Below are 72,089 nucleotides of genomic sequence, written 5' to 3' on the forward strand. Positions count from 1 at the left end.
CCAGCACGAACGCTGGTCCAACTGAGGCGCCAGGTGGAAATGGCATGGCAAGCCGTTCCACAGGACTACATCCAGCATCTCTACGATCGTCTCCATGGGAGAATAGCAGCCTGCATTGCTGCGAAAGGTGGATATACACTGTACTAGTGCCGACATTGTGCATGCTCTGTTGCCTGTGTCTATGTGCCTGTGGTTCTGTCAGTGTGATCATGTGATGTATCTGACCCCAGGAATGTGTCAATAAAGTTTCCCCTTCCTGGGACAATGAATTCACGGTGTTCTTATTTCAATTTCCAGGAGTGTAGTTTTTGGCTTATTGGACAAGTTTCATGACACTTGCGGATAAGGTAATCCATAGTTTGAGTACTGCATTATGGAATTTGCCTGCTGGTTGGCGCTTCAGGGGCACCACAACAGTGGGTGATTTGGATCTGCTAGGTCGTAAGGATGATGCCCGCATTTGGAGAAATTTTAACATTCTTGGAGTTGGATTCCATTGGGAACCATATGCTCAACGACCACAATATTAATATTGTAAACCGGAAAAATGGCAGCATCAGTCGTAAGAGGTTTGAGAACCACATGATCAACGACCACAATATTAATATTGTAAAGCGGAAAAGTGGCAGCCTCAGTCGTAAGAGGTTTGAGAACCATATGCTCAACGACCACAATGTTAATATTGTAAAGCGGAAAAATGGCAGCCTCAGTCGTAAGAGGTTTGAGAACCATATGCTCAACGACCACAATATTTATATTGTAAAGCGGAAAAATGGCAGCCTCAGTCGTAAGAGGTTTGAGAACCATATGCTCAACGACCACAATATTAATATTGTAAAGCGGAAAAATGGCAGCCTCAGTCGTAAGAGGTTTGAGAACCATATGCTCAACGACCACAATATTAATATTGTAAAGCGAAAAAATGGCAGCATCAGTCGTAAGAGGTTTGAGAACCATATAATCAACGACCACAATATTAATATTGTAAAGCGGAAAAATGGCAGCCTCAGTCGTAAGAGGTTTGAGAACCATATGCTCAACGACCACAATATTAATATTGTAAAGCGGAAAAATGGCAGCCTCGGTCGTAAGAGGTTTGAAATATTTTATTACAACAAATCGATGTCAGTCACTGTGTGATCATCTTCAGTGTAAATATTAGTCTTGAAGACTCATGCGCAAAAGCACATACTACAGCTTCTGCATGGCGTCAATACAGAATAACGTAGCAGCTAACGAACAAATTTTGAACTCAATATTTTATCGTCAGATGCTATGTTCTTCTGTATTGACGCCATGTTGAAACTGTAATATGTGCTTTTACTCTACGGGTATTTGTAGTGAAGATGGTCACACAATGACTGGGATCGATTTGCTGTGATAAATGATTTCGAACGTCTTAGACTGATGCTGACATTTTTCTTGTTTACATTTATAACGTTGTTTCTGTGGAAATGTGAAGAGTTGCGTCCGCGTCCATTTCACACTTTTATTGTTGGCGTAATACGGCGTCATGAAGTTTCGACTCTGAATACTATGTTGAACGGTTGAATATGTACACAGGTTCATCCACTTGTCACCTGCTAGTTTTCCTAGAATCGGTACCGTTATTGTAACTATACAGCTTGCGTGTTATTTTTATTTGTTACATCATATCATGGCATATTTCGGCTACTGCTATCATCGGACAATAATACACTTCTGTGTATCGACAGTTTTCAAAACACTGTGAATGTTGTTTCTCTGAATTTCTGTGCGGAGAAGGTTACACAAAACATGGCAACCTGAAAATAGTTAAAGCCGAAATCTATCGATTATACGAGGGCCGTTCAGAAAGTAACCTCCGGTTGATTTAAAAAAATACACCAAGTTAAATAATAATATTTTAATATATACATCTTACAACTACATCTTTGCACTATTTTTCTACATAGTCTCCATAGTGATTGAGGCACTTATCGTATCTCTTCACAAGCTTTGAAATTCCTTCTGCATAAAAATCACCCGCTTGTGCCTGGAGCCAGCCTGTGACCGCATCTTGCTGTCACTATCTCGTACAAGAGAGTCTTAGAAATCTGTGGAAAACCAGTAGACAACTCCGACATTGAGAAACGTCGATTTTCACGAACTTTTGCATCAACTGTCTGAACGAGTTCGTCAGTCACCAATGATGGTCTACCACTCCTCTCTTCATCATGAACGTTTTCTCGTCCACTTTTAAATAAACGTACCCATTCACGGACAACTCCTTCACTCATAACTCTTGGTCCGTACACGGCACAAAGCTCACGATGAATAGCTGCTGCAGAATATCCTTTGGCTGTAAAAAACCTTATGACAGCACGCACTTCACATTTGGCGGGGTTTTCTATTGCAGCACACATTTAAAACTGCCACAAAGCTAAACTAGCGCAGGTACGACGTTCACTCGACCACGGCTTGATGCCGACTGACCTGTTGAGTGCGTGAACGCACAGATGGCGTCGCTACTCCCCCCACAACCCGCACTGTGACCAATCGGAGGTTACTTTCTGAACCGCCCTCGTAGATAAATAGAGCTTGTTTAAGAAATCGAATCGAGATGGAAAAATTTTTAATTGGATTTTGGTAGTGCCCAGCCAGCCGTCTTCATGAGAGGAACATCATCCATGGCGATACGAACGTAAGGACAACACAGCACCCATTTCCCGAGCGGAGAAGGATCTGCGACCCTGTCGGTAATCGAGCACGCGCCCCTTTCCGGTAGCAATCCGCCGCGCTGACCGAGTAGCTACCGAGAATGACAAGCTGGAATCTCTTGGCGCCTTTTAAGTAGCGTTAATATTTAACAAACTGGTAAGTATTGAGCGAAAGCTCTTTCATCTGCCATTAGGTGTTAAGCAATTGTATAGTTTACTTTCCAGTAGCTCCCTAGATTTTTAAGATGTAGGGAGGTCTGGTATGAGGTCCACTCAACCCTTCTGTGGCCAATTGAGGAGCCACTTAAATAAAGAAGTAGCGGTATAATCAGTTTTCATGTACTGGCAATAATGGCTGCAAGGGATTGGCGACATGTACTTGGGCCACTATCATACATCGCTCCTCGTACTGCCTGGTAGACAGCAGTCAGCCTGTCGGAATAGACTCAAGGCCTAATCCGTGAGTGGTGTTTACTTGCTTCAAGGAGTAGACTATAACTCTAGCCTATGGCCACACAGACTGATTGTGATACTTGCAATGGCTATGAGAAAAATGTAGAGAAACTTCAGTCTTAGAAATACAAAAACGCCTAGAACGTTTATGAGCCGGCTGTTCGTGTGTCTGGCGGCGTTTCTGGATAGAGGTGAAGCCGGTCTTCCGTAGAAGCATAAATTTTGCGCCGCGTAGTGCGTAATCGCCTGACGTAGTGCGTCGTCCCCTCGACAGTGATACAATAGTGGAGGTGTTTACAGATAGAACTTAATGTTCTATCGGCGTAGAGCACCAGCGCTTTACGCCAGACGTGACAGACCAACTGGTTATGGACGAGCCTAATGCGTTGTACGCTGTGTTACAGAAAAGAAGTTGCTGGAAGTCAGGTAAAATTGGCATCCAAGAAGTCTACAAAGTGTGCTAAAAGGATACGAGTGATTTTCATTGCCGAGGAAGATGAACAGCTAATTGACACATTGTCAGAAACATGTTGCAGAGTATTTCTCTGCGCTAAGAGTCAGTCTGGAGCAAATAGTCCTCTTCTTCATCATCAATTATACCTTTAGCTATCAGCAAACCCAGAAGTTTCTTTTTCTTTCCTCCCACGCGGTCCATCGATAATGTACAGTATTTACCACCTTTTTTAAAGTAAAAACACTTTGTGTTGAGCACACTTTCCATGTATCTCTTGTGGACTGAATAGTCAATTCACTCGCGGTTTCATTCTCTAGGAAAATCCAAATGCTTAACGTATTTAAACGCTGTGTCCTATTCGCGTGGCGCGAAATACCTGTTCCCAGAAAAACTGGTTTAAGTGGAGGCTCGGGTTATCGTTCTACACTCTGCCGACAGACAATATTTCTTCGTTTCACTCCCATTCAGTTAAGTGCGTTGTGTGAGAAAGCTTTCGGGGAAGAGTACGGCTCGCTTGCAGCGAGACTGTTCGCCGCTGCGTATGGCAAACTGCGCTGAACTTCCTGTATGCTCAGTCAAGCGTGTAACCCCATCCTGACCTTAAGCCTCGTTATACAGTGAGACAACGACCGAAACGTTACAGTGTGAAACATCTTTCCAAGAAATCAGTCAGAACCCCGTTAAACTATTGAACAGCTCCCAAGAACTGGTTGGTTCTCACTGTAATGTACGCTGTCACTGAGCCTACCAGATGACTGCACTTATCTTACATTCTTGCGCTACGCGCTTTCTTTGATGCTACTGTTACATCAGTGAAGGTATTGATGAACAATGCTGAGCTCAACACAGTCACTGAAGCGTAGAAAATATGTTTAGAGATAGAAACACTACACTCATAGTGCTACACAAACCAGTGATACGTGAATATGGGCAATTTAGCATAGTTATACTGCTGGCCATTAAAAACGCAACAACGGGGGTCAATACTTCTCCTTAGCCTCTCGTAAAGTGATAGAAAGTAACACTTGACGGTGAAATTCATATCAGACGCAGAGGTTATTTCCGGATGCAGCCTTGGTGCTGTTCCCAAGATGTTGTGCTGTGCACTATAACAATATGTTTACTTCTGTGCATTAACATACAGCTATAATAGGTGGTGCAAATATATTTGCAGAGAAAAGCACACAATGATATACATTGTGTTTTAGGCCAATAGACATAACTAGTTATTGTAGTGGTTTTGAATACCTTTACTGGTCAGGAATTTTACGCCGACTGTGTGCGGCTGTTCTTGAATCGTCTGATCAGTCGGAAGTTGCTTTGCAGAGGAAGGTAAATGACTATTGAAAATACAATTGTTTTTGGATAGCTCAACATGAATTTCCTAAGGGACCGAAGTTTATCATGCATTTAGTAGTAGAATAAGATGCGGAGAAAATATTTCGTCGTATGCAACTTCCGTCCGATTTCGACGAAAAAATTTGTGACTGTAAACCATCAAACTTTGCAGAAACATAAAAGAAAACTAAATACGTATGGTCATGAAGTAGTGAGACATAGGTTCTATACTAAATAATATTAGTCCACACACAAGTTCCATTTAACTTTCAATTTATGGCAATCAATAGATAACGAACTTACATCCTTCGACATTTCCAGATACACGTCGCACAATGTAGCTTCTCACATAAACCTAGGCCGGCCGAAGTGGCCGTGCGGTTCCAGGCGCTGCAGTCTCGAACCGCGAGACCGCTACGGTCGCAGGTTCGAATCCTGCCTTGGGCATGGATGTGTGTGATGTCCTTAGGTTAGGTAGGTTTAACTAGTTCTACGTTCTAGGGGACTAATGACCTCAGAAGTTGAGTCCCATAGTGCTCAGAGCCATTTGAACATAAACCTACTGCCACGCAGTACGGCACTTTCACATTACACTAAAACAATATTTTTTAAACAATAATAATACGGTGGCAAGACATGCGTGTCCGACACAAATTACAAGAGACAGAAGAGTGAGTAACTGTTCATCGAGAATATCTCGTACATCAAAAGAATGTGTAAAAAATGTTCTTCTTTCGTCCGCCTTTCGCGCAGCGGCTTTCAAAGTCAATAGCTCACAGCATCTCAGACGGCGCTTCCACAATAAACACGTCACGTCACAGGACGTTCTTTTTTTACATTCTCGCAACGTTATTTGCTAACTGTAGCTGTTGCCGAGTGACGGCTCGGTTAGTGAATGATTTACAATGGTAGGGCAATCACATAATGTTACAGCAACAATAACATTTCTCTCCCTTCCTCTTCACTTTATTCCATATATATAATCATCCGTAACTTCACAAACAGAACTGTGTTCGGTAAGCATTTATCACCACCATCCACACAGCACAGATACAGATGTTGGACAAAGATGAGGACACCGCGAGAAATACTTGCTTTAACATACATGGAGACGCTACCCAAGCCTGCAGGTCGCGCGCTGTTGAGCTTGAATAAAGATGTCACCTGTGCGGTGTAGGAGATAAATGAATTTAAAGGTAGGAAAATTGTTGGTGCTTGTATTGTGGGTACTTCTGTAACCAAGATAGTCGAAGTGTTTGCTGTTTGAAGAGGCACCGGATCGAAGATTTGTACCGCATAGAGGGAAAGCGGAAAAACATCATCCGTCTGGCTGTTCGTCCACTGGTGCAATGCAACTGCAACGCGGCGTTTTGGCTACAGCTCGATGAGAGCTGAGTTGAACGTTCTTCGTCCACTGATGCAACTCCGTTTGAACTCTTTTTGCGACGTACTGATTTTTGTGAGTCTGCTACATATTGCCAACCTATGCGCTTCGTAATGTTCTCGTTGCGTATTGGTGCTTGAGGAACCTTCAAAGAAAGGTGAGATTCTGGATTCATCCATTCATGCGCGATGATCAGACACGTTCGGCTTTCGTACTAGCGCAAGAATTTGAAAAAGATAAGTAAAATTCAGAGGAAAGTATAGGATGTTGCAAGAACCCCCCACTCGTACTAAACCTCCAGAAATGTCTCAGTTTATCCGCTGAGTGCGTAGATGATGGTATAAGGAGCGTACATCATAGCTGGCCACGCTTTCCCAACCGAGTTTTGCGATAATTGAGGGAGTCCGTCACTGAACTGACTTAGTGAGCCGCTGCGTTAGAATTCTCCCTACCTGTTATGTGGAGATGCTCTCGTAGTTTTATGTCCCCTTGCAGAGCCGTAGCAGCGCCATCGGATTCTGCATATGTTTTACGTCTTGAAACGGTAAGAAGTCTTCTGTGCGAATTATTTGTACACGGGATGCCTTTATAGTTTGTTTGTTTAATAAACACCGTAAAATGAACTTGTTCACACTTGTTATAAGCCAACTATTACCGGTACGAGGGTATGGTCTACCACATGACAAGATCGAAAGGCAGCATATCGGGGGTTGCCGACTATGGCGCGCAGTCTGTCACTTGAGCGTACAATCGGTGTAGTTCGTATAAGATCGTACTTCTTCGGTTATGTCAAAGTTATTTATTTATTTATTAATATAAACGTTTTCTGGCATTGTAAAATTACTGAAGGGTAGTATTTATGACCCGTAGACTCCTCCTAATGTCTGAGTGGCAAAACGCAACTTTTGTTAGCAAATATTTATTACCAACAAATACTTGATTCGCGCCAGAATAAATGTACTTTCCCTAGGTTCCTCTTTGCTGACGTCACGAGCGATTTCTGCATAGGCACCTCATCCCACTGGCTCTGAAAGTGCCAGATGGTCAACCTCCTGTGTTAGCCGGCATGGAAACCTACCGTTCACTCCTTCCTCCGTAGGTACTGCAGCGCTGATACAAACTGCAAGAAAAGTGTCTCAGTTGAAGAAAGACTACTGCTTACTTTGAGGTAAAATGCATTTTATTAATCAGCATGATGTATAAATTCGTGAAGCAAATCCTTATACTTACAAATTTAAACTCATTAAATATGACATAATTCTACTGTCTTTAGAAAAGTTAACATAAAGAAATGAAAAACAACGAAGTGAGTTCTTAGAACTAAAAATTTGGGCTGCCAGCATCAAATTGCTACCATTGACTGATCGGTGCTGGGAATCCAAGGAAGTAGATTGTTCATGGGAGGTGGCATCCAGAATGGTGGTTGTACGTTGTTGTTGTTGTTTTGGGGGGAGGAGACCAGACAGCGAGGTCATCGGTCTCATCGGATTGGGGAACGACGGGGAAGGAAGTCGGCCGTGCCTTTTCAAAGGAACCATCCCGGCATTTGCCTGGAGCGATTTAGGGAAATCACGGAAAACCTAAATCAGGATGGCCGGACGCGGGATTGAACCGTCGTCCTCCCGAATGCGAGTCCAGTGTGCTAACCGCTGCGCCACCTCGCTCGGTCTGGTTACACATTCGTGACTTTTATGCTGAAGAGGTGTTTCATACAGAGTTGTCCATGGGCATGGAGAAGAGACTGTGACGAACTGGAGGAGTCTAGAATACCATCTGCCAATGGTAGCACTTCGTTTCTGAACCAAAGAAAATGTTTATCAGTCATGATTTCCACATCTGTCGGTAGACTTAGTAAAAAACGTTTTGCTGGACTGTCTTCTGTGACATTACTCTACTGACTACAGAAGTCTGTAAAAGCTTAATCGGCTGCAGATATTAGCGACTGGCCCTTTACCTGTTCTCAGTGTGTTTGGTCTTCATTGCGGGAGATACAGGTGTAGACTAGGTTGCGATGTCTGCCGTGGAGTTGTATTATTTGGGGAAGCACATTCGTCTGATAACTCGTCATCAGTTACTTCTTCATCACTGATGCGTGGTATGGTGGGAGCGTCACTTTACTGTCCAGGTGCTGGGGGCAAATTTCCAGCAACATCTGTTATCGAAGATTTCACGATTGGAACTAGAATCTATAGCTTCTTATGCAACTAATATGGTCTCTTTCGGTTGCCTCCACTACGACCTGGTTTCAGACTCCTTGAAAAGACTATCTTCATATTTCTCCACCTTCCTTACAGGAGGCAATTAAAATATAAAGAATAGTACATTACTTTAAAAAATTGCTTCCACTAATTTCTTTGCATCTAACTTGATTAAATCTGCACTAAATTTCAAACGTTTGTCAGCAATGCTATTCATGAAGAAGGTACATATTTTTTTCAATATTTCGAATTTAATTTAACACAATTATTTTAATAATAAGTCATGGTACTGTAAATATTTAGCCGGCCGGTGTGGCCGTGCGGTTCTAAGCGCGTCAGTTTGGAACCGCGTGACCGCTACGGTCGCAGGTTCGAATCCTGCCTCGGGCATGGATGTGTGTGATGTCCTTAGGTTAGTTAGGTTTAAGTAGTTCTAAGTTCTATGGGACTGATGACCTCAGTAGTTAAGTCCCATAGTGCTCAGAGCCATTCGAACCACTTTTTTATAAATATTTAGTAGCTTTTCCTTAAGTATAGTGTTTTCAGTTGCCACGCTTCAGTTTTCTAGGTTTGATACTAGCTGAAGAAAAAATTATAAATTAAATTTTAGTAGTGTGATTTTGCCTATAACTCTCCTTATAACAGATAATTTTGTTTCAGGTACTTGGGAAGTGGACGCCGACTCTTATCACTATCATTTTATTTCGCTCGTCGGAACTGTACCATCGGAAGAACAGTGAAGCAATGCTGCGAAACTATTTGGAACATATCGCAGAAAAAATACATTCCTGATCCAGACAAAACCAGTTGGAAACAAATATCATAGCGTTTTCAGTCTCCCTGGAATCTACCCACCGCACAGGCGTCATAGATGGAAAACACATACGCATTAAAAATATCCCAGAAGTGGATCAACAATTTTCAACTGCAAGTCATATCATTCAGTGGTGTTGATGGCTGCAGCGATTCTGATGGAAAATTCTTTGCGAGTGTAACAGGATATCCGGGAAGAAACAATGACGGTGAAATTTTCAAATCTTCAAAATTGAACCACAGCCTACAAGAAGGAACTCCCGGTTCACCTGAACCTTGTACCTTGCCTTACGGCATTACGAGATCAAGGTTCCAATTTTATTTTGTTGCTGATGAAGCATTTCCTCACAAAAAAAATTTAATGCGAACATGTCCTAAAAAACGACTGAATGACACCACACGGTTTTTCAACTACAGACTAAGCTGGGGTTGGAAATCTGAATGTACAGTGTGCATTCGGTATGATGAGCCAAAAGTTCAAAATTTTGGAAAATGCTATAACCTGCAAAAAAATGTCGACAGTGAACAGTATCTTAAAAGCTGTGGTTCAAATGGCTCTGAGCACTATGGGACTCAACTGCTGAGGTCATTAGTTCAAATGGTTCAAATGGCTCTGAGCACTATGGGACTCAACTGCTGAGGTCATTAGTCCCCTAGAACTTAGAACTAATTAAACCTAACTAACCTAAGGACATCACAAACATCCATGCCCGAGGCAGGATTCGAACCTGCGACCGTAGCGGTCTTGCGGTTCCAGACTGCAGCGCCTTTAACCGCACGGCCACTTCGGCCGGCGGTCATTAGTTCCCTAGAACTTAGAACTACTTAAACCTAACTAACCTAAGGACATCACAAACATCCATGCCCGAGGCAGGATTCGAACCTGCGACCGTAGCGGTCTTGCGGTTCCAGACTGCAGCGCCTTTAACCGCACGGCCACTTCGGCCGGCTAAAAGCTGTGTGCGTGCTGGACAAGTTGATCAGAAACAGAAAAGGGAAAGCATATTCAGTAAGTGAATATGGCTTTGGCCAGGATCACATTGGACAGCCAGTGCAAGTAGCTGACACCACTCCCGTTGATAACACCTAGAATACCCATCAACAACAAAAATATTTAACACAATATTTTCTGACACCGAATGTTACTTTACCTTTGCAATGGAAGTATTGTCTTAGCAATAAATAAATGAAAAAGAAACAATTATGAGCTGTGCAACTGTGTGGTAGGTTTGTTGTTGCTCTAATGAAAATAGTTCATAGGAATTTTTTTAAAAAATAATGTGTATAGAAAGAGCGAAAACTGCTGTACATTTTCCACAATTTCATATGTGTAATAATATTATTCAAATAACAACCTGCGAGGTGCCGGGGTGGAGGAGAGTTTGTACCTCTTTAATTCAGACGAATTTTGTATGAGAACGAGACATGCACTCGACCCCCTCCTTATCTGCCAGCTAATTAATTATGCGCGCAACGGTAACGGAATAAAATGATTGTGGACTCTGCTAGTTGGTAGAATAAGGAGTGCACACTCACAATAATTTAATAAAAATCGTAATCTACTCAGAAAAAAAGAGAACTTTATCATAATCAACAACAGGAAATGGAATTCTGCATATATCTACGAAATGATATGCGGATTAAATATTACAATGAGATTTATTATACATCAGAACATAAATGCACGTGATTGTCGACACAAACAGTAGGTTCAAGGATAGGGCATACTGAAATATTATGAGAATAAGAGTTGGTTCGAGAACAAGGATCTCCTACACTCTGTGATGCAGTAGATTGACAATAATGACTGGAGGTCCTAATGAATCAAATATTAATCTCCCGACTATACAGCAGTATCGCAGTTAGTAGTGAGAGCTCAAATCGGATCACATGGAGAAACAAGCAAGGTGGACTTGTAGCAAAGCGAGCGCGCGTGCTGCTGAGGGATTCAGTATAAAACTGATAAGGTCCTACAATACCAGAGCCGCAAAATATTGTACCAGTACTGAAATCTGCAGCACATCGTCGGTAGGCAGCGTCCTGATGATGTAGGCGCCAACTCTGTGTCAATCCCTGGCCTCGAAGGCTGTCCGAGTATTTTAAGTTCTTCCGAAAAAGAGCGACCAAGTCGCAAGACCGTCTGACTGCGACGAAGATCAGATCCCCAATCCCACTGCCCGCGCAACGCAAGAGCGAAGCCAACATTGCTCTACTCCCTACTCTCCTTGAAAACAGCGAATCAGCATTCAGTTCTGATTCCAAAATTCCCCCACACTGTCTCAGAACATCATTCGCGCCTATAGCGACCGTCCCCTCCAATTTCGAGCAGGACTTTATAACGTCAACTAGCCTCAGTTTAAGTTGACCAATCATGCCTCTGCTATTCAGCTGAGGGCACTGAACTTGCCATTTGACTAGTTACGAAAACAACCTGCCTAGACCACCAGCCATCCGGCGTCGGACAGTCGCACCCAGCAGGGCACGTTTCCACAAGTATTCTCAGAATCATGAGGACAATGCAGTCAGTCGGTTCCAGGAATCTTCGTTCTGGACGCGCCGGAACGGTAAACACATGAACTACGGCGAGACTCAGACGTCTCGCAGGTCATTTCGCCCTGCATACAATAGGCGAAACTCGACCGACGTCAGTCGTTCCGCCAGGCGCTTAAGCCTATTGTACGAACCCCTCAGAATTCAGGGAAGTGCAGCCCCCAACCGAAAATGCCGTGTGTCGCGTCCTCCAATGCTTGCTTCGCACAGGCCACCCAGCGCAGTAGCCCATTACGTTTAGCAATCAAGTGAAAAGTATTTTTTGAGCTCTCAGTACAAATACTCTCATTACAATAACCTTATTCGGTCTGTTACTACCGTTCAGTGACATAGAAAATTAATAAAATTGATGAAAATGAGAGGAGACATGCAAAAGAGGGCACGGAACCTCTCAAACCTACTTACCACTGACATCAATTAATTTTCCTACAGATTCCCATGGCTTTTACGCAGCAATTTTGTTCGAATACTGTGGCAAAACCATTATTGTATAGTCTCGGTTGCCTATCCACTCTTTGAGTCAGCTTGGAGCAAATTACTTGGTCCCTATCTGACGTAACTAATAACTGCGAAAGAACATGCAATTCGTGTAGAGACGCACCAGTGGCGCGCCAGAGTCGTGACGCAACTGGCAGAGCAGTTGCACTTGTTGCATGGGGGTTGCACGGAAGTTGCAGCTGCGCCAGTGGACTAGGTACAATAAAGTGTAATGGATCAGACTCACAAGCGACTGCTGTCCGATGCTCAAGGATATTTCGTTGTATTGCTTGCGCCAGTGGACGAACGGCTTAACTCACCACGCGGATGAAAGTGTATGCTGCGAGATTGTGACGGTCATTGAAGAGCACTGTAACGAGGAAAAAAAATGGGGACGACATCTGCAAAAGTAGCTGCAGAACTGAAAGTCGCACTCGCTGACTCTGTCAGCATCCAAAAACAACACGAAAGGTCGCCATAAGCAGGGAATTGCAGGACGAGTTGGATTCCACTCAGCAGTGATACCTGTAATAGGAAAACGTGGTGCCGAGGCCATAAAACTGGACTATAGAGCGATGGAAGAATCTAATTTTGGTCGAATGAGTCTCTTTTTCACACTGTTTCCAACTTCACGCCGAGTTTAAGTCCCAAGAGTGAAATAGTTCAGTGATGATTTGGGTAGCCGTATCGTAGAATTCCATGGGCCTCATGGCTGCTCTCCAAAGTCACATTACTGCCAAGGATTATGTGACTATTTTGGTTGGTCAGGTCCATCTCGTGGTACAACACTTGTCCCCTAACGGCGATACTGTTTCCAAGGAGACAGGACCCCTGATCACACAGCTCGTATCGTTCACCAGGATTGATTTTGTGAGCACGAGGATGAATCGTCGCGGCTCTCATCGCCACCACAGTCACCAGAACACGGTATTATTGAGCCTGTGTGGTCTTATTTGAAGGGAAAGGAGCGTAATGGCTATCCACTGAAACTTCCCCTTTGAATGTAAAGAATAACTGTGCTGGTAAACTTCTATGTTATTTGATACAGAAACAACTGAGTAAAACTGGACGTACTCAGACAGTTTTCTATTTACTTATTATGGTCATTTTTAATCTGACACACAATATTTTGGCGCAACGCAATCCGACTTTTAATAATCCCTACAAAAGAATAGCCCTGACTAACAATAACCTATACCCTTCATGAATCACTTACCTCACAAAAATCTTCGTTACTCGAACTACTGCAATACAGCGACCGCCAATACTGCCAGCTAAATAAAAGATTCTAACTACTGAAGGCATTAACTACTGATAGGGATATAGTTAGCATATGAAAGATTTTGACGGGGAACGAACAATGTATTTCCGTTAATAGTGTTCAAAATCATTATGTATATATAAATTCTTGACATCTATTTTGATAAATTTTGTTTTTCTGACGGACGCACGTCCAGATCGTCCGCTTATATTAACATCTCAAAACGCTGGCTTCTCTCTCCCCACATCCACGACTGCTGGCGGCCCACCTCCAACTGCCCAACGCTACGCGTTGTTCACATCCAACTGCAGAACACTGCACTAGCGAATAATCTAACAATGAAGCAATGTTGATACAGAGCGCTACGTGGCGTCACCAACATAAAAACCTAAACAGCCTACTTACACCACCTGCATCGCCATTACCTCAACTTGCCGCTATTTTGCAGAAAGAATGATATAAGATTCCCTTAAAGACCATACAACACCTGTATTTTTCTATTCTGAGACGAATGGAACTCTTTTGAATGCCAGCGACATTCCTACACCGTATTAGGCATGGTAATGTGTTGTGGTTTTGATGCTTCCATATTTTTGTTCACCCCCTGTGTACACTACATCGAAATGAAAAGAAGGACCCTGTCCTACTTCATTACACGAAAATGTTTACCTTTCTATATATATATCTCCATCTACATCTGTACTTCGCAATGTAACACAGCGGACCTTCCCAGGACTACCACATGCCGAGACGTGAGGGTGGACAGCCGCACAAAGCCATTAACAAAGAAAGAGCCGAGTAGGAATTAATGGGCAGTTACCAGATGAAAGCTCCAGGACTCTTCAGTAATGAACAACCCACTAGTGTATCAATAATTTCCCTATAAATTTTGTGTCGTGTAACTTGAAGGCTCACGATTTAAACCATTCACGAAATTTCTGAGAGAAAAGAAACTTCATAATGATGATTCATAACTTACTGAGGAAATTTGGAAACAGATTTTGGCTACAGCCACTTTGAAGGAGTCGATCATTTACACAATGGAGCCAACCGTGATAAGCTACTCAAGTCTTAAATAGTCATCTTCTTCCTCGTGTAGGATTAGTGACACAGTAAAAACCACCGTTCCGACAGTTGAGACCGCATCAGTGTGCAAAACCTCTGTGGGAAGAAGACACGGTCAGTTATTGTGTCTCAGTAGGCAGGCTCTTTTAGCTTGGCCTTCCGTGTAGTTGGCATTCGGCAAGAGCTGTATTTTTTGAAGTCTGAAGACTATCGGAGTGTGGCGCCAATCCGCCCATAAAAGATCTGGCCGTCGCCTCGGCTGGCCCCATTCAGTTTGGGCTTCGAGACGGACTAGCAGCTATACCATTTACTGCTGCGCGGTAGTAGCACTTTGACTGTTCATTGCTCTCACCAGAACACAGCAACGTCTTTAAAGTACGCCGTTTGGTTCGCTTGTGAGTGCGGGCATCACACTGTCCGAATGCAAACCATCGCGATGAGTCATGTGGGAAGACTAACTGAAATCTCCTATTTTGACACCGTCAGCAGTTACTCATGATTCAGCGCTCTCTGATTTGATCGTAGTTTCCTGTTGCTTTCAGAGTATGCTGATAAAATAGCTTCATACTTAGCAGTCACATACCTAAAAATTGGAAAGTTGCGCAGGTCGCACCAAATTCCACAAAGGAAATAGGAATGATCCGTTGAATTACAGACCCATGTCACTGAAGTCGATCTCCAATAGGTGCAACAGGATTTTGGAACAAATACTGTGTTACATTACGAATTATTCGCGGTAAACGATCTATTGACACTGTCAGTACTGATTCAGAAAATATAGTTCTTGAGAAACACGAAGTAATAGTGCCATCTACAGAGGCTCTCAATTTAATTTTTTACTTTGAGTTCGAGAAGGCTTTTGACACCTTTACTGAAAAGGACTTCTAATGAAATTGTGTGCCTATGAAGTATTGTTTCAGAGTGCGACCGGATTCGTGATTTCCTGCCAGAAAGTTCGTAGTATTTGATGGGAAACCATCAAGTAAATCAGAAGTGGTATCTGGCGTTCCCTAAGGAAGTATTGTCTAAAATCTATACGAACGGTTTAGGTAACAATCTGAGCAGCCCTCTTAGACTGCTTGCAAATGGTGCTGTCATTTACCGCCTTATATTGTCATCGGAAGATCAAAATCAATTGCAAGATGTTTTAGACAAGATATCTGTATGATGCGAAAAGTGGAAATTGACTCTAAATACCGGCCGAGGTGTCCGAGCGGTTCTAGGCGCTACAGTCTGGAACCGCGTGACAGCTACGGTCGCAGGTTCGAATCCTGCCTCGGGCATGGCTGTGTGTGATGTCCTTAGGTTAGTTAGGTTTAAGTAGTTCTAAGTTCTAGGTGACTGATGATCTCAGAAGTTAAGTCCCATAGTGCTCAGAGCCATTTGAACCATTTTTGACTCTAAATGATGAAAAGTGTGAAGTTTTCCACATGACTTCTGAAAGGAATACATTAAATTTATGTTCACACGATGAATCATACAAATCCCAAGGCTGTCAACTCAACTAAATATTGGGGTATTAACATTACGACTTACTTAAAAATTGGAAACTTGCTTTACTTTTTAGTGTCCGGAGCTGTAAATTTTTGGGCGCAATACTGAGCTAAGTAAAAAACTTCAGACTTGCTTAGCCAGAGGTCGTCCAGAGAGCAACGTGCAGGACAATTTCGGTATGTTTGATGAAGTTCCGTGTTTTGTATTTCTCCACAGTTACAAAACTACGTGCAAAATATTTTAGAGTGTTTAGAAGAAATAAAAAGTAACACTTTCGTTATGTGACACAAATGTCACAGGTGCATCGTTTCTTCGCCGAAGGGTCCATGAAGGTTTTGACGCTACTGATATTCAGAGACGGTACTCAAACTGCCCTGTGTCAATACTGTTTGAGAGATATTGCTGAAAATGTCTTCCGTTTGCACATGCACAACAGGCATCTGCTTTATGATGATTGTGTAACACGGTCAGAACAGCCAAGTGAGTCACGCAGAGCGGTACAGAGCGGGAGTCGAGTTGGTCACTGCCAAGGACGCAGGTACAAAGGCAGAGCAAAATCTGACCAACAAGAAACAAAAAAAGGAAGATGAATTAAGATTTAATCAGGAGACGTACGTGAGCTATTCAACCCCTCGTGCTTCTGTTTTCTGCCTGTGAGAGACTTTTCCCTCCACCCACGAATGTAAACACAGTGTCGTTACTAAAGTGTCATCCAGATAGCATGCTAAAGACACTACTGCTACCGAACATAGGTCTATCGCTAAAATGATTCATATGGTTAGGTGCACTTGCTCCAGACTGCAGATGCCTACACAGTTCGATCATGTTCAACATTGGAGTTTTTGATGTTACTTCGCTACTGCATTGCAGAGCCTCAAAGACGAGTGTGCAGACGCTGCAGCAGATATGCTATTTGACCGAAGCTTCCGAGTTTTGCCGATTTCTGCCGACTAATTATTGGAGCCAGATGCGGCGGTGGAGGAATCAAACAAATAATGTGGAGTGGATGTGTAATTTTGCTGCTTACATATTTCACTTGGTACTATCTGCTGTGTAAATAAATAATAATTCACCAATAGGTGTTCTGTGGCTGATTAATAATACACTGAAGCGCCAGACATACAGGTATAGGCATGCATATTCAAATACAGAGATATGTAAACAGGCAGAAGACGGCACTGCGGTCGCCCACGCCTATACAGGGTGTTACAAAAAGGTACGACCAAACTTTCAGGAAACATTCCTCACACGCAAATAAAGAAAAGATGTTATATGGACATGTGTCCGGAAACGCTTAATTTCCATGTTAGAGCTCATTTTAGTTTCGTCCACCTACGCTCAATGGAGCACGTTGGCATGATTTCATACGGGATACTCTACCTCTGCTGCTAGAATATGTGCCTTTACAAGTACGACACAACATGTGGCTCATGCACGATGCAGCTCCTGCACATTTCAGTCGAAGTGTTCGTACGCTTCTCAACAACAGATTCGGTGACCGATGGATTGGTAGAGGCGGACCAATTCCATGGCCTCCACGCTCTCCTGACCTCAACCCTCTTGACTTTCATTTATGGGGGCATTTTAAAGCTCTTGTCTACGCAACCCCGGTACAAAATGTAGAGACTCTTCGTGCTCGTATTGTGGACGGCTGTGATACAATACGCCATTCTCCATGGCTGCATCAGCGCATCAGGGATTCCATGCGACGGAGGGTCGATGCATGTATCCTCGCTAACGGAGGACATTTTGAACATTTCCTGTAACAAAGTGTTTGAAGTCACGCTGGTACGTTCTGTTGCTGTGTGTTTCCATTCCATGATTAATGTGATTCGAAGAGAAGTAATAAAATGAGCTCTAACATGGAAAGTAAGCATTTCCGGACACATGTCCACATGACATATTTTCTTTGTTTGTGTGTGAGGAATGTTTCCTGAAAGTTTGGCCGTACCTTTTTGTAACACCCTGTATAAGACAGCAAGTGTCTGGCGCAGTTATTAGATCGTTTACTGCTGCTACAATGGTAGATTATCAAGTTTTAGGTGAGTTTGAAAGTGGTGTTATAGTCGGCGCACGAGCGATGGGACACAGCATCTCCGATATAGTGATGAAGTGGGGATTTTCCCGTACGACCATTTCACGAGTGTACCGTGAATATCAGGAATCCGATAAAACATCAAATCTCCGACATCTCTGCGGCAGGAGAAAGATCCTGCAAGAACGGGGCCAAAGACGACTGAAGAGAATCGTTCAACGAGACAGAAGTGCAACCCTTCCGCAAATTGCTGCAGATTTCAATGCTGGGCCATCAACATGTGTCAAGGTGCGAACCATTCAACGAAGCACCATCGATATGAGCTTTCGGAGCTGAAGGCTCACTCGTGTATCCTCGATGACTGCACGACACAAAGCTTTACGCCTCGCCTGGGTCCGTCAACACCGACATTGGATTGTTGATGACTGGAAACATGTTGCCTGGTCGGACGAGACTCGTTTCAAATTGTATCGAGCGGATGGACGTGTACAGGTATGGAGACAACCTCACAAATCGATGGACCCTGCATGTCAGCAGGGGACTATTCAAGCTGGTGCAGGCTCTGTAATGGCGTGGGGCGTGTGAAGTTGGAGTCATATGAGACCCCTGATACGTCTAGATAGGACTCTAACAGTCGACACGTTCGTAAGCATCCTGTCTGATCACCTGTTTCCATTCATGCCTATTGTGCATTCCGACGTACTTGGACAACTCCAGCGGGACAATGCGACATCCCGCACGTCCAGAATTGCTAAAGGGTGGCTCCAGGAACACTCTTCTGAGTGTAAACACTTCCGCTGGGCAGCAAACTCCCCAGACATGAGCATTATTGAGCATATCTGGGATGCCCTTGCAACGTGCTGTGCAGAAGAGATCTGCACGGTCTCGTACTCTTAGGGATTTATGGGCAGCCCTGCAGGATTCGTGGTGTCAATTCCCTCTAGCACTATTTCAGACATTAGTCGATTCCATGTCACGTCGTGTTGCGGCACTTCTTCGTGCTCGCGGGGGCCCTACACGATATTAGGCAGATGTACCAGTTCTGTGAATTACAGGAGTTTTTAGTCGTTTTCGTTGTGCTTGAACATCTATACTCTTTTCAAGGTTCCGTACGTCATTCCGTAAAAATTGATCCCTTAGAAGATCACTTTTTGTCCGTCTCTCTATCTGTCCGACTGTTACAAATCCTTTTCTCACGAAAGGGCAGAAGTATCAAGTTGAAATTTAAGTCACATACTAAAGTCTACAGCCCCTTGGCGGCGTAGAAAATTGAAGCTTCCACGTCAACGCAATAAAAGATGCGACTATATATGTCACATATTTTGACACTCGCACACTCACTCATAAAAACGTATAAGGCACTTCCCGTTGAGCTATAATAATGAAATTTAGCGAAGAAGCAAGGTTTCACAGTACAAGTAAATAAAAAACTCTAAAATTGTCAATTTGTAATTATATATCATGATTTTTTTATCTGACCGTCTGTCTGTCCTTCTGTTAAGATCCCTTATTCTAAGGAACGGACGCACGTATTAAGTTCAAATTTATATCACATACTATGATCTACAGTCCCTTGGCGGTGGAAGAAATTTAACCTTCTAATAAATGCAATCGAAAATATGGCATTTAATTCACATATATTACCCCCGATGCGATAGTCTCACCCGCACTTTTCTGGATTTTTTAAATCTGCGTTAAACCCTCGTATAAACAAATTTATACTCCGCCATTGGTCATCAGCTACATTGCTCAAATATCTGGTGTCCTTAAGACCTATGCTTTTATATTAGACATTTCATTGTTATTCTAATGTGAGTGATACTCTGAGACATGCTAAGCCACACAAAATCTTGGTGCGCTTTGCTAATCACCTTGCTAAACGTTTAATCCATGTAATTCTTGTGTCAAGTTGCACTCGACAGTCGTTTTCACTATACTTCATTTTTATTAAACCTACGTACAAAATTAAAATTTATTGAACATAGGAGGAAAATATAAGGAAAAGGAGTTTGGCGAGGGGAAGGCGTGGGCACAGTTTTGACGGTTCTGCCAGGGGTGCAGGATCACCTCAGAACGGTTCTGGTCTCACGACTAATGGCTGCATCCTCAGCAAACCGGGCAACCAGCTCTCCTGCAACATCTATCGGTGTCTCTTACACCAAACGCTTGATCCGACCCCATAAAAAGAAATCCACAGGAGGTCATCAACAACTCTAATACACCATTCATCACACGGAAATCTGAATACCGTCTCTGAACATCACTAACGTCAAAACGTCGATGACTCATAGCGGGGAAACGGTGCACCTGTGACATTATTGCCACTTAGAAGGAAGTGTTTCTTCCTATCTCCCCTAAACACTACCAACTTTTGTATATCTACATCTACATAGTTACACTGCAATTCACACTTAAGTGCCTGGCAGAGGGTTCATCGATCCATTTTCATACTACTTCTCTACCATTCCACTCTCGAATGGCGCCTGGGAAAAAGGAACACCTAAATCTTTCCGTTCGAGCTCTGATTTCTCTTACTTTATTGTGATGATCATTTCTCCCTACGTAGGTGGGTGTCAACAAAATATTTTCGCATTCTGAAGAGAAATTTGGTGACAGAAATTTCGTAAATAGATCTCGCTGCAAAGAAAACCGCCTTTGTTTTAATGACTGCCACCCCAACTCGCGTATCATATCAATGACACTCCCACCCCTATTGCGCGATACCACGAAACGAGCTGCCCTTCTTTGCACTTTTTCGATGTCCTCCGTCAATTCTACCTGGTAATGATTCCATACCGCGCACCAATATTCCAGCAGAGGACGGACAAGTGTAATGTAGGTTGTCTCCTTAGCGGGTTTGTCGCATCTTCCAAGTGTTCTGCCAACAAAGCGCAGTCTTTGTTTCGCCTTCCCCGCACTATTATCTATGTGGTCTTTCCAATTTAAGTTGCTCATAATTAGAATTCCTAGGTATTTTGTCGAATTGACAGACCTTTGATTTGTGCGATTTATCGTATACCCATATTATATCGCATTTCTTTTAGTACCCATGTGGATGACCTCGCACTTTTCTTTGTTTAGTACTAATTGCCACCTTTCGCACCGTACAGAAATTCTCTCTAGATCATGTTGTAATTGGAATTTACAGCATAAATTCCTCTTCTAAATTTACTGTGGCGTTTCTGACTATCTGGGAGGAGACTGAGTAGTGGAACGTGTTACTTTTACACATAAACAAGAACGATCTGTCACACTACTACACTTTAAAGCACAGTTTATATGTAATTCATATGTGTAATTCATGTCACACAGTCTCATACGGAACCTACATCCGCTTTCTTTTATATACTGTATATAATAAGATACTGTCATCCCCCTTCCCTTCTGTGTGAGAGGATGAATGAGCAAATGTATTTGTATGCATGCTGGATGGTAGCAGACAAGCCTGTCTGCTAGAGAACAGTAGGACCAACGTTGGAAGAGGTAGCTACGCTTTCTAAAAGCAGAGGGGTTTCTATTTTTAGTATGGTCCTATCCATCCCTTGTCATGTTGGTATAGGGAGCTGCCTCTCTGATCACTTCCGTTTGTATTTGGGAAGCACGCTCGGTAGGAGCTCAGGGCAGTCTGTCCGCGGCGAGCGTCTGAAGTGGTAAGATCTCCGGCTAAGCGCGTGTCTGCTAAGTCCGTAGGACAATGGATTTCTTAAGTTCAGCCTAACTGAAAATTTAATCACCTTCATTTCAGGTTTAGCTCTAAAATATCTAATGTTATCTTAAATTGTAACGCAGTGTAATTCGCGTGTGAAGTTCAGAATATCTTCCGATAGTTGCTTTGTCACTACTTTGTGAGTAAAGTGGAACCACGTGTTGATCAGTAACTCTAACTAAGATCATCAATCTTAAATGCGTGTGCTCGTGTGATTATAATGTCTCGTCTTGACAATATTTTTTTTAATATAGCAACTTTTCTTTAGGTTCAACCCACGTGGGGTGTACTTTATGAGACCAGTATCACATGCTTATACAACTGTTTGACCCATCAGGTTAATAGTAAGACGATAGTAACCAGTTCGAGGTTTTTCTTTAGTAAATTGCGTTTCGATGTAATTTATTTTAATTATCAAAATTATTGTGGAGTTACACTCTTTGTGTAAACCAAGTTGACCACGTGAAGCATGTGGTGAAAGCATCAAAGTAGCGCTCAGCTATTGTTTTCGGGAAGATTTCACAGAGAGGTAGTATGAATTTAGTATACCAGTGTGTGGTAATTACATGACGGACAGGATTGCGCTACGAACGTAACTTCTTTGGGTGAAAATTGAATCGGTTGGTTGTGGTTAATTTCCTCTTGCATATGTTTCAACGTTCTTTGTGTGTTATTTTATGAATGCAGTGTTGTATGTAGTATCCCAATCTTGGCTCCCTATTTGATGTGTTCCATAAGATTACAAAGTCACATTTTTACAGTCCTAAATAAGGCACCAGCTTAGTTATGACTCAAGTTTAATATGCTGAAATTTCAATGATCAATGTTAAAATAAATTTCCAAATATAAACTGATTTATTTCTTTTCATTTAAATTCTCTTTATATATATATATATATATATATATATATATATATATATATATATATATACTCCTGGAAATTGAAATAAGAACACCGTGAATTCATTGTCCCAGGAAGGGGAAACTTTATTGACACATTCCTGGGGTCAGATACATCACATGATCACACTGACAGAACCACAGGCACATAGACACAGGCAACAGAGCATGCACAATGTCGGCACTAGTACAGTGTATATCCACCTTTCGCAGCAATGCAGGCTGCTATTCTCCCATGGAGACGATCGTAGAGATGCTGGATGTAGTCCTGTGGAACGGCTTGCCATGCCATTTCCACCTGGCGCCTCAGTTGGACCAGCGTTCGTGCTGGACGTGCAGACCGCGTGAGACGACGCTTCATCCAGTCCCAAACATGCTCAATGGGGGACAGATCCGGAGATCTTGCTGGCCAGGGTAGTTGACTTACACCTTCTAGAGCACGTTGGGTGGCACGGGATACATGCGGACGTGCATTGTCCTGTTGGAACAGCAAGTTCCCTTGCCGGTCTAGGAATGGTAGAACGATGGGTTCGATGACGGTTTGGATGTACCGTGCACTATTCAGTGTCCCCTCGACGATCACCAGTGGTGTACGGCCAGTGTAGGAGATCGCTCCCCACACCATGATGCCGGGTGTTGGCCCTGTGTGCCTCGGTCGTATGCAGTCCTGATTGTGGCGCTCACCTGCACGGCGCCAAACACGCATACGACCATCATTGGCACCAAGGCAGAAGCGACTCTCATCGCTGAAGACGACACGTCTCCATTCGTCCCTCCATTCACGCCTGTCGCGACACCACTGGAGGCGGGCTGCACGATGTTGGGGCGTGAGCGGAAGACGGCCTAACGGTGTGCGGGACCGTAGCCCAGCTTCATGGAGACGGTTGCGAATGGTCCTCGCCGATACCCCAGGAGCAACAGTGTCCCTAATTTGCTGGGAAGTGGCGGTGCAGTCCCCTACGGCACTGCGTAGGATCCTACGGTCTTGGCGTGCATCCGTGCGTCGCTATGGTCCGGTCCCAGGTCGACGGGCACGTGCACCTTCCGCCGACCACTGGCGACAACATCGATGTACTGTGGAGATCTCACGCCCCACGTGTTGAGCAATTCGGCGGTACGTCCACCCGGCCTCCCGCATGCCCACTATACGCCCTCGCTCAAAGTCCGTCAACTGCACATACGGTTCACGTCCACGCTGTCGCGGCATGCTACCAGTGTTAAAGACTGCGATGGAGCTCCGTATGCCACGGCAAACTGGCTGACACTGACGGCGGCGGTGCACAAATGCTGCGCAGCTAGCGCCATTCGACGGCCAACACCGCGGTTCCTGGTGTGTCCGCTGTGCCGTGCGTGTGATCATTGCTTGTACAGCCCTCTCGCAGTGTCCGGAGCAAGTATGGTGGGTCTGACACACCGGTGTCAATGTGTTCTTTTTTCCATTTCCAGGTATATATATCACCGGTTGTCGCATGACGATTAAAAGATTATAATTAATGTTATTCTGGTTGGGAATTTGGTAGGCTAGACTGGATACCTGGTGAAACAGTTGCTCAGTTCAATAAATGGCTCAAATGGCTCTGAGCACTATGGGAATCAACTGCTGTGGTCATAAGTCCCCTAGAACTTAGAACTACTTAAACCTAACTAACCTAAGGACATCACACACATCCATGCCCGAGGCAGGATTCGAACCTGCGACCGTAGCGGTCGTGCGGTTCCAGACTGTACCGCCTTTAACCGCTCGGCCACTACGGCCGGCTAGTTGCTCAGTAATGCAAGGTTAACTTCCCCAGACAGGTCACAGGTTTTAAACTGCTTTTATTGTCTATCAGCACCGCTTTCATAGAAAATTAAAGCAACAACTTTACACATGCAACCCTGTTCTGTGATTCCGCTAGACTCTGGAATCTCTGAAACGTCAGATTGCGAGCGTTGTATAATCTTAATTTTTTCCCTGCAGCGCTCAAACAACTTCTGCGTTGTTTCTGAGCAGACTTTCAAAAGATTCACGGCGTTGTAGAGCGGCGTTGTGTTGTTTGTCTTGTTTTGTTTTCTTTATTTGTGTGTTTTATATGTATGTATTTTTCTTCTCGATTGTAAATTGCACTGACTTCGATCAAAGATATAAATTTGTTTTGCGTGTGAAAAAGTGCGTACTAGGTTGGGTACCTTTCGTGTGACTGTCGTAATTTTTGGGGGATACATTTATTCTGATTAGTGTGTTGCGTACCGGGTATAAATTGAACTAATGCAGACATGTAACCAAGCTAAAAGTAGGCGGTCCAATAACTTAAGCATCATGGACCAAGGGGATAATTTGATTTCGAATATTAACGCGTCGAACGGTTCTGAAATGCATTGGAGAATACTTCAGAGGAAATGCAAAACAGGACGAACGGGCTCACATCAGAGCCAGAAATTAATTTGCCTCCAACTAACCAAATTGATTTGGCAGAACTCATGAAAGCCTTATTGCAACAAAATAAAGAAAACGCAGAGAAATCTGAAAAATCGATCCGAGATCTAGGCGATCAAATGACGCAAAAATCTAAAAAATCGTTCCGAGAACAAAAAGAATCATCTGAAAAATCGATCCGTGAGCTAGGTAAACAAATGACAGAGAAATCTGAAAAATCGATCTGTGAGCTAGGCGAACAAATGACGCAGAAATCTGAAAAATCGATCCGCGAGCTAGGCCAACAAATAGACGAAAAACTAATTCAGCAGACAAATAAAGTCGACAAGTCGATGCAGAAAGTGTCCGATGATATCTCACAAAGAATAAACAATCTGGCAAGTGAAATAAAAAGTGATATTATGAAAGAATTAGGCTGTACATTTGAACAAATCGATGACTGTCTGCAAGCCTTAGAACAGGGCAAGCGGAGTCGCGATGCGGAATCTAAAGAGAGCGAAGAACAGCTACTTAGGAATTTCCAAGCGCTGAGAGAAGAATGCCAAAGAGAACACCAGCAGGCACTCTCGAGGGTCCAAGAGGCGGAAACGCATTGTCCCACGTCCGTTAGCAACACAGTAGCGGACAACAGTCAAGCGATTCACGCACTGGAACAGCAAGTAGAACAATTGAGCAGACTGGGGCGGAGGACAACAGACAAATACATGATAAGATTGCGGCATTAGCGGATATCGCAGGCACGATGAAGGTGACGGAAAGCGAGAACAATACTACACCGGTAGCGGCCGCAGAGACCGAAGAAGTGCGTTCGTTTCTTAGATTTCAGAAGGGACAGTTCGAAGTGAACAGGCGGCACATAGCTGTAACAGGCTAATTACAAGAACGCGTGGCGCATCTGGAAAACCGCATGGCGTGTGATAACGAACTCGCCAATAGCACTAAAAATAGCCACACGAACAGTGCAGAGAGGGACTCCGGCCACGAGGGAGATTTTGACGACAGGGAAGAATGTATTTTGAGGGGCAGACATTAGAAAAATAGAAACATTCAAGGGCCTCGCCGGGAGGAAATGCCGGGATTTGATTTCAAACATTTCCTTACGGTGAGAAAGTTTGAGATATTTCGAAATTCGCAAGAAGGAATACATCCAAGAGCATGGCTCGAGCAATTTGAGTTCTGTCTTCCCCTCGACTGGGCAAGTTCCCATAAGATAGAATATATGTGTGACTATTTGGAAGGCGAACCGGCGATTCGCATGAGGTCGGCAGCGCGTCACTGCAACTCCACTCGGGAGTTTCGACAAGCCTTTCTCTCCGCCTATTGGTCGGAAGCGGCACAAGATAGGGTCAAGCATGGCATAATTATGCTGCCAAATTTGAACCAGTCTGGTTTCGGCAGCCCAGCACGCCTATTCGACCACATGCTGCAGGCGAATCAATTTCTATACGATCCATACGGACCTGCGGAACTAATTAGGATATGCATCACCAAATTGCCGATGCACTTGCGCCACGTCATTCTTGCGGGACGATGCAAAGAGGACGTGGAAACGTTTAAGACACTTCTCCAAGAGTTGGAATATAATGCAGCAGAATGCCCGCCTAATCAGGCACAAAGTTATTACGGGGCACAGCAGCGCGATCGCAGTCGTGGCCGTAGTACTAATCAACGGCGTGACTGGTCGTCGCGACGCGAACGGAACAATATTCGGGACCGGCCGTATAGAAACTGGGGTAACAGTCGCGAACACAGGTGGAACAACGGAAATGATCGAGGACGTGGACAGGATCGTGAACGCTACAGGTACGGCAACCAGAATCGATACCACGAAGAATACGGTGGGAATAGGACTGTAGGTGGAGCACCTCATGATGTTGAAATTCGGCCGGCTAACCCTAGACATAATCCAGCAAATGGAAATGAACAAAATCGGCAATGACAAACGATCAGCGCAGAAGGCGCCCAATCGGAACAAATGAGCGACATGGCAAATGAGTAGAAAGGACAGTGAGAAGTAGAGAGGACGATGAGGAGAAAGAATTGATTAGTTTAAATTTGTGACGTATGCATTTTAAATAATATGTTGGTAAAAATAATGATAAAGATGTTTCTATGTGATTGATTGAAGTGATGTTTTTAAATTTTTTTCTTTCCTTGTGCAATTAGGATTTAGGTTGGTTCAAATGTGAATATAAAAGGTTTCTTTGTGAATGAGTGAAATGCTGTTTATGTTTCTTTGTGTAAGTTGAAAAGAGTCGCTCCTGAGAGAAGCAAGATCTGTGTTGAATTAATGCAAAACTCAGGGGAATATCCGATCTGTGGGTATTATGTGTCTGGCAAACCCAGGTCCCCAGCTGTTAGTAGCCGTGTTTCCGATTTTCTGCTTTCAGTGCTACTATATATCTATTACTATTCTGTATCTGTCAGTATAAATGAGGATCTCTTACTATAGTATGCGTGCTGTACGAATATTTTAAGATAGGAGAACTCTGAGAAAGGAATGAGTAAGTTTAGAATCTTGAAAACAGGATGCGATAATACAACTGTATAACCATTGGCTTCCCAATATGCGATGATGTGTTAACAGTGATGATATATGTCTTTTTTGTTCTTTATAGCTGAGTACGTAAAGTGCTGTCTGTGGATTTCGTAAGTATATTGATTCCCTTCAAGGTGAAAGAAGAATTGTGGTTTGTGTAATTTACGTGGCCCTGAAATATTATTGTGGTAGTCAAATATGAGCAGTTTTTCAGCAAATGGAGAATGGAACAGAAATATGGATCCTTTCGGTAGTCTTGATTGATGTTGAGCCAAAGTCTGAAAAATTATTCTGCGTTAATACTTGTCCCAGAAAAGCGACGTTTATGTGTTTTGCTGATGCTGTGAGCATTACAGCTTACTGTTTTCGCTGGTGCGGGATGCACTGCAGCCTATATGATTCGTACTGAGGAAATTTCCCTCTTGAAGGTAGAGGAAGATTAAATAATTTTGATCATGGGACCGAAGGAAAGCTTGGTTTAAGGTAATAAGGTTGAAGCAAAACATTTGTCATTTAAACTACAGGAGGATTCGGATCTTTTGTGTCTGTTGTAAGTTCAATATGTTAAGATGAAACTGTTTTACAGAATAGAGGAGACCACAATTTTGCCATTCATGAGAAATGAATCCAGAATAACCACCACAGGCAAAATAACTGATTTGGAAGCGAAAGGTAACTTAAAGAAGGAACGAAATGGGTAAGAAAATGTAGTATAACCTGTATAATCAAAATATTTTGACCCTTCTCAGAGTCATCTGTGTGATTAATTCTTGTGATAACGTAATTTTAGATGAAATTGTCTTACTGTTTTATGTGTGAATATATGAGTATGATAAATGTATAACTGCGAGTCTCTTATCTGGTGTGTCAACTGGTATAAATGTTTTGGCGCATAAATAATCATTGTTCTTTTTACTGTGTATGTTTAAGGAAAGTTTCTCCATATTTATCATGTGACAAGACATATGCCGCGAGTGTCAGGAAGAGGACGAATTAGAACAATGTTGTAGTGGTATAAACACTGTGTTGGTGTAGCATTGAAGTAGCTTGTTGGATTAACTAGTAGTGGATAGAAGTAGAATTTTGAGTAACACATGTTTATGGGTAGTTAGTTTGTAGTATAGACAACAGGTGTGCATGTGTGTGTGTGTGTGTGTGTGTGTAAATAACATGTGAACCCTATGCTGCCCTGACCTATACTTGCACAAGGCATAATCCTATTCATTTTAGTGAACTAATAAATAGCATTTGATTTATTAAAACGGAAGTGAACCACATTAGTGATGTGTATTTAGATATTATATTGTCAGTTCATTTAATTTTTATTTTTATACTGTCAAGTCATTTCACTTTTATTTTTTTATCTTGTCAACTCATTTAACTTTTATTTTTTTATTGTCGATTCATGTAACTTTTTTATTTAAAAAAAAGATTAAGTCTCACTTTTGTTCTTGAAAATTGTGAAAGACAATACTAGTGGTATTATGTATGACATTTTGGAATCACATAACTATGATAAACAATTTCTGTGAATGCAGTTGAGAACATGAAAGCGAACCGGCTAAACTCTTACGAGACAGCGGGAGCAGCGAGGAGGAGGACTAGGTGTTAACAGGCGGGTTTCCCAGCAGGACACACTGTCAGCCGGGCCACTTCTGGAGCACGCTCGCCAACAAAAGAAAGGCTGCGGGGCAAACACTTTCCCTTGCACCCGGAGCTAATGGCCGACCGCACCAGTGCGACCCTCCGTGGAGGCGATGACCTGAGATGGCCGAGCGGTCCACCGCGCGGAAATCCATCTGCTGGCAACGCACCACACGCACGCGACCGTGACGAGACGGCCGCGGTGAAACGACAAAAGACAGGGGATGAAGGGGCGTGGAGCCTTTTGACAGGTACTGTCCAGAGAAACTTGCAGACGTCAACGACGCCTATCGACATTTCCTGACGGATGCCTACTGTCAAGCGACAGTAAATCATGGTTCGATGTTCTCTGGTCGCTAAGGGTGGCACAAAGAAGAGCTATTAAGTGTCATCCTTGCCCAGGAATATCAAACCGGCGAGCCAATTGAGGCTAACTCAAGAATGTAACAACACAAGGGGCGTGGAGCCTTTTGACACATACTGTCCAGAGAATCTGGCAGACTTCAACGACGCCTATCAACGTCCTGGCGGATGCCCACTGTCAAGCGACAGTAAATCATAGTTCGATGTTCTCTGGTAGCTAAGGGTGGCACAAAGAAGAGCCATTAAGTGTCATCCTTGCCCACGAATATCAATCTGGCGTGTCAAACGAGGATACCGCACGAATTTGACAACACAAACATGGAACCAAATCGAGATGTACGTGACACGGGTCACCAAGAGAAACTTCATGAGAGGGCAGAGACGGCGATATTGCACGCAACAGATGGACAAAAAACCCTACTGACAGCTGCGGCGACGAACCTCCCCCCCCCCCCCCTCCTATATTGTGCCTTGGAACAGTGGAACTACTGAGTGTGCCAGTGAACAGTGAATATAAGGTTCTTAGTCCAATGCATATACGTGTGTTCTTCCAGAGAAACTTTGACTCGTGTGTTTTGCCGGAGTTCGATTTATTGGTGTGTATTAGACTGACTCTTGTATTTTGCAGGTGTTCTATTTATTGTTTATTTTTAGACTTTGACTCTTGTATTTTGCAGGTGTTTTATTTATTGGTGGTTTTTTTTATTAGACGTTGACTATTGTACTTTCAGGGCTATTTTATTGATCAATGTTTGTTCTTGTGTGATGTATTAGATTTGTGATATTTTGTTTCGTAAATTCATTCCTATGGCATTGCTTCGTTTATCAGTCAGATAGCTATTCATTCTCATTGGACTGTGTTCGATTAGCCTTTGCATGGTGCATATTTATAGTGAGGAACCCCTTAAGGGTAACAATCACATAATTAATTGTAGTTTCAGTATAATGACACAGTGATCATTGTTTGCTAACTGACTGAAATATAGTAGAGTGATTAAATTAGTACCACAAAGTTTTTTTTTTCATTCTACAAATTATTAGTTTCATAAGATATAGAATAATGGAATGTAGTCAAATTAAATTGGGTGATGCTGAGGGGATTAGATTAGGAAATGAGACACTTAAAGTAGTAAAGGAGTTTTGCTATTTAGGGAGTAAAATAACTGATGATGGTCGAAGTAGAGAGGATATAAAATGTAGACTGGCAATGGCAAGGAAATCGTTTCTGAAGAAGAGAAATTTGTTAACATCGAGTATAGATTTAAGTGTCAGGAAGTCGTTTCTGAAAGTATTTGTATGGAGTGTAGCCATGTATGGAAGTGAAACATGGACGATAACCAGTTTGGAAAAGAAGAGAATAGAAGCTTTCGAAATGTGGTGCTACAGAAGAATGCTGAAGATAAGGTGGGTAGATCACGTAACTAATGAGGAGGTATTGAATAGGATTGGGGGGAAGAGAAGTTTGTGGCACAACTTGACTAGAAGAAGGGATCGGTTGGTAGGACATGTTCTGAGGTATCAAGGGATCACAAATTTAGTATTGGAGGGAAGCATGGAGGGTAAAAATCGTAGAGGGAGACCAAGAGATGAATACACTAAGCAGATTCAGAAGGATGTAGGTTGCAGTAGGTACTGGGAGATGAAGAAGCTTGCACAGGATAGAGTAGCATGGAGAGCTGCATCAAACCAGTCTCAGGACTGAAGACCACAACAACAACAACAAGATATAGAATATTTTTGCGATAACAACTTTGTAAAACATGTTTTTTTTTTCTTATCTTTTTTTTTTTTTTTTTGCTTTTGCGGATTGTGCATTGTAATGTTCTGCTTTATAATACTGATGTTATTTTCATGTTTTTTTAATTGCTGTGGCACCTTTGCTATTTTCATAAATTTTATTTGTTAATAAACAGTCATAAATTTTCCTGTGATCAGTTGGCTCTTGAAATGGGCAAATACTGGTGAACTCCATAAGGGTAACAACCAGAAATTGTTTTCATATTAATGACACAGGAACCATTGTTTTTACTTGCTGACGGAATTAGGTCTACACTATCTTTCAAGTAGGTGTCACAGATTGTTTTTTTTCTCTTTGAAATTGGTAGATTCTAAAGATGTGTTGAAATTATTGTGTTTTAGCAAGTAGCTGGTGACCTTTTGTCCTTTTCTTTACATTTTTGGTTTAAGTTGGGTGTGAGAAGCCCGCTTGGGAATGTCCTAGCATGGCCAGAAAATTCCCTGCACAGTCTTTTCCTGGAGCGTTGGGGCTATGAAAGGTCTCTGTTGGATTCCTTTCATGTTAATGTCTTAAATCTGTTGTCATTTACGGCATAAATTCCTCTTCTAAATTTACTGTGGCGTTTCTGACTATCTGGGAGGAGACTGAGTAGTGGAACGTGTTACTTTTACACATAAACAAGAACGATCTGTCACACTACTACACTTTAAAGCACAGTTTATATGTAATTCATATGTGTAATTCATGTCACACAGTCTCATACGGAACCTACATCCGCTTTCTTTTATATACTGTATATAATAAGATACTGTCATCCCCCTTCCCTTCTGTGTGAGAGGATGAATGAGCAAATGTATTTGTATGCATGCTGGATGGTAGCAGACAAGCCTGTCTGCTAGAGAACAGTAGGACCAACGTCGGAACAGGTAGCTACGCTTTCTAAAAGCAGAGGGGTTTCTATTTTTAGTATGGTCCTGTCCGTCCCTTGTCATATTGGTATAGGGAGCTGCCTCTCTGGTCACTTCCGTTTGTATTTGGGAAGCACGCTCGGTAGGAGCTCAGGGCAGTCTGTCCGCGGCGAGCGTCTGAAGTGGTAAGATCTCCGGCTAAGCGCGTGTCTGCTAAGTCCGTAGGACAATGGATTTCTTAAGTTCAGCCTAACTGAAAATTTAATCACCTTCATTTCAGGTTTAGCTCTAAAATATCTAATGTTATCTTAAATTGCAATGCAGTGTAATTCGCGTGTGAAGTTCAGAATATCTTCCGGTAGTTGCTTTGTCACTACTTTGTGAATAAAGTGGAACCACGTGTTGATCAGTAACTCTAACTAAAATCATCAATCTTAAATGTGAATGCCCGTGTGATTATAATGTCTCGTCTTGACAATATTTTTTTTAATATAGCAACTTTTCTTTAGGTTCAACCCACGTGGGGTGTACTTTATGAGACCAGTACCACATGCTTATACAACTGTTTGACCCATCAGGTTAATAGTAAGACGATAGTAACCAGTTCGAGGTTTTTCTTTAGTAAATTGCGTTTCGATGTAATTTATTTTAATTATCAAAATTATTGTGGAGTTACACTCTTTGTGTAAACCAAGTTGACCACGTGAAGCATGTGGTGAAAGCATCAAAGTAGCGCTCAGCTATTGTTTTCGGGAAGATTTCACAGAGAGGTAGTATGAATTTAGTATACCAGTGTGTGGTAATTACATGACGGACAGGATTGTGCTATGAACGTAACTTCTTTGGGTGAAAATTGAATCTGTTGGTTGTGGTTAATTTCCTCTATAAGGCACCAGCTTAGTTATGACTCAAGTTTAATATGCTGAAATTTCAATGATCAATGTTAAAATAAATTTCCAAATATAAACTGATTTATTTCTTTTCATTTAAATTCTCTTATATATATATATATATATATATATATATATATATATATATATATATATATCACCGGTTGTCGCATGACGATTAAAAGATTATAATTAATGTTAGTCTCGTTGGGAATTTTGTAGGCTAGACTGGATACCTGGTGAAACAGTTGCTCAGTAATGCAAGGTTAACTTCCCCAGACAGCGCACAGGTTTTAACCCACTTTTATGGTCTTGAATAGCAGCACCGCTTGCAGAATAAAGAAAAGCAACAACGTTACAAGGTGTCAGGGACTCCCTGTTCTGCGCTCATAGACAGCACACCGCGCCTAGTACACGCGGCGCTCGGGGACCACAGCACAGCTACGAAACCTGAGACTGGGCTTACAACAGTCCGAAACCGGTCGTGTGAAAATAAAGTAATTTAGATTTGAAGCGGTATTTTCATCCTCTGCTATAATGCTCAATTGCTGATGTTCTTCCAACAGGATTGTTTACAAGTTAAATTGGTTATACAAAAGAAACCAGCCTCACGCAGAAAAACGATGCCTTTCAAGAAATTTAATGTGATGATGAAGTCAAGCATGAAGAAAGACTACGAATAAATGGTAGATGGCCCAAGAAAGTTCTTTACTGGGTTCTATGTAACAAGAGAAGAGCAATGAGACGACCTATGAAAGATTGTCAGACAACGTAAAAATACACGTAGCAGCAGCAGTAACAACATCGCGGACGCATATTGCTGCCAACTGCAATGCATGAAGAAGTCTACAGAAGGCCTTCGCTCAGAAGTGGATGATGATAATAAACTGAGAATACAATTTACGGATATTTCTTTGAAGAGATGTCCCAACGAGGCCATCAGTTACAAATCTGTAAGACATATTGATAATCACAAAGATCGTAATCGGCCGTAACCTTGTTGAACCATCTAAACATTCACAGTTAGTCATTCATGCAAATGGTTCAAATGGCTCTGAGCACTATGGGACTTAACTTCTGAGGTCATCAGTCCCCTAGAACTTAGAACTACTTAAACCTAGCTAACCTAAAGACATCACACACATCCGTGCGCGAGGCAGGATTCGAATCTGCGACCGTAGAGTCATTCATGCATATGACTGAAAAAGTAACCGCAACAAGTATGGAACTCCTCCGTTTCTGGAATACGAGTATAGCGCTCTAACCACTGAACTACGTTGCTCACAACTAACTAGTAATCAGCCTTAAATTAAAAACCACTGATTTTACGGATACTATTCACAAATTTTCTCAGGAAATGCAGCTTCGCTGTTCCAGTTTCGTTTGCCGTAAACATATATTTATGACTTCCTTTTCTTTAGGTTTGGCTCCTTTCAGACGTTTTGTGACCTCTGGTTTTCCGGTTTATGTCGGGAGAGCGATAACACGGAATGCATTGCCTTCCGTCCCGTTACATGTTTCCGCATCGGGTCGCCACAAAACCGCTAAGCTACCAAGCGCTGCTCCCTTATCGCACATGAAAGCTTTGTATGAACACAAAAGTCCGCAGCTTACTACTGTGTGTTAACCGAGCACAACACTTCGTAATATTACTGACGTTTCAAGGCAGACGAAAATTTTGAAATCAAACCTGCACACGGAATTTTAATTGTGATTTCAAAATACAAAACATACAAAATTTAAGTATTTAATCACGGCAAAGTTTCTGCTCTGAAAAGATTTCTTGCGTGTGAATGAAAACACGTACTGTTAAGTAATGGAAGTGGAACACCACAGCCGTATTTTCAAAGTATTTATTATTCAGACGGTTAGTTTCAGCGCTACATTTGCATCTTCAGGTCCTACTATAAAACAAATAAGTACCTCCAGTCATTGACTCATACAAAAACTGGGTGGCGTCGAAAGCTGTTCAACACAAGTGTGTATTACGAACGCTTATGTATCATAGGACCCCTACAACACCTTGTTGCCATGGACCGTTATTCATCAGGAGCGTATATTGCGGAATATACACTTCTGATGAATAGCGAAACCCGGCGTCTACATTTACATCTACATATATACTCCGTTAGCCACCAAGCGGTGTGTGGCGGAGGGCACAATTCGCGCCAAAGTCATACACTCCTGGAAATGGAAAAAAGAACACATTGACACTGGTGTGTCAGACCCACCATACTTGCTCCGGACACTGCGAGAGGGCTGTACAAGCAATGATCACACGCACGGCACAGCGGACACACCAGGAACCGCGGTGTTGGCCGTCGAATGGCGCTAGCTGCGCAGCATTTGTGCACCGCCGCCGTCAGTGTCAGCCAGTTTGCCGTGGCATACGGAGCTCCATCGCAGTCTTTAACACTGGTAGCATGCCGCGACAGCGTGGACGTGAACCGTATGTGCAGTTGACGGACTTTGAGCGAGGGCGTATAGTGGGCATGCGGGAGGCCGGGTGGACGTACCGCCGAATTGCTCAACACGTGGGGCGTGAGGTCTCCACAGTACATCGATGTTGTCGCCAGTGGTCGGCGGAAGGTGCACGTGCCCGTCGACCTGGGACCGGACCGCAGCGACGCACGGATGCACGCCAAGACCGTAGGATCCTACGCAGTGCCGTAGGGGACCGCACCGCCACTTCCCAGCAAATTAGGGACACTGTTGCTCCTGGGGTATCGGCGAGGACCATTCGCAACCGTCTCCATGAAGCTGGGCTACGGTCCCGCACACCGTTAGGCCGTCTTCCGCTCACGCCCCAACATCGTGCAGCCCGCCTCCAGTGGTGTCGCGACAGGCGTGAATGGAGGGACGAATGGAGACGTGTCGTCTTCAGCGATGAGAGTCGCTTCTGCCTTGGTGCCAATGATGGTCGTATGCGTGTTTGGCGCCGTGCAGGTGAGCGCCACAATCAGGACTGCATACAACCGAGGCACACAGGGCCAACACCCGGCATCATGGTGTGGGGAGCGATCTCCTACACTGGCCGTACACCACTGGTGATCGTCGAGGGGACACTGAATAGTGCACAGTACATCCAAACCGTCATCGAACCCATTGTTCTACCATTCCTAGACCGGCAAGGGAACTTGCTGTTCCAACAGGACAATGCACGTCCGCATGTATCCCGTGCCACCCAACGTGCTCTAGAAGGTGTAAGTCAACTACCCTGGCCAGCAAGATCTCCGGATCTGTCCCCCATTGAGCATGTTTGGGACTGGATGAAGCGTCGTCTCACGCGGTCTGCACGTCCAGCACGAACGCTGGTCCAACTGAGGCGCCAGGTGGAAATGGCATGGCAAGCCGTTCCACAGGACTACATCCAGCATCTGTACGATCGTCTCCATGGGAGAATAGCAGCCTGCATTGCTGCGAAAGGTGGATATACACTGTACTAGTGCCGACATTGTGCATGCTCTGTTGCCTGTGTCTATGTGCCTGTGGTTCTGTCAGTGTGATCATGTGATGTATCTGACCCCAGGAATGTGTCAATAAAGTTTCCCCTTCCTGGGACAATGAATTCACGGTGTTCTTATTTCAATTTCCAGGAGTGTATTTCCCTCCCTCTGTTCCACTCGCGGATCGCGCGAGGGAAAAATGACTGTCTGAACGCCTCAGTACGAGTTCTTATTTCCCTTATCTTTGAATGGTGATCATTACGCGATTTGAAAGTTGGTGGTAATAATATATGCTCTACATCTTCGGTGAAGATTGGATTTCGGAATTTAGAGAGCAGCCCCTTCTGTTTAGCGCGTCGTCTATCTTCAAGTGTTTCCCACTTCAAACTTTCTATGAGATTTGTAACGCTCTCGCAAGGGCTAAATGTACCAGTCACGAATCTTGCCGCTCTTCTTTGGACCTTCTCAATCTCTTGAATCAGACCCAACTGGTAAGGGTCCCATACAGACGAACAATACTCTAAGACTGGACGAACTAACGTATTGTAAGCTATTTCCTTTGTTGAAGGACTGCATCGCTTCAGGATTCCACCAATAAACCGCAACCTAGAGTTCGCCTTACCCGTTACTTGTCTAATCTGATCATTGCATTTGAGATCCTTTCGAACAGTCACACCCATATACTTGACTGATGTTACCGCTTCCAAAGACTGATCATTTATTTTGTACTCATACATTAATGGGGATTTTCGCCTTGTTATACACAGTATATTACACTTACTAATATTGAGAAATAACTGCCAGTCATTACATCACGCATTTATTTTCTGCAGATCCTCATTGATTTGTTCACAACTTTCGTGTGATACTACTTTCCTGTAGACTACAGCATCATCGGCAAACAGTCTAAGGCCGCTGTCAGTAGCATCAACCAGATCGTTTACGTAAATCGTAAAAAGCAGAGCACCTATTACGCTGCCCTGGGGCACACCTGAAGTTACACCTAGGTATTGTATGGGTCCTATGATCCACGAGTCAATAACTGGAAATACTTATTTCTTTTATAGTAGGATCTGAAGATGATGAAAACAAAGCGTTGAAACTAGTCGTCTGAATAATAAATACTTTTGAAATATGGCTGTGGTGTTCCAGTTCCATGATTTTTACTGTCAGCCGCTGTCCCATGTCCACAAGAATGATGGACTTTCATAAACTGAACAGACTATTAATGTTCTATAGCAGTTCGTATATCTTGGAAACTTATTTTTTGTTTGCATAGCCATCATTAGACAATAATAAAGTTATATTCTGGTAATAGCATTGTAATTAAAACCTTTATACAATAAAAATAAAAACAATATAATATTTAGAGTTTGTATTTTCATTTATATTCAAATTGTTGTCAGTTGCAGAATACAGTTAGCAGTAACTTTTCAATTTTTTTTGTGGTAACGACCGTTTTTGCAACAAGGTGAAAACTGCTTCTGCCACGTATTCTTGAATAATGCTAGAGCGTATGGAATGTCCACCAGGTCAGATTAAGAGAAGAGCAAGAAAAAAAAATTATCCATGTTCTGTTAGATGTAACTGTTGAACTGTAGGTGAGTCGGGGTGAGCTGACGCTGACAGTTGCAGTGTACTGGGTGCGGCAGCTTTAGGGCCTTCCTCAACCAATAACTTAAAGATATTTTGTAAATGTCTCTATGGCAATACCTCAGAGGCGTCCCAGCTGAGTAGGAGGCTGTTTTTTGCGAATCGGTACGTGGAATGTGATTTCATGAACATGGCGGCACCATTGTCCATCAAGGGGCTGGAGTCAGCGGTCTGGGTGGCCTTGTGTGCCTAAAAAATACTGGAAATCTCCCAAAAACAGAGCCAATGAATCACAGACCATTTAAATTGTAAGTGTCCTGTTTAATATATAAGCTAATTCCTAAATTCAAGACATTTAGACAAGGAGAATCGGTCTTCCACCAAGTAATATAGTAAGATTAGTTGCTTTTTTCAAAGATGCAGATACTGTGAAATGACATTAAAATGAGGAGGAGGAGCAGGAGATCAGTGTTTAACGTCCCGTCGACAACGAGGTCATTAGAGACGGAGCACAAGCTCGGGTTAGGGACGGACTGGGAAGGAAATCGGCCGTGCCCTTTCAAAGGAACCATCCCGGCATTTGCCTGAAACGATTTAGGGAAATCACGGAAAACCTAAATCAAGATGGCCGGAGACGGATTTGAACCGTCGTCCTCCAGAATGCGAGTCCAGTGTGCTAATCACTGCGCCACCTCGCTTGGTAAATGACATTAAATGCTCAAGTCGGGTGGAAGGAGATACTTGCACCTGACTGGCTGTCAAAAACATTCCTTGTTTAAGGCATGCTGGAGATGATACCGTTTGAGAAAGGCTCTTCGTCCTGGGTACTTGTGGGTTGTGCTCGCGCAAGACTTCTTCAGCAACGCTTGTGAGTTGGTGCATAGTGTAACGCTGAGCGTAAGTAGGCGAGCTAATCGGCCGCCAAGAAGTGGTACGAGGTAGGACGAATTTGTTGTGTACGGCTGAATGCTAGTGGGCCCAGGTCTCAGGGCATGCCATGGCAGTTCCGGCTTCTGGCTGGGTGACTGCTTGGAGCGAGTTCAGGACATGAATCTAATCCCTTTATAACTGTGATCGTAATTCTAACATGTGACAATATCCTGTGATCCAGGTCCCAAATCTGCTGCATGGTAGTGTGGGCTTTCAAATTAATAAATGAAATTATGTTGGTGGTGGCTCTCAACTACGTACCCTCCAACTCAGAGTTGCAATATTAAAAGTTTTGGCTGGTTTCGTTGTCTAGGGGCTGGGATACGTAGTTGCCGCATTACAGGCCAAATACTGCTGAGTCTACAGTATACGGTAAGAATACACACATGAATTGAATGGTCGAAGGTTTCTATCACTCAGCAATTGCGAATTATGAGTGTAACATATAAATTTACAAATGAAAGATTGCAATTAAACAAAATCTGCAAGTACTATCTTAATGACTTTAAATGATGAGTACGATAGCAGAAGTACTTTTGAGAATGCGATACATTTCTGCAAAACACTTATTGGTGTCGATGGTTCAGCAATTAAATAAAATATACGTTGAATAACAGGGAAACAATAGATTCCTACAGCACCTAATTAGTTATGAACAGCAACACAGCTCGCGAGATATTCACTTCTAAACGCACACTATGTCTTCACTGTAGAAGCCATGGAAATCTCACAGGTGCACAAGTCGGCATTCCAAAGTATTTCTATCTGCCGCGACCACGCACAAACTGCACCCAACATGGCCAATAAATTAAGTCTCTGCCGTCTCGTGCCGTCACGTCCAGCATTCACCGTGTCCTGTGCTGTCCTGTCCAGAACTCCCTCACTGTTCCAAACTGCCTCGTGTCCTCTCCAGAAACGATCCTCCTCTCCCACTTCCATACAATCTCACCGTTAACGAGCGCTGTGATTGGCTAGAGCGCTCCCTCCATGTCTCCAAGCCAACGTACATTCACAAACATATTTAAGCACATGCAAAATACAGGATTTACATTTAAATACCTGACATTATTAAATATTCCTACGGCTGGCCCATAAACACGCTCTAACACACATTATTAAATACATAAACAAATTAAATAAACATATATCAAAAGAATAACAAACAAAAGGTAGGCCAGTAGCCTAATGTCTCTGTTCTTTCTAAAACACAGTAAATATTTAACCAATTTCTTCATGAATAGTATATATCGGATATAAACAAAGACATAAAATGTTCAAATGTGTGAAATTCAATGAGACTTAACTGCTAAGGTCATCAGTCCCTGCCGGCCGCGGTGGCCGAGCGGTTCTAGACGCTTCAGTCCAGAGCCGCGCGACTGCCACGGTCGCAGGTTCGAATCCTGCCTCAGGCATGCATGTGTGTGATGTCCTTAGGTTAGTTAGGTTTAAGTAGTTCTAAGTTCTAGGGGACTGATGACCTCTGATGTTAAGCCCCATAGTGCTCAGAGCCATTTGAACCATCATCAGTCCCTAACCTTTCACACTACTTAACCTAAATTACCCTAAGGACAAACACACACACCCATGCCCGAGGGAGGACTCGAACCTCCGCCGGGACCAGCCGCACAGTCCATGACTGCAACGCCCTAGACCGCTCGGCTAATCCCGTGCGGCAAACAAAGACATAGATGAGTATACACTCCTGGAAATTGAAATAAGAACACCGTGAATTCATTGTCCCAGGAAGGGGAAACTTTATTGACACATTCCTGGGGTCAGATACATCACATGATCACACTGACAGAACCACAGGCACATAGACACAGGCAACAGAGCATGCACAATGTCGGCACTAGTACAGTGTATATCCACCTTTCGCAGCAATGCAGGCTGCTATTCTCCCATGGAGACGATCGTAGAGATGCTGGATGTAGTCCTGTGGAACGGCTTGCCATGTCATTTCCACCTGGCGCCTCAGTTGGACCAGCGTTCGTGCTGGACGTGCAGACCGCGTGAGACGACGCTTCATCCAGTCCCAAACATGCTCAATGGGGGACAGATCCGGAGATCTTGCTGCCCAGGGTAGTTGACTTACACCTTCTAGAGCACGTTGGGTGGCACGGGATACATGCGGACGTGCATTGTCCTGTTGGAACAGCAAGTTCCCTTGCCGGTCTAGGAATGGTAGAACGATGGGTTCGATGACGGTTTGGATGTACCGTGCACTATTCAGTGTCCCCTCTACGATCACCAGTGGTGTACGGCCAGTGTAGGAGATCGCTCCCCACACCATGAGGCCGGGTGTTGGCCCTGTGTGCCTCGGTCGTATGCAGTCCTGATTGTGGCGCTCACCTGCACGGCGCCAAACACGCATACGACCATCATTGGCACCAAGGCAGAAGCGACTCTCATCGCTGAAGACGACACGTCTCCATTCGTCCCTCCATTCACGCCTGTCGCGACACCACTGGAGGCGGGCTGCACGATGTTGGGGCGTGAGCGGAAGACGGCCTAACGGTGTGCGGGACCGTAGCCCAGCTTCATGGAGACGGTTGCGAATGGTCCTCGCCGATACCCCAGGAGCAACAGTGTCCCTAATTTGCTGGGAAGTAGCGGTGCGGTCCCCTACGGCACTGCGTAGGATCCTACGGTCTTGGCGTGCATCCGTGCGTCGCTGCGGTCCGGTCCCAGGTCGACGGGCACGTGCACCTTCCGCCGACCACTGGCGACAACATCGATGTACTGTGGAGACCTCACGCCCCACGTGTTGAGCAATTCGGCGGTACGTCCACCCGGCCTCCCGCATGCCCACTATACGCCCTCGCTCAAAGTCCGTCAACTGCACATACGGTTCACGTCCACGCTGTCGCGGCATGCTACCAGTGTTAAAGACTGCGATGGAGCTCCGTATGCCACGGCAAACTGGCTGACACTGACGGCGGCGGTGCACAAATGCTGCGCAGCTAGCGCCATTCGACGGCCAACACCGCGGTTCCTGGTGTGTCCGCTGTGCCGTGCGTGTGATCATTGCTTGTACAGCCCTCTCGCAGTGTCCGGAGCAAGTATGGTGGGTCTGACACACCGGTGTCAATGTGTTCTTTTTTCCATTTCCAGGAGTGTATTTATAAGTATGCTGCTACCGTTTCTTCGTGTAACTGTGGAGTACTTATGGCCTGACGCGATCGATAGTAATTGGCCACTTTGACCTCCAATAACTCAAGTACTATTCAAGTTACATGCCTGTAATTCATACCAATTTAGGTTTACACTAATAGCTTTCTAAAGACACATACATCGACGAAATCGGATGAACCGTTTCGATTTTGGGAATTCGTTGCTGGGTGTTACTTGTATAATTTATCATCAGATACTAAACTTAAAACTAATAAATATATTGAAAATCTGATTACACAATCAGAATCGTCGTGCAAATAATGATAATGTAAATGTTTCTTTTTGAGGTATCATGATTCATCTGGCTAGTATTAATTTCTATACGAACTGTGAAATGTCTGCCATTAAGGTTTCACAAAGTCCGCCATCTTTGGTCCTCCCGGCGCACAGCTTCACCAAGGAATTCCCAGCCACGTGCCCAATGGACCATGCGCTGGTGCTCCCCCCTGCTCAGCTAATGTTCGCCACCACGTGGTTGCTACCGGGCCGCGGCTTTGGCGAGCGTCCTGTGCGGCCGCCCCAGCCCCGAACATATATTTCCAGGGCGCCACTACTCGCAGGTTACCTCACAGTAGGCAATTTGCGTGGGGGCTCTGAGCATAAGATTTTGTAGCAATTGTGTCCACGAGAATCGGTAGCAAACGCTAGGTATGGGGAAGTTAAGTCACGAACCTGCAGCAGATAGCAGCAGCCGAGACCTCGACGGCGGCGTAACAGCACGGGCGGCCACGGCAATGCGGGCCACCAGCGGCGACTTCGAGTTCATCAGCATCGACACTTCGGGCAGCAGCAGTACAGTATAAGCACCCAACATGGACAATAAATTAAGCACTTGCGGCGATAGTGTTAATATGTGTGAACCCGATATATGCGAACCGGCAGAGTCCTCGTCAGTGATGGAGCTTCCAATGATTAAGCAACCACCCAGTGCATGTGGTTCACGTAACGTGAGTGGGCCAGTCAGTCCTAAATCTAATCGTGGTGGTGTTGATACAGACGACATTAGTGTAGCAGATAGTCTGATATCAGAGAAGGAATATGTAACCGCGAAAGATTCGATCGCGTGGTTAAAGGAAATTCTGACAAATGTGAACTCTAAAGTGTGGGTGTTGAGTGTGGAGATAGGTTCACCAAAAACAGAGATGAGTTCAGTAGAGACAAGTGTAGCAGAAAGGGTAAAAGCTGAGGTGAAGTATGAGGTTCATTCAAATGAAACCTGGTTAGTGCATCTCCATTTGCCTTGCAAACTTACTACTCTCTTTTGGAATCTGGACTTTAATAAAAATTGCAAGGTAAATGTTACTCAGAACACAGGAGAAGTTGTGATTTAAATGACAATAGATTTATTCAATCTTAATGTAACAAGACAAAAAAATGACTAAATAAACGTCACACAAACATCTTTATTTGACAGACACTTTCGCTAACATGGGGCCTATGGTGGACAAAGTGATCAGCTGGGGACGACACACGACACTAACCAGAAGACAAATCGCTCTATCTGACTTCATACACGTGAATCTGGGGTATGGCACAACAACTACCCCACAATGAAGCGTTTATAATCTACCATTTCAAAAAGAAAGATATGGTTCGAAAGAACAGGGTGCAGAGAAACATATATATTCCTTGGGTGTACTGCCCTTTTTTTATTTCTTTTTGTTGTTTGTACTTGTATGGCTTCTAGCCGATTTTTTTTAAAAATTAAAGTTATTTTACCCTTAAGGCGTAAGATTCTTTAGGCCTTCAACCTAATTTAAAGAACTGTTTCACGTAAGACCTTTGGCATTTTAAAAAATTTTAATGTTGTTGCATTTTAAGTGTAGGGCGTACAGCCGATTTTGAGTTTGAGTTGTTTTACCTGTAACGTCTTCAGCCTAAATTAAAGAACTGTTTGACGTAAGGCCTTTGGTATTAAAAAAAATTAATGTTATGGAGTTTTAAATGTTAGGCCTTCAGCCGATTTGAATTTAACTTGTTTCCTCTTGAAGTGTCTGATTCTTTGGGCCTTCAGCCTAACTAAAGAACTGTTTTAAGATAAGGCTTTGCCTTTTAAATTTCCGTTTTGGTTGAGTTTCGCCTAATTAAGAACTGTTTCACATAAGGCCTTTGTTTTTTTCCTGTTTTTAAATTTAATGTTGTTTAGCCTTAAGTGTTGGGCTTTCTGCCGGTTTTGAACTCAAATTGTTTGGTCTGAAAATCTCAGATTCTTTGGGCATTCAGCCTAAATAAAGAACTGTTGTAAGATATGTCTTGCCTTTTAAATTTCTGATTATGCTTGCGTTTTAAGTTATTGGCCTTCAGCTGTTTTTAAATTAAACTGGATTTCTGTCGCTAATTAACTCCCAAATATTAAAGCTGTGTGTTTAAAAAAAATTTTATTTGGGCCCTTGTAATGTTTGATCAAATAATAAAGTTGTATGTTCGAGTGTAACTGAGAGCCCCTTATTTTGGCTCCTTTGCATAATTTAATCTACTTGTCCTGTCCTGCGGATTTAGCAGGGCGTTTCACTGATAGCAGAGCGTGGTTTGCAAAAAAATGGTTCAAATGGCTCTGAGCACTATGGGACTTAACTTCTGAGGTCATCAGTCCCCTAGAACTTAGAACTACTTAAACCCAACTAACCTAAGGACATCACGCAACACCCAGCCATCACGAGGCAGAGAAAATCCCTGACCCCGCCGGGAATCGAACCCGGGAACCCGGGCGTGGTTTGCTCTTGTGCTTGCCATTCTAGTTGCTGTCAGTTTCACTCTTGTTTCGTTTGTGTTCTGTGGCACCATATTGTTTTGGCTGTTACTTGTTTCAGGTGCTTATCGTAATGGCAGTCAGACAGCGTCCAGGGATCAGCCTGCTCAGAAAGGACCACCTTTTTTACTAGTTGACAATAATGCACCAACCGACTGAGGGCAGTGTTCCGGAATTGGTAGCCCATTTGCACGCTGCCGTTCTTCAGCTGGTTGACGTCACGTCGGCGGTGGTGGGTGAGACGGGAGCGGCAACTAAAATTTTGTTTGAGGCTACTAAAGGCCTTGAGGACACTATTTGTCTGTTGGAGGGAACCCAACCTAGTGACAGTCAGCTGCATAGGGTGCAGGCATAGTGAATGCATTACTTTCGATAGTGCAGGGATGTCGGGTTGCTTGTCGGCATGTTTCCTCTGTCTGGGTGGTTTCGAACTGGTGTCTCGCTTTTGCTTTTGACCTAGCAATGAGACTTGAATTAGTCATCTTGCTGGACTTAGGTCAGTCCTTTCCTAGTGCAGGGATGTCATTAGCCAGGGGGCGTGTTCCGTCTGCATGGACAGGTCCGAGAGAACGTCTCTCTTGCGGCTTTCTCATGCCCATTATTTTGCTTTTATTAAGGAACTCCCAGTCAATGTCATTTTGCTATGTCACCCCTGGGTTGATGTTTGAGGGTGGGAGGTTGAGCTGTGCATGGCTCACGTTTATCCCATTTATTGTTTGTCATCTTCTATTATGGTACTGCCGCTTCGTTTTCTTATTCCATTTACTGGCGTCACTAACTTCCTGCCTTATTTTCCCGTGAGCAGCAGCAGCAGTGCGTATAGATAAGTGCACTGTCGTACCATCTCTGGAGCGACCGATAGTATTTCCGGGTCGTGATGTGTCTGGCAGTCAGTTCGGAACAGACCAGCAGTGCAGTCGGGATGCAGCAGCAGTGAAGTCGGGGGACGGAGCCCCGGTGAGGCACCGACAGCCAGTGCTCGCCGACCGCTGGCGGCACACATGAACTGTCCGACAGAGGGAGATTGGAGCGGGACGACTATTGTTTGGTCGTTCGGTTGGTCGCTGACGTATACTAGGTCCTTTCACCGTTTCCAGGCCTGGGCAGTCGGTCGGTTGCATGGAGCAGCGAGGAATTCTCCGTGGGACATAGTTTGGCCGGGGCCGCTGGCAGTCTCTATCTGGTGTCGGAATGTCTGGAGCTGTTCCCATTGTTACAAGGTCTATGGTTCAGCGACCCTGGACACGAAAGTTGAGTTTTGATTTAATCTACCAGCAAGTCAAGACTTCACATTGTGTCGTTTGGAGTTCGTTGTCGGCTGTTGGGATATTCCCGCGAGCAACAACGTGGTTTTCAGGTTGGATAATTCTAGCCACCCTCCGTTGCAGTTTCACTGTATTTGGTTATTTGAATTGAAGTGCACCAGCGGTATCTTCTGCATTGTGGCCGTTAACGTTCCAGTTACCTGCCCTGGCCAATGACGTAAATTTCAGGCAGTGTAGTTTCCTCATCGTGTTGTTGCTGTCCAGCACGGTGTTTAATTTGACAGCTCCATGTATGATTGTTTGTGGGCGCCAATATCTTCTACCTTGTTCCCTTGAACTCCCTGTTGTACCCTGGTTGGGTGAAGTCGAAGTTATCTTGTCGGTGGGTCCGTTGACAGTCGGCTGGTTGGGTTGTTGTCAGATCATGAATGGTTGGTCCGACTGCCTGTCTCACCTAAGCGAGTGTTAGTGTCTGAATTCCAGGCCACTCCTCGAACATCTGAGCGCTCTTGGGTGTACTGCCCTTTTTTATTTGTTCTTGTTGTTTGTACTTGTTTGGCTTCTAGCCGATTTTTTTTTAAAATTAGGGTTGTTTTGCCCTTAAGGCGTAAGATTCTTTAGGCCTTCAGCCTAATTTAGTTTCACGTAAGACCTTTGGCATTTTAAAGGTTTTAATGTTGTTGAATTTTAAGTGTTGGGCCTTCAGCCGATTTTGAGTTTGAGTTGGTTTGCTCGTAAGGCCTTCAGTCTAGTTCAAAGAACTGTTTCACATAAGGCCTTAGGCATTTTAAAGGTTTTAATATTGTTGAATTTTAAGTGTTGTTTGAGTTGTTTTGCTCTTAAGGCCTTCAGCCTAAATTAAAGCACTGTTTCACGAAAGGCCTTTGGTATTTTAAAAAAAATAAATGTTATGGAGTTTTAACTGTTAGGCCTTCAGCCGATTTGACTTTAACTTGTTTGCTCTTGAAGTGTCTGATTCTTTGGGCCTTCAGCCTAACTAAAGAACTGTTTTAAGATAAGGCTTTGCCTTTTAAATTTCCGTTTTGGTTGAGTTTTGCCTAATTAAGAATTGTTTTACGTAAGGCCTTTGTTATTTTTTAATTTAATATTGTTTAGCATTAAGTGTTGGGCTTTCAGCTGATTTTGAATTCAAATTGTTTGGTCTGAAAATCTCAGATTCTTTGTGCCTTCAGCCTAAATAAAGAACTGTTGTAAGATAAGGCTTGCCTTTTAAATTAAAGTGGCTTTCAGCTGGTAATTAAGTCCCAAAGATTAAAGCTGTGTTAAATAAATTTTTTTTGGGGTCCTTGTAATGTTTGATCAAATAATAAAGTTGTATGTTCGAGTGTAACTGAGAGCCCCTTATTTTGGCCCCTTTCCATAATTTAAACTAACTGTCCTGTCCTGCGGATTTAGCAGGGCGTTTCACCCTGCTATCCCTCCCACTCCCTACCCCAGCCTCCTCCTTACCCCACCATCCGTTTGCCTCTCTCATCATGCACTGCTGCTCGCGTCTGGCCTCAGCAGCCAGAGACAGTGGTCATGTGTGTGTGAGTTGCATTTACGTGAGTGTGTGTGTATGTATTTTGGCAGTTTCTGATGAAGGCCTTGTTGGCTGAAAGCTCTTTTTCTGACAGTGTTTTTGTTGTGCCTATCTTCGACTCAGCTTCTCCACCATATGGTAAGTATCAACTATCCTTTTCATAATATTTTTAAACTAAAAAAGAAGTTGTTCATATTTGGCAACAGCAATGGGACACCTCAAAAACTTTCCTAACCTTAAAGAATGCCTAAAGCAGTTTTATCTAAGCAAGGGCTAGTGCACTTTCTCATGGGGCATGGGCGAAATCCTGTATCTCTTAAGGGTAAAAATGGACTCAGGAGAGTGCGACTGTGGTGCCTGAGCAGGCATCCCAGAACACAACATATTTGAGTGCACCATTCACACTAGAATTGTCAGAGAGGAAAGAGAGCAATTAACAACACAGGACCTAAAATTTTTTCCAATATTAGAAAAAAAAAACGATGTAGCACAGGAACAGTGTATGTGTGATTAATTGCTTAAACATTTGTACATGCACCAGTGCTTGGTATTGCTCGCCATTTACCCCGGTGCACACCTGTATAGGACAAGAAGATGGAGTCGGAGGCTGGAACGAATGCCGGACATTTGCCATGCTGGACATTTGCCACACCGGACATTTGCCACACTTGCCCCTACGCCAGGTAGCGATCCCTCAGGTAAGGGACGCCCTTCCTCGTACTACTTCTGTCCGCTTTCAAACCACCGTCTCCACATCTTACTCGATACAACCAGTACGTAAGGGACCTTCTTCTTCGACATCTTGGCGAAATACAGAGCTTCTTTTCCGAAATCGAAATATTTATAACTTTTGGGAAACGAAAGCAATACCGACGATTATGTCAGTGTAAATATAGTTTCCACAACGAAAGTCTCTCTAGAAATGTGGCGGAAAATCCAAAGAGATTCTGGTCCTATGTTAAGTAAACCAGCGGTTCTAGGCGCTACAGTCTGGAACCGCGTGACCGCTACGGTCGCAGGTTCGAATCCTGCCTCGGGCATGGGTGTGTGTGATATCCTTAGGTTAGTTAGGTTTAAGTAGTTCTAAGTTCTAGGGGACTTATGACCACAGTAGTTGAGTCCCATAGTGCTCAGAGCCATTTGAGCCCTTTTGGCGTGTTTAAAACCAGCCTAAACAGGCTGAACTAATGTACACTCTATTTACAACTTAATATTAGCGCCGATAATGCTGCTTCAATGTTTTAGTAATTTTAACTCAGTAATCTGCGAGGTCTCAGTGGTATTCATAGTTTCAATGCATTATTTTTAACGTATTTTAGTCCAGTTTCTGAATATGGGCAATGGCTTTCAAGCAAGGCCTAATGTTGCCAGTCTCTTCATAATTCTTTACGATTCTCTCTATCCTGTCGTCCAGCTTCAAGTACTTCTTCTTCCTCTTCTTACCTTCAAGATTCATTTCCAATTTCATGTACATGCAGTTTGTGAGCTCTGCTTCCTTTTTCAAGCACTCCACCAAATAGGTGATTCTAGGATGAGGGTTTCCAATAATACTATTTATTTTGTTGTGACACCCTTCAACAGCATTCGTCGTTCGGTGCCTTTTTCCATAGCAGTTCCACATTTATATTGGGATATCTTCATTGTCTAGCCAGTTGTCCACAAAGTAGTCAAAAAATTGAGCATTCCGTTATCAGGAGCTTCTGCATGAATCTCAGTCCATCCATTGCTTACGTCCTCCGGTTTTACAAATGCCAGCGCTGCACACATGCTGACGTGAAGTCTTAAATCCTCGTTCTGGCGGTACTCCTCAGTTAGACCGAGAACTTGAATTCTCCTCCATAAACTCTTCTACATGTGGAAATAGCATCCATTTATTTCAATTGTGGGAAAAACTTGACGAATGGCCGATATCGCAGCTGCCTCAAAATAGACATTCACTTCTTTAGGACACCACTCAGGGATTGCCTGTTTTATCAGACGAAACAGACGAACGTATGTGTCTTTCTTCTTATTTGGGAGCAGTGCAAATACAATAGGAAGAATGTTTGTTTCTTTAATCGGGCCTCCTAAGTCTACGTGTATGGTGTAGATTTGTGCGAACTGCTTGCTGCAGCTCTTAAATGTTCCATCCATAAAAAAATGGGAATATGTTTTTAAACTTTCTTTTCCCTTGCTTCCATTAAAAAATCATTATTCTCTCCTCTAATCTATCGTCTTCTAGAAGAAAACCAGTGCCATCTCCCATTTTTAATAGATCTTCATGAAGATCAATTTCATAAGAGTTCGTAGACTCTTGTTGGTTCCCCCGCGCTTGACTCCGTGGACGACGCATGGTTCTCTTCATAGATTCTGAATTCGGCATCACTGTAAAAAAGTCATAACCTTTATTATGAAGATTTCCCATTTCATCCGCATAAATCTCCGATAACTGTGTAGTTTCTTCTTGAGACCTTTTCTTCGCCCTTTCGACTTGCTTTCTCATTTCCAGAGCCACATCGTCAGGTGGTCCACAGAGACGTTCTAATATGTTCAACACTTCTCCGTTCCTCGAAAGCAGCTTTCCCTTGCAATGATCCGCTTTTCGGCGTAAGCACATCCAGGTAACAACACCTTCGTTAGATTCTCTCTGTTTAAGATACGCGTAACCATTGTAATGAGCAGAAGGCGTGCCCTTGTTCGTTGTAATAACTTCCATACTGATGGTCACGTTAGGAACTTCGAAAGCAAACTGAGTGTAAGTACTTTTGTTGCGACCAGTGTGCGGGTTCGGTGACTGTCCACGAGCATTCCAGGGGTTGGGCGGCGGGTGAGGAGCAGGAGGAGGAGGAGGAGGAGGGGGAGGCGGCAAGGGCCTCGACCCTTCGGAGCAGGTAAAATCGTGGCAAATGTCCGGCGTGGCAAATGTCCAGTGTGGCAAATGTCCGGACACCGGCTGGAACTAGGGCTGGCTGCTCAGCCCACTCCCTGCCCCCCCCCCCCCTCCCCCATATCTCGGTCCCCGCCTGCGGGGGTACGGAACAGAAGTAGAAGTCAAGGCATGGCCGCCGTCGCGAGTGAGGTGGTCGTCTTCCAAGTTGGACCATGCTGGACGCGTCAGGATGGGCGAGCAATGCGATTTGGAACGCCCTGCCGAGCTGGTAGTGTCTCCTCCATCTATCAGAAGCTGTTAGACGGCGCTCGGTATCTAGAATATATAGTTACAGTAGTATGAGCTCTTGACCTTTAAATAGTAGCTGTTAACATTGACTGGAAAACATAAATGAGATATTAAGGCAATGATTTCTTGGATATTAGCAGCCTGACTCCTCGTCCCTACTGGATTCGTAGGCCGAAAACATGCAATGTAAAAGGTACTAACGGACTGCAGTCAGAAAAACATGCAATAAGAAACGATAACCACTGTAATAAGAAAGTAGAGTTGTTCAAGAAGTTGAACGGTCATACATTGTATTACAGATGGAGCAAATAATGTAATAATTCTGGAAAAGAAGTTCCAGGCCTCGGAAGATTCAACGGTACCGACCGATCGCCGTTTCACCCTCAGAAAAAATGCAATAAAAAGCGATAACCACTGTAATAAGAAAATAGAGTTGTTCAAGAAGTTGAACGGTCATACTTTGTATTACAGATGGAGCAAATAATGTAATAATTCTGGAAAAGAAGTTCCAGGCCTCGGAAGATTCAACGGTACCGACCGATCGCCTTGTCACCCTGAGACGATAGGCGTCACTGGATGCAGCAGATATGGTTGGTAGGGGAGGGGGGGGGGCGTGTAGTCAGCACACTCCTCTCCCAGCCGTTGTCAGTTTTCGTAACTGGAGCTGCTACTTCTCAAAAGTAAACGTTCCCACGTTCCCTAGGGATACACTTTCATTTTGATGGGCTTCGAATGTTGTAGTGTAGAGCAAAACAAGGTACACATATTTTTTATACGTGTCCATAAGGCCGTTTATGGTGGTGAAAACACCTCTTAAAAAAATTGAATGTAATATTTTCTGCATGAAAAGTCTTGAAACGACAAGAGGTATAAAAAAACTTGAAATAAAAGTACTACTGTTTTTAATTTACTTTACAACTGTGCATCCCTATTCCACCACCCCCTCCTCACAAACACTATTTTGTTTTTCATTTCTACATTTGACGTATAGCATCGTTAATATAAAATTCAATTACACATGATGATGAAGTATTCCAAAGACGTGTTTGTTGAAAGTAAGCTAGAAATATCTCTATATCGTGGGATGCGTGCCCGATATGTGTCAACTTCAGTTCCAATTTTCAAATATTCGTGCTTGGTTCTTTAATAAATCTTTCAGGGGTAAGTACGGGATGTTCGTAAATTCCAGTTACAAACTTTTTGGGCTTCTAGAGGGGAGAGAGTACACAATATTTTGAATAGGAACCCAGGTCTGGAGGTTTGCATTCTACGACGGTTTCAGTTCAGATTTTTAATTCAGCCACTACTGCTTGAGGAATTGACACAGTACAATTATCACGTAAAAATTCGGGAGAAACATAACGAAGCATTCATTTATCACTTAAGTATGTTTGTTCAGATTACCACTTAAACATTATGTGTTTACATTATTCCAAAACAAAAAACAACGTACGTACAGAACAATACTGATGCATTACAACATCAGGTGACCGTCTGACGTAGTACACGTTATTCTGCCTACCCTGCTACACACCAGAACAAGCAACTCTGAGAATTTTCCCTTTTCTTCAGCGGTTGTGGACGCGTTACACATCGGAATCTAAACCGTCGTGGAACGGACATGGGTTCCTATCGAAAATATTACGTACTCGCTCATCTTTACATGTCCTAGAAGTTTAGGAATTTCTGAACACCCTGTGCATTCTAAACGTATATTCTGCATATAATGTCCTGCATACATATATACTCTTTTAATTTTATGATATAAAAAAGTCTTGTATTTGTGTTTTCTTTTTACATTTGGTATAGTTTTTGGTTTTCAAGTTGCGACGTTTTCACATTTAATTATGTTATATTTGAAATTGTTTGTTCGTTACTGCTGTAACATTATTGCAAAAATCTGTACAATAATGTGGAATGCAGAACTGTTTGGGTCAAAAAATGGTGTATGCAATTTGATTTTGTGTACCAAGCACACTGAACAGTTGCAGTACTACTTCATAATATATGACTGCATTTGCTATTATCGGTGACATACGTTTGCTGTTAGTCAAATGTCGAAATGAAAAGCAAAATAATGGGAGGGGTGATTTCGAAAAAACTGCTTTTTCGGCACGTCTGGGTGCACCCTTGTAACAAACATTGAAAGGCATAGAACGTTTATCAGAAGGTAGTTTTTTTATGTCTGTTACCGTTTCAACGGCATTCATTCAAAAACATTATATTCAGTTCTTTTCAAGGGCGGGTTTCACGCCCTTAACGGTTGTATGGGCACGTATAAGAATATGTCTTATTTTGCCCTACACTACAACATATACGGGGGTAAGTCAATTATTATCCGCAAAGTTTTATTTATTTATTGTAATCAAGTAGGAAACTTACAAGAACATCATTTTTCGACATAGTCTCCTTGCGTTTCAACGCACTTGGTCCATCGCTGTACAAGCTTCCTGATGTCCTCATAAAAGAAGGTTCTCGGTTGAGCTGCGAGCCGGGAATGCACCGCTTCTTTCACTGCTTCGTCCGATGCAAATCGACGGCCCCGTAATGCCTGTTTGATTGGACCAAACAAGTGATAGTCAGAAGGGGCAAGATCGGAACTATATGGAGGATGATTCAGTGCTTCAAATTTGAGTTCCTGGAGCGTTTCAACAGTGTGGGCAGCAGTATACGGACGGGCATTGTCATGGAAAAACACACCTTTTGACAGCTGTCCTCGGCGTTTGCTTCGAACTGCAGGCTTTAGCCTGGCAGTAAGCATCGCACTGTAACGTACGCTGTTTATTGTTGTACCCCTTTCCCCATAATGTACCGTAAGCATCGGTTTTCCCGTGGACCGTTGGGTCTCGAACCTTTTCTTGCACAGCGAATTTGGATGTTTCCGTTCCATACTTGCCGTTTACTCTCTAGCTCGTAATGATGGATCCATGTTTCGTCACCAGTAATGATCCTGCCTAAGAAGTTGTCCCATTAGTTACCATAGCTATCCAAATGTTTTTTGCAGATTTCCAAGCGCGTTTGTTAATGCAACTGTGTGAGTTTTTTGGGACCCATCTTGCACAAACTTATGAAACCCAAGTCTGTTGTGTATAATTTCGTCGGCAGAACCGTGACTTATTTGAAGACGATGTGCCACTTAGTCAATATTTAATCGTCTAATAGAATCATTTCACGTGAACGCTCAATGGTTTCTTCATTTGTGGCAATAAACGGTCGTCCGGCTTCTTCATCGTGCGTAACACTTGCGCGATCAATTTTTCAATCCATTCATATACACTCCGTTGTGGCAAAACACTGTTCCCGTACTGTACCGAAAGTCTTCGATGAATTTCGGCCCCTGATAAGCCTTCCGACCTCAAAGCTAGAGGAGGTTCTTGGTTCACTTTATAGGAAATATAAAAAGTTAGTTATATGTGGTGACTTCAATATTAATTGTATAAGTGATTGTGCAAGGAAGAGGATGCTGGTAGACCTCTTTAATTCATATAATCTTATGCAAACAGTATTCTTTCCAACGAGAGTGCAAGGGAACAGTAGAACAACCATAGACAACATTTTTGTTCATTCGTCATTACTAGGAGGGCATTCTGTTAGCAAAAAGGTGAACGGCCTTTCAGATCATGATGCACAAATTTTAACTTTAAAAGAATTTTGTGCTGCAACACGTGTTAAATATAGTCATCAGCTGTTCAGGAAAGCTGATCCAGTTGCTGTAGAGACCTTTGTAAACCTTATAAAGGAACAAGAGTGGCAAGATGTTTATAGCGCTGATACAGTAGACGATAAATATGCTTTTCTCAAGACTTTTCTCATGCTCTTTGAAAGTTGCTTTCCGTTACAACGTTTAAAACAGGGTACTAGCACAAACAGGCAGCCTGGGTGGCTGACTAGAGGGATAAGAATATCTTGTAGAACAAAGTGGCAATTATATCAAAACGTTAGAAACAGTCAAAATCTAAATGCAGCAGCCCATTACAAACAGTATTGTAAGGTGCTTAAAAATGTTATTAGGAAGGCAAAAAGTATGTGGTATGCAGATAGAATAGCTAAGTCTCAGGATAAAATTAAAACAATATTGTCAGTCGTAAAGGAAGTTGCTGGTCTGCAGACAGGTCGAGGATATAGAATCAGTGCGTAGTGGGAATGTCCATGTTACTGATAAGTCGCATATATGTACAGTATTTAATAATCACTTTCTGAATATAGCAGGTGAACTAAATAGAAACCTAGTCCCAACAAGGAATCATATAGCGCTCTTAGAAAAAAGTGTTCCGAGACTGTTACCTGAAATGCTCCTCCATGATACTGACAAGAGGGAGATTGAGTTAATAATTAAATCACTAAAGACCAAGAACTCTCATGGATATGACGGGGTATCTAGCAGAATACTGAAGTATTGTTCTATGTATGTTAGCCCAGTTCTCAGCCATATCTGTAACTTTTCCTTTAGGAGTGATCGGTTTCCTGACCGATTAAAGTACTCGGTAGTGAAGCCACTTTATAAAAAGGGAGACATTGATAATGTTGACAATTTTAGACCTATTTCTATGCCATCGGTGCTTGCTAAAGTTATCGAGAAGGTTGGATATACGAGGTTACTGGAGCATTTAAATTCACATAATTTGCTGTCAAATGTTCAGTTTGGTTTTAGAAATGGTTTAACAACTGAAAATGCTATATTCTCTTTTCTCTGTGAGGTTTTGGACGGATTAAATTAAAGGTTGCGAACGCTAGGTGTTTTCTTTGATTTAACGAAGGCTTTTGACTGTGTTGACCACAAAATATTACTGCAGAAGTTGGACCATTATGGAGTAAGGGGAGCAGCTTACAATTGGTTCGCCTCTTACTTTAAGAACAGAAAGCAGAAGGTAATTCTCCGCAATATTGAGAGTGGTAGTGATGTTCAGTCCCAATGGGGCACTGTTAAGTGGGGCGTTCCCGAAGGGTCGGTGCTGGGGCCACTGCTGTTTCTTATTTATATAAATGATATGCCTTCTAGTATTACAGGTGATTCAAAAATATTTCTGTTTGCTGATGACACCAGCTTGATAGTGAAGGATCTTGTGTGTAATATTGAAACAGTAACAAATAATGTAGTTCATGAAATAAGTTCGTGGCTTGTGGAAAATAATTTGATGCTAAATCACAGTAAGACTCAGTTTTTACAGTTTCTAACTCACAATTCAACAAGAACCGATATTTTGATCAGACAGAATAGGCATATTATAAGCGAGACGGAACAGTTCAAGTTCCTAGGCGTTCGGATAGATAGTAAGCTGTTGTGGAAAGCCCATGTCCAGGATCTTGTTCAGAAGCTAAATGCTGCTTTATTTACCATTAGAACAGTATCTGAAATAAGTGACACTTCAACACGAAAAGTAGTCTACTTCGCATATTTTCGTACGCTTATGTCGTATGGTATTATTTTTTGGGGTAATTCTTCTGATTCAAAAAGGGTATTTTTGGCTCAAAAACGGACTGTTCGAGCTATATGTGGTGTAAGTTCGAGAACCTCTTGTCGACTCCTATTCAAAAATCTGGGAATTCTGACATTGCCCTCACAGTATATATTTTCTTTAATGTCGTTTGTTGTTAGCAATATTAGCCTATTCCCAAGAGTTAGCAGCTTTCACTCAGTTAATACTAGGCAGAAATCGAATCTGCATGTAGAATGCACTTCCTTGACTCTTGTGCAGAAAGGAGTGCAGTATTCTGCTGCATCCATTTTCAATAAGCTACCACAAGAACTCAAAAATCTTAGCAGTAGCCCAAACTCTTTTAAGTCTAAACTGAAGAGTTTCATCATGGCTCACTCCTTCTATTCCGTCGAGGAGCTCCTGGAAGAGCTAAAAAATTAAGCAAATTCCAGTGTTACATTGTTGATTTTCTTCATTTAAACTTACGACTTGTCACCTGAATATGTTTTTTTATATATCATTTTATCTGTTTCTAATATCGTGTTATAATTTCATGTATTGACTCGTTCCATGACCATGGAGACTTCTCCTTAATTTGGTCCCACGGAACAATAAATAAATAAATAAATAAATAAAAACGGATCACTGGACGTTGCTCTTCTTTGGTGCAAATAGAGAGCGGAGCAGCCATGATTAACAGCACGGCAGCGATGACGAAACTAACCTAGCAGCTTGAAAATTGCAACGATATCACAAGAAATAAATCATGTGTCATCAACGTAAAACGAGAGTACTACCAAAATAAACATAAATATAACTAAATTGCGGATAATAATGGACTTTCCCTCGTACAAAGAAGATCAAAAGCGAAGTGTACGCATTACACAGGTTTACTTGCCAGTGAAGTAGCTCCTCAGTGGCCTCATAAGCGCTGAGTGTAATTCGTTTGCCAATAGCGCTCGGCAGACTCGGGAGGTTACCCATCCAAGTGTTGGCGAAGCTCGACAGCGCTTGGCCTCGGTGGTCTGATGGGAACCGGTGTTACAACTGCGTCGAGGCCGTTATTGTGCTAACGTTGTGGGAAATGTGACATCGGCGTACTGTACCGATTCAGAATTTTGCATTATCGCAATTGGAACAGACAAAGGAGGATATTCCCTTAACCTCCCTACTTACCTCCAATGTCTAGAGCGTTATTTGTTTTTATGTAAAAAAAGTATTGACAACTTCCGCCATTTTGTTTTGCCTGTTTTTGTTTGACTGTTTGACTGTTTTTAATAGTCGTGACCAAACATCGCGACACTCTTGTCTCATTTTGTTACCCACTGCGATAGGAGCGCACCAAGCGGCCAACAAGTGACAGTTCTGAATAAGATGTCGGATAAGTGCGAATACTATCGTTTACACTGTTTTTACAGTAGGGATCGTACGTAATACCTTAAGAGTCGACAATAACTAAGAGAGTACACCACATCTGTCTTTCTTTAGATTCTTAAGGACACTGGGACGTATGAAACATTACATTGCAGGACAGTTTAGTTAAGATTTTCTTGTAACGTACAGATATTTATTGAAAAATGTTATTGTTGTGGATTGGCAAGAGGGCCAACCCACTAATGTAAGAGGAAGCCGAAAGGCACGCGTTTAAGCTCACGCAGGCTGGCGTGAGGTCTGGAACAGGACAAGGAATTCAGACTTCAGAAAAAAAGGTGGTACTTGGTGGAATACTTAACTTTAATCCATCAATGTTGAACGTAGCTCTTGTCTGTACATTCTGCACAATATCAATAGCAACTGATAATGGCCCCTTGCTAGGTCGTAGCAAATGACGTAGCTGAAGTCTATGCTAACTATCGTCGCGGCAAATGAGAACATATTTTGTCAGTGAACCATCGCTAGCAAAGTCGGTTGTACAACTGGGGCGAGTGCTAGGAAGTCTCTCTAGACCTGCCGTGTGGCGGCGCTCGGTCTGCAATCACTGATAGTGGCGACACGCGGGTCTGACGTATACTACCGGACCGCGGCCGATTTAAAGGCTACCACCTAGCAAGTGTGGTGTCTGGCGGTGACACCACAGTTATTTCCTTCAATAACAAAAAATTGCTAGTAAGCTGCAGAAGACGTGACTTTCTGCTAAAAGACATCGTATATATATCCAATAAGTCAAGTTTTGTTCGCTAACTTTGAGCCATATCAGTGAATGTGTAATGTAGGAAACCTGTATGGAATGTAATACTTACATTATTTAATGTACCATATAAGCCACTACACCTGTAGCGGAAGAGGAAACCATACAGACATCATAATAAAACATCGAAATCAATAAAAATGTTTCCTGATAGAGAACAAACCAATTTCATAATTGTTGCTGCATCTGAATCACAGACGGCAAGAAGCTTCAACACATTCGCTTTTGAACCAAAAGTAATCACATTTACAAAAATATTCGTGTGTCAGAAAGTCGAGTGAAGCATGGACGTATCATTAGCCTGCTTAAATTTTTTTCCTTGTCATGAAAAGTTCCTGTCATAATACGAACAGACAACAACAGAAATTTAGGCTTCTCTTGCGTGAAAAATATTTATATTCTCTTTCTCTCAGCGAAGTAAGCTGCAATTATGCTCATATTGCCGGCCGCTGTGGCCGAGCGGTTCTAGGCGCTTCAGTCTGGAACCGCGCGACCACTGCGGTCGCAGGTTCGAATCCTGCCTCGGGCATGGATGAGTGTGATGTCCTTAGGTTAGTTAGGTTTAAGTAATTCTAAGTTCTAGGGGACTGATGACCTACATCTACATCTACATGACTACTCTGCAATTCACATTTAAGTGCTTGGCAGAGGGTTCGTCGAACCACAATGATACTATCTCTCTACCATTCCACTCCCGAACAGCGCGCGGGAAAAACGAACACCTAAACCTTTCTGTTCGAGCTCTAATTTCTCTTATTTTATTTTGATGATCATTCCTACCTATGTAGGTTGGGCTCAACAAAATATTTTCTCATTCGGAAGAGAACTTTGGTGACTGAAATTTCGTAAATAGATCTCGCCGCGACGAAAAACGTCTTTGCTTTAATGACTTCCATCCCAATTCGCGTATCATATCTGCCACACTCTCTGCCCTATTACGTGATAATACAAAACGAGCTGCCCTTTTTTGCACCCTTTCGATGTCCTCCGTCAATCCCACCTGGTAAGGATCCCACACCGCGCAGCAATATTCTAACAGAGGACGAACGAGTGTAGTGTAAGCTGTCTCTTTAGTGGACTTGTTGCATCTTCTAAGTGTCCTGCCAATGAAACGCAACCTTTGGCTCGCCTTCCCCACAATATTATCTATGTGGTCTTTCCAACTGAAGTTGTTCGTAATTTTAACACCCAGGTACTTAGTTGAATTGACAGCCTTGAGAATTGTACTATTTATCGTGTAATCGAATTCCAACGGATTTCTTTTGGAACTCATGTGGATCACCTCACACTTTTCGTTATTTAGCGACAACTGCCACCTGCCACACCATACAGCAATCTTTTCTAAATCGCTTTGCAGCTGATACTGGTCTTCGGATGACCTTACTAGACGGTAAATTACAGCATCATCTGCGAACAACCTAAGAGAACTGCTCAGATTGTCACCCAGGTCATTTATATAGATCAGATGGTAAGTCCCATAGTGCTCAGAGCCATTTGAACCATTTTTTATGCTCATATTCGACAGTATCTCTTCATGAATAAGGTGTGACTTATGTCATTGAATGAGTGTGATTCGACTGTTTTTACATTTATTTCACTTAATTCATGTCTTTTGGTAATGTACTAATGCATGTAACGCAAAAAATACAATTATTTTGTTAATTAAATAGAAAAATAGTTAAAACATACATTATCCTGGGGACACATTGGACTATCTGATTACTCACTGCTTGGAGAGCCAGAGTAACTCCAGCTGTCAAGCGGTAACAACTTTCACACCAGAGCGAGTTGCGACTATATGCGACTCTGATGTATGTGTGTTGGTATAATGTGCAACATACAAAAGACGTTTCTCTTCTAGATTACTGCAATTTATGTATAGCTGATGCGAAAAATGACCAGCAAAAGAAACTCGTCATATTCAGTACTTCTCGGTTCTCTCTCACGTTTATTTTTTCTGGCTGAATTAGTCGTACATTAACACCAGTAGGGTAGGTTTACTGATCAAGAGCTTTCCGGAGTGCAACTAGTGTGTGGATTCACTGAATACAATGAAAGACCAGCACAATGATGCTATCCTGAGGTGTTCCCTCAGCGAAAGCAACCGCCTCACAGTACTTTCTACATCTGAGGATTGTTGCATTGCTCTTTTTGCGTTGTTCGTATTGGTGTTTACATATTACAGACTTTTTAAGATATTTTAACAGAAAAAATGTGACTGCAGTAAAAACTCGAATAAATCATTATTACTTTATTACTCTTTAGTAAGCCATCGAAGACCACATGTCTCTTATACCAAAATAACTCGACACCCTTAAACAATGTGCAAAATTTTGTCGGCGGACTTCCGCTTCATGCTGCAAAACACAAGATGCAAATCGCACAGGGAAGGTCCGAATTGAGGCGGCTTGTAATACAATGAGCTACTCTTCAGTGTCACGACAGCCGCTGGGGCGCCGGTATCACAACCAGATGTCCTTCGGTTCTGTTCCGCACATGTGTCGCCGAGTTATTCTCGTCCGCTCTGTGGGAATGATACCTCCCACCTAGCCACTAACCGCTCTGGTCTGGGGTTTAATTCATCGCGCTGACGGTAGACCTCATGCCTGTCTTCACATAATTCTTGAGTGCAGTTAAATGGTGACAGTCCTAATATTCATTCTGCTTAAACTGCTACTGCGGCATAACTCACTATCACTGTTGGTTAACATCTACGTAGGTTTATTTGTTTGTTGATTTATGTGTGACATCTTCTCAGAACGGACAATTCAGACGCGAAAGGCTTCATTGTATTTGCAAATGTGAAAAAGAAAAGGAAGGTTAGAGCTAAACGTTTCGTAGAAGAGGAGGTATTAGGATAGGCGAGGGAAAAGATGCGCACGGGGTAAAGATCCGAATCTATAAAGTGTTTGTCTTACTTGTGAATGTAGTGTGGCTGCCCTGCATCTTCAGTTGAGAGCTCATATGCTGGAAGAATCAGGTGTGTTGTGCTAGTGGTTTGCGCTTTGAACCTTTCGAGATATGAGGTGAAGTAGTTTTTTTGGGCCTTTCGATCTAATTATTTACAGAGCAACTAATGTTTATGCCTCTGCTGTAATAAAATCCCAAAGATTTACCAATACCTTGTAGGTGAGTACATAATCTAACTTACAGTTTAAGCTTAGTTGTTAGTTTAACAATTTGCCATGTATGTCAGCTGATACCAGAAGTTCAGAAATCAGCACCACGGGACAAAGATCGTAAGAACTAGCTCGGAAAAATGTCCGCGAGCGTACCTTTGCCTCAAACGTTTGTCTTTTCTTCCTTCGGTTTTAACACTGAATGTGTAAGTTTGCTTGACATATTAAATGAACCTTAATTTATAGTTCACTATTTCACATCGACTGATTCAGCATTAATAAGACTAGTTCAACTTCACGTTACAAAAATACCAGAGAAAAACATCCTCCAGGCAGTTGTCCTCTAATACGTTAGAGGAGGCTAAGAAACTAACAGAAAATGGATCTTCCATTAGAAATACAGCTAAAAGGCTTGGACGTAATGAAACCACCTTGTGCAAAATACTTGCAGTAGACTATGGAGTGGCACCATTGGGTAGCTGCAAGAGAGTATTTTCTGAGACAGAGGAAACCCAATTGACGGATCACTGAATCAATCTCGGTTCTATATTCTATGGCATTACGTTTAAGTACTTACCACATTTGTGATATCAGTTTGCCGAAAGTACTAGCCTAAATTACCCGCTTAATAAAGAAACGCAAGTGGAAGGGAAAGACTGGGCTCGCTCATTCTTCGCTCTTCGTAGTTTAAGTTTGAGGCAAACCAAGAAAATCAGTATCGGGGGATAATGAGTTTCAATAAAGCACAAATGGAACTTTTTTCAGCACCTTGAAAACTTTGTAATCTAAATATAATTTTTCGCCACGTCGAGTCTATAATGAAGACGAAACAGAAATACATTCTGTACGGGAAGAACTGCAAAAAAGTGTGACACGAAAAGGCCAAATAATAATAATAGAATGTGTTTCCTGTGTTAAAATATTTTGTGTTTAAATTGGTGATGTTACTGTCATGTTTTGATGTTTAAAACGATCTCGATGATGGAGACAATGAGAAGACTGTGATAAAAGTGATGCTACACAAGTTCATAATGGCAGTATCTGACAAATACTGCAATTCTCCTAGTCTGTTATAATTATTATAATTTCTTTTTGTGGGAAGTTTTGCCCCATAACGACAGTATGTTTACCTTAGGCCAGTGCCCAAGATCGATTTCCTTCATTCGTAACATTTTGTTAAATATAACTTTAATATGTCATACAAGCAATGACGAACTTATGGTATCGTGTAGAGTATGATCCTAGGTATATTGCCTACAATTTTCTTGTCATATAACCAGAAAAGCAGACGGGAAAAACAGAAAAGTGTTAAGTGCGAACCTTTTCCCTCGCCTACTCAACAGAGATGGAGCATAAGCACGGACAGAGCAAAGATAGGGAAGAAAATATTCAGTAAGAAACTATCTCGACTGCGTTTCATAACCAGATGTGGGTATAAACGTTGCTCATCCCTCTCTAATGACCTCGTCTTGGTCTTTCCTTTATGCTATTTTCACTGCGCGAACTTACTTAATGACAAAAAAATTAAAATGAAAGTAAAATTTAATTGAAATAAACAGGTCTGGCACATTTGCTGATCATAATATGTCATCAGAATTACATTTGAAACAACAACAAGCGAACAAAAGAACGAATAGGTCCTTTTGGGCTAGGCTAGCCTTTATCCCGTTGTGGAACTAAAACATATACTGGTTCGGATACAGTCAATAACAATGTTATGTAAGAAATGAGTCTTGTCGTGGTAATAACCTCACGTCTGGGTATTTTTTTCTACTTAGTAAATACCGAGTGCTCTATTAATCTTGATTTCATTTGCATCCACCACAGTCACCGTCCCAGTGGGATACTGAATCTTGGGTTGAAGGACGAAAACAAAGAGCTGTTGTCGAGAGTTTTCATAATTCCTGTACACAAAATCAGGTGATCAGAACGAGAAAAAAGCTCAGTTATAGACAGCTTCAGGTATAGGTCAACTTACGACAATAATTAGGCTACTTTGGACGAGGCAATAGGAACGTTTTTTTCAGTATGTGCTTTTAATGTGACGAAAACCACTGTCTGGGCTAAACTAATACTGCATTGTGATATACTTTTATGTTGTGACAAGAAAATAAAAGAAGAATTACAGGATCTGTCGAATGGAAAGAACAATCTAACGAAAACAGAGAATGAATTGAGAGTAAAGTAAAAAGAAAAAAAGACGAAAGTAATGTGTAACAGAAGAAATGGGATGAGTGTTAAACATCAAATTTGGAGATCTCTTAAAAGGCAAAGAGAAGGGCGTGTGTAACCTTGGAGGCAAAACAAGAAGCAAGGAGGCTATAAGAAGATGATTAGCACAGAAGAAAGATGGTATTACTCGCTAAGATATGCTAGTAACATACACACAGCCCTTAATTTGAGGCAGAAATTTCTGAGGAAGAAATTTCTGTGGAAGAAAATCAAGGGCTGTGGGAAAATCGGAAAAGATGAGGATGGAAGGGTTTTGGATATGGTGTTAGAGAAGGGCAGTGAGAAGTAAGTGGACTAACAAGATAAGATATGAAGAGGTTGTCCACAGGATCGTCGAGGAAAGGAATGTACGGAATACACCAACAAGAAGAAGGTACAGGATAATAGGAGATATGTTAGGACATCAACAAAAGAGTTCAAAAATGGTTCAAATGGCTCTGAGCACTATGGGACTAAACTACTATGGTCATCAGTCCCCTAGAACTTAGAACTACTTAAACCTAACTAACCTAAGAACAGCACACAACACCCAGCCATCACGAGGCAGAGAAAATCCCTGACCCCGCCGGGAATCGAACCCGGGAACCCGGGCGTGGGAAGCGAGAACGCTACCGCACGACCACGAGATGCGGGCACAAAAGAGTTCCATCACGCTTCAGGGAGCCACAGAGGTCAAAAACTGTATGGAAGTAGAGTTACCAACTTCTACAGCTCCTCAGTACCGGACATCAATGATAACTCCAAATTTGATGAGCTGTTGTTTTATTGTGGGAAGATCATGCACAACGTAGTAAGCAGAAAACTTATGTTAAGTAGTTTATTGTAAAAATAATGTATTAATAAATTTGTGTGTAAATGAAATACTGCCGAGATTGCTTAAGGACTTAGACAACATTCAAAATTTTAAACACATAACATTAACATATGCTCTAAGACAAAAACACGACGCACTACGAAGGAATTATGCAAATGGGACAGAAATCAGTAGATGTGAAGTACATGTATAGGCAAACAAATGATTACAATTAGGGAAAATTTTGGTGGTTAAGTCAGGAGAAAGACCTTCACAAGTAAAGCATGTCAATAACGCGTTGGTCCACCTCTGGCCGTTACGCAAGCAGTTATTCGGCTTGTCGTTGACTGGTAAGAGTTGTTGGATGTCCTCCTGACGGATATCGTGCTGAATTCCGTCCAACTGGTGCAGTCAACCGTCAAAGTACGTAACGTCTACCTATTTCCGCTCCGTTCGGACAATTCCTTCGAGGTGCGTCTTTTCTTTATTATTATTGTGCAATGTGATGGGTGCTCTGACACTTATATGTACCCCCATTAAGAGCACGTTAATCTTATTTATATTTATCTAGTAAATTGCCTATCGTTTACCTGTCCGTTTCCTAGAATTATCCTGCAGATAATTATTCAGGATATGCAGACAAGTTGCTGTCCCCTTCAAACTGTTTCAAAAGTTATACTACAACAGATAAATCAGACACAAGTAAATTAAATGATCAGGGTAAATTGATACTTATGTAAGAGCAAATGCAACTGTCTTCATCACGTATTTTTAAGATTGAACCCACAGATAATGAAATCATTGAAAAATTAATGTTCTCAGAAATATTATAGATTAGAGATTTTCCCTGTATTGGTACTGACTCTTCACTGCTTAGCTCTGCCCTGTTTAACACACGTGATCTGCTAGTACACACTAAATGACTGACATGACCGTTGTACGAAATATCAGAAGAAATTACTAACCCGGTAAGGAATGTGAAATCTCAGTGGTGAAAGAATAGTACTTGGGATCTCAGCACTTTATCATTATGTCCCTACACTGTCAGAGCGTACGCTGTATAACTGCAACCGTAGAAATGCGGCATTACAGAGCGCTACTTCTCGAAAGAGGTCGGCGCCAACAGCACTGCTAGAGCGTGACTCGGAGAACAATGGACGGCTGACTGCGGTCCCAATACTGCTAGTCTGCCTGTTAACTCAAGAGCGAGCAGCGTTTTTGGTGAGGGAAGTGGCCATTCCCTGAAGAACGCTGCCACTGGCCTACAGGGGCACCCAAAATCTGTTACCCGTTACCTGTCTAGCGGTGTAGACCGGCGTGCAGTGATATACGTCGTTTCTGTTTGTGGGATCTTAGTTGCCAGTGTCAGTGAGTTAACTTTGTATACTTACTGATATACTTCGATATACGGAAGTGATGGATAATCGTCTACCATTGCAAGAAAATGTGCAGAATACGAAGAAGAGGAGGTATTTGCAGAGTAACAAGCGTTCGATCGTCCTTAATGTTATTACAGCGTCTATTAAGCAGGCGCCCCCAAAAGAACTGTTGGCTAATATTACCACTCCCAACCGCAGGGCTGCAATTTATGCAAACGTCAGCCTCGCCCAATAGGACGCATAAGGAAGGAACGCGAAAATAAGCCGCATGGTTTACTGGAATCGCCACGGAGGAAAACTAATAATTTTGGGAGGAAACCCGTCGTTATAGACAGTTTCAAAATCACGTAAAACCTTTGATGCAGAACACTAAATCTCTATCTCGGTCACTATTCACCTGATTCTAAGACATATTGCTTAAAACATGTGCGGAATAGCTATTCTAAACACTGCTGAAATTTCCTTCAAAACATGTACACCGATTCTGGATTTCTAAGCAAAAAGCTAGACATACGAAGTGCGTTCACATATTAATTTTTATTTTTTGGTAAGAACTGTATTTTTTATTCTACAGCAGTGTTATCCTCTTCAAAATATTCCCCATTACATACTACACACTTATGCCAGTGCTTCTTCCAATTCCCGAAACACTATAGGAACTGTTTCTTTGGGATAGTTTATAGGTGCATTTTCAATCTCATCCATGCTTGTAAAACCACTGTCCTTTAAAGCCTGCTCTGAAATGTTTATACCACATGTCTGTCCTTGGTTTACTCAGAACAGTCTCACCAAAAGCAATATAAAACAAATAATCGCTGATGCTACCAAAACACATGTAACCTTTTTGACAGCTGACAACAGAGTAAATACCCTATATACATAACATTGTACACATACTTTTGAGGCATGTTTACGAAGACAGTGACAAAAAAGTAGTGCAAATCGGACTAATACAACACACAAAATTATAAATTTCTGCTTACTTTTCAAACACTCTTCCTGTTGCAAGAATTGTTAAGTTTCGATGCGGTCCTTCAAAGAAAACTTCTACCTTTTAGTAGAAACACAGAGTAAGAACAAGCCTTAAATTATACAAACTAATTGCATTGCATGCGGTTCGTTTTACGAATAGCAATAGAGGAACACACATTCACATGAACAGGCATTCGGTTCTATTTTTGTAGTAGAATCCTGACTTCCGCTCTTATGTTAATATTATTTACTCTATAATGTTGTGTTTCGGAAGAAGCTATCGTTTTTTGTATTCCTTGTGGTCTTAATGCATTTGTCTAAAAGTAAACGCAGCCTAGACGTATCTGTACACTGATTCAAAACGCGCGCTGCGGCAAGGCCGATACTATGTTGTGAAACAGCCTGTAGAAGCGCCTTGTGACGTAGCAGGGTTGGCAGAGTGGGGACTCACTCTCTCTCTCTTCAGTTTACCGACTATAGACGAATGCTGCCTTATAATTTCACTGTAAAACAGATGAAGTGCTCTCTATCACCGTGTGATGAACCAGAAGCAAACTCCCAGCTGTGGGGCGAAGTTCAGACAACGCCGGACTATAGCAGCAAGTACAGTGTCCTATCCGCTGTCTACCACAAGACAGTAAGTCCGTCCGTCGCCTGGACAGAGCACTTCCTATCTGAACGAGCTAAGACGGCAGGATGAACAAATTTCTCTATTGCGTTTCCTACAGCAAGTTTCGCCCCCCCCCCTCCCCTCTTTAAACATGGGTGGCGGATCATGTTTCTGGAAGTAGTTTTCTTCTGTGCGCCGACCATCTGGAACTCAGATTTTGGTTTTGACGTCGACGCTTCGGGAATATTTCCCTACTTCATCGACGTAATGTGAACCTACCAGTCGACGTCAAGTCGGTTACACTTTCGACGGGAACTTGCTACTATCCAAATTACCAGCTGTATGCAACAAGTTAACGGCTAGTGGCGCCGTAGTGACGGCTCTCAAGCCTTGTGGAATCCGTTATATTGTCTACTATCGTGACGGCCACGCGCCGGACGCCACCGTGTATCAAGGTTCTCGACTCTCAAGCTTCCCTTATACTCCGCCGAACTCTACAAAGATGGCCGCCGCGAACCGCTCGTCCTTCCCATGGCTAGGCTTCTCAAGAGCTTCTGAAGGGCTGCCTCGCCGGAAAACGACTTGGTATAAGCATGCACTCCCATTCTTTCTTATACTGAACTAGTCCAGCATTGCTACTACCAAATCACCCAACATTCACAAACAATATGAATAAAACTAAGTGTACTTGACGATATCAGTCACATATGGTCCAATAACGAATCAGAACTTATTTGATATGTAATATTGGAGGTAAAGGTTCCTTGTAAGAAGCAAAATACTGCGATCTCGCAATATACACTCCTGGAAATTGAAATAAGAACACCGTGAATTCATTGTCCCAGGAAGGGGAAACTTTATTGACACATTCCTGGGGTCAGATACATCACATGATCACACTGACAGAACCACAGGCACATAGACACAGGCAACAGAGCATGCACAATGTCGGCACTAGTACAGTGTATATCCACCTTTCGCAGCAATGCAGGCTGCTATTCTCCCATGGAGACGATCGTAGAGATGCTGGATGTAGTCCTGTGGAACGGCTTGCAATGCCATTTCCACCTGGCGCCTCAGTTGGACCAGCGTTCGTGCTGGACGTGCAGACCGCGTTAGACGACGCTTCATCCAGTCCCAAACATGCTCAATGGGGGACAGATCCGGAGATCTTGCTGGCCAGGGTAGTTGACTTACACCTTCTAGAGCACGTTGGGTGGCACGGGATACATGCGGACGTGCATTGTCCTGTTGGAACAGCAAGTTCCCTTGCCGGTCTAGGAATGGTAGAACGATGGGTTCGATGACGGTTTGGATGTACCGTGCACTATTCAGTGTCCCCTCGACGATCACCAGTGGTGTACGGCCAGTGTAGGAGATCGCTCCCCACACCATGATGCCGGGTGTTGGCCCTGTGTGCCTCGGCCGTATGCAGTCCTGATTGTGGCGCTCACCTGCACGGCGCCAAATACGCATACGACCATCATTGGCACCAAGGCAGAAGCGACTCTCATCGCTGAAGACGACACGTCTCCATTCGTCCCTCCATTCACGCCTGTCGCGACACCACTGGAGGCGGGCTGCACGATGTTGGGGCGTGAGCGGAAGACGGCCTAACGGTGTGCGGGACCGTAGCCCAGCTTCATGGAGACGGTTGCGAATGGTCCTCGCCGATACCCCAGGAGCAACAGTGTCCCTAATTTGCTGGGAAGTGGCGGTGCGGTCCCCTACGGCACTGCGTAGGATCCTACGGTCTTGGCGTGCATCCGTGCGTCGCTGCGGTCCGGTCCCAGGTCGACGGGCACGTGCACCTTCCGCCGACCACTGGCGACAACATCGATGTACTGTGGAGACCTCACGCCCCACGTGTTGAGCAATTCGGCGGTACGTCCACCCGGCCTCCCGCATGCCCACTATACGCCCTCGCTCAAAGTCCGTCAACTGCACATACGGTTCACGTCCACGCTGTCGCGGCATGCTACCAGTGTTAAAGACTGCGATGGAGCTCCGTATGCCACGGCAAACTGGCTGACACTGACGGCGGCGGTGCACAAATGCTGCGCAGCTAGCGCCATTCGACGGCCAACACCGCGGTTCCTGGTGTGTCCGCTGTGCCGTGCGTGTGATCATTGCTTGTACAGCCCTCTCGCAGTGTCCGGAGCAAGTATGGTGGGTCTGACACACCGGTGTCAATGTGTTCTTTTTTCCATTTCCAGGAGTGTATGTACCTAACACTGACGTAATTTCGACAAATAAGCAACACGGATAAGATAAATTAACGAAAAAATATTGAATACAGGATTTTAGTGTCCCTACAAGGTCCATTGAGGATAGTTTTTTTAACATGGGAAATCCCTTACGTATCTTGCGGCTGACATACATCTGGGTTTTCTCAGATTTGTCCTAGTCTTGATGGCGACTGTGAGCCTTGTTTGGAGAAGCGGTTTACAACTGTAGAGTGGTCAATTCATTATCAAATCTACCTTAATGAAGAAACAAAAGATATTTTGCACAAGAAACGGTAGCGCAAGGCCCAGTCGACAGTAGCCAGGAACTGGCGTCATGGCATAGCTTGGCATCAACGTCTTGGGATTATACTGCCAGGGAGAGGAGTGTCGCATCTTGACGATATTCCATTTCTGATTACTACAGAGATTATTGAGAAACAGCATCTTGACTTCATGAATTTCATAGACAATATATACTGCAGAAGAAATTAGAGACAACAAGACAAGGATGTGTTCAATGATAAATGAACTTGAGCTACAGCTATTTTGTACAAATGAAGCTGAACATTGAAGAAGCTTTAACAGAGACAGTATAATTCATAGCCGCGCCGGATTAGCCGAGCGGTCTTTGGAGCTGCAGTCATGGACTGTGCGGCTGGTCCCGGCGGAAGTTCGAGTCCTCCCTCGGACATGGGTGTGTGTGTGCTTGTCCTTAGGATAATTTAGGTTAAGTAGTGTGTAAGCTTAGGGACTTCGACCTTAGTAGTTAAGTCCCATAAGATTTCACACACATTTTAGTATAATTCATAATGACTGACATCGAGACAAGAAGGCACTTCCTCATCACGTGCGAAATCAAACCAGACGAAGTTCGTAAACTTCGTTCAGTGAGAGAGCATGCGGGCAACACCTGCACCAACCCAAGCTGCGAGGGCTGCTGATAGAAGAGATGTTCCTGGTGCAGCAACTCCTCCAACAGGAGGCTTCCCGACTTATTATCTGTCCAATCCGGTGTCTCATTCGCATGGAACTTCTGCCAAAGATTGTGAGAGAGATGTGGATGATCATGATGACGTCGACACTGCATCTGCAGTAGCAGCAGACACCCATGCAACTTTGACATCATCTGCAGAGCCTCCCCTATTTCCACATGATGTGGAGTGTGGAGTGGAGTGACCCTGATAGTACAAGAATCGCAAAACAGTGAAGTGCAATGAAAATCAGGTCCTTCTAGCAAATACAAAAAATATTTCAGGCATTTTGAGCCCTACTAAAAATTATTTTCAAATGCATACAAGGAAAATTTATAATAATTTAGAAGTTAATGTCCAGTTAAATCTTTTGAAGGATCCCAGTGCACTGCTGGTTGCTCTTAGACATATTATAAGATTTAGGCACCCTAAAGGAAAATCCATTACATATCCTACACCCGAGGCATTAGACAGTACTCTTTTGAGAGTAAATAAATTGCCAACAGAGTTCAAACCATTATGTGACCTCCTTTGGCAGGTGATCACTAGAAGGAGAAAAAACATTTAACACTGAATATTCATATGTGGATTTCGTAAAAACGTATGGATGCGTTTTCTTTGACCCAGTCCTCTCCTCTTCGAAGTGCTCTGTTTACACTCTAATCACGTAAACAGATAAAGATCTCTCTTTCCAAGCATTTATCCCGACTTGCAGGGTCTGCTGGTTAATCGAACGTGGCATGTTAATTGTAAGGGGCGGCCGGACGCCCTTCCTGCCGCCACCCCAGACCCCCCGGGAAGGAATTTGTGCAGCCCCACTGTCTGAGTCTAGTGTAATTCACGGAAAAGGGAATGTGTACAGATGTCAGCGAGCCGTGTAACTGAGGCGGAACCTGGGGAGCAGCCCAGTGTTCACTTAGTGGCATGTGGAAAACCGGTTAAAACCCACATCCAGGCTGGATGGCACACTGGTCCTCGTCGTTAATTCGCCAGGCGGATTCGATCAGGGGCCGCCTACT

The sequence above is a fragment of the Schistocerca nitens genome, chromosome 4, assembly GCF_023898315.1.
Source record: "Schistocerca nitens isolate TAMUIC-IGC-003100 chromosome 4, iqSchNite1.1, whole genome shotgun sequence".
Classification (NCBI taxonomy): Eukaryota; Metazoa; Arthropoda; class Insecta; order Orthoptera; family Acrididae; genus Schistocerca; species Schistocerca nitens.